We start from the raw sequence: 72,089 nt of genomic DNA, 5'->3' as shown, positions 1-72,089 counted from the left end.
TTTAGATGTTATTTAAGTTTACAACTGTGCACTGATACACTTTCTGTATGTTAAAGTTTCAGACGAAACAGATATAGCAGTCGCAGAGAGATCAGACATAGCTCTGATCTCTCTGCGACTGCTATAGTTTTGCTGCTCAGAGTGCTCTTTTACAGTGTACCATCACCTCTAACCTCTCAAATTCATATTACTTTATTTTCTTACACATAATAATAATATAACAAATTCATTGTATCCAACAATTTCTCGTATGCAATTTAAAATTAAAACTATGGACCTTATTAGAAGGCTTAAAATCACTCAGCGGACGATGGAGCGAGCTATGCTTGGAGTTTCTCTGCGTGATAGAATCAAAAATGAGGAGATCTGCAGATGAACCAAAGTCACTGACATAGCTCAGCGAGTCATGAAGCTGAAGTGGCAATGGGCAGGCCACATAGTTCGAAGAGCCGATGGACGTTGGGGTCCGAAGGTGCTGGAATGGCAACTATGTCCAGCTGTGGACGTCCATCGGCTGATATTATTATAAATGCCTCCGTGGTGCAATATACGCAATAAGTGATATTATTTATCTAAATATTATAGAATTGTAAAAAAAACGATTAAAATATATATTACTTTAGATTAAATAAAGAATTATATAAAAAAGTATAAACTAGAGAAAGCGCGCGACTTTGTCCGCCCTTATACCTCCTTAATCCAGCCACAATAAAACCCAATAACTTCAAGTTCGAATCTCGATTAAAAAGACTAACCATCCGTAATTGGACCGTAGCCGTAACCGTAGCTTTCAGGCTACGTTACCTAGAGGGACATAGGTTTGACTCCCGTTGATTCCCCAAATTCTGATATTAGGTTTATTTCTAAAATTTTTAAATGCAAAGTGTAGACAATATTCAATAAATAAAGTTATAAGTCTACGAGTAAATATTTAACCCCTAGACAAACAATACTAAAAGACTAAAGAGTCTTCTCGCCAAAATAATTAGACTTGAGAAATACAAAGAAAAAAATAGCTGCCAAGTCTGAAAAGCATTCCTGTTAATCAGCTGAAAATGTTCTCAAGGGAATAGAAACGCAGCTCGACTACTGTGAACGTTTACATTTTATTTTAAGTCGAAAAGATTTATCTTCAATTCGTCTGCAGAATGCAAAGAAAATGCGACTTGCTTAGGCTCAAAAATGCTAGAACTCAGTACTGTAAAGCCAGTTGTAACAAAAAAAACAACAACTAGAATAATTCTTAAACTCGGCTACTTTTATTTATTTGTCAATACAACTAAACTTTTGAAAATTCGCTGGCACAGTGAATGGTTTCCACTGGAAGGTCTTGGGAGCTATTCCCAGCTTCAGTCAATTATTAATTTGTGTGGCTAGTAACCACAATTATCCCTACCGACAAAGACCTCCAAGCGATTTAGCGTTCCGGTACAATGTCGTGTAGAAACTGAAAGGGGTGTGGATTTTCATTCTCCTCCTAACAAGTTAGTCCGCTTCCATCTTAGATTGCTTCTTCACTCACCATCAGGTGAGATTGTAGAGAATAAAAAAAAATCTAGTGGCAGACCTAATATCACCAATATCATCATCATTACCAGCCGATGGGCGTTCACAGCTGGACTTCCAAACATAACGATCTCGAGCCGCCAGTGGTTCCTTGCCACCTGCTTGATGTCTTCGGTCAACCTAGTGGGGGGTCGACTAACAAGGGCGCCTGGCGATGTTGCCATTCCAGCACCTTGTGACCCCAAAGTTCATCGGCTCTTGGAACTATGTGGCCTGGTCATTGCCACTTCAGCTACGCGACTCGCAGAGCTGTGTCAGTTACTTTGGTTCTTCTGCGGATCTCCTCATTTCTGATCTGATCACGAAGATAAACTCCAAGTATAAATATCGTCGTCGTCGTCGTCATCAACCCATATTCGGCTCACTGCTGAGCTCGAGTCTCCTCTCAGAATGAGAGGGGTAAGGCCAATAGTCCACCACGCTGCCCAATGCGGATTGGCAGACTTCACACACGCAGAGAATTAAGATAATTCTCTGGTATGCAGGTTTCCTCACGATGTTTTTCCTTCACCGATTGAGACACGTGATATTTAATTTACCCCGGACCGGACTCGAACCCACACCCTCTGAAATCGGAGGCAGAGGTCATATCTACTGGGCTATCACGGCTCTCTTATTATATTTATACGGCTATAGTATAAATATGTTCCAAGTGATTTAGCGTTTCAGTGCGATGCTGATAAGTAACAATCAGCAACATATTGTAGGTAAGCGTTCCAAGTAAGTGCGATACAATCTTAAACAACATCAACACTTTTGCTGCGAGTTTTGATCTGAAAAGTTGCCAACTCTTTGCTAGAAAGACGCCCTGCTGTAGAAGCAACAATGCAATTGGCAGAAATAAGCATGGAGGAACTATATTCTCAGACTAGCTGTAACTGAAAAGTACTGTTTGTTTTTATGCAAGATCGGCTCGTGTTTGACCATGATCTCACCTGTAGTGTAGATATTATAGTCTAACATGGGACATGTTTGCCTAGAAGATGCCTCATCATCATCATTATCAACCCATATTCGACTGCTGAGCTTAAGTCTCCTCTCAGAATGAGAGGATTTAGGCCAATAGTGCCTGCGCTGGCCCAATGCGAGTTGGCAGACTTCACACACGCAGAGAATTAAGAAAATTCCCTGGTGAGCAGGTTTCCTCATGATGTTTTTCCTTCACCGTTTGATACACGTGATATTTATTTTCTTTAAGAAGATGCCTAATTTATTTTAATTTAGATTTTAAAGATACCGAAGTTTTAAGTTTCAGGAAACAGATTTGGGAAGGGTATTACATAAACAAACCCTAGCCGTGCGTATGAGAAAAGAAGACACAAAGCATTTTGTAAGAACCCTAGGGACATTAGGGTTCTAAGAAATCTACGACCAAATCTGCGCCGTGTGCATCTTAAATAATATCTTAAATGCGCGAGGTTTCCGAACCGAAAAATTTTCTGAAACGAAAAAATCTATTTAAAAAAATCTTTTAGCATTTTATGAGCGAGTAAGGTAGGCTTTATTTTATCCCCGTATTCTCACTTGAACGGGAACTCAGCGGGTGAAACCATGGCATATTCATTAGTATTTTTTTTACAAATTATACTGTACCTACGTTATCACAGTTTGCTTGTTAGTAATACAGAACAAAGTTTTCTATTATTGCAGAGTAAGAGAGTAAATAATATTTAAAACTTTTCCAGTTGCGAGTACATTAGTACTGAGAACACCAACCTTGGAAAAATACATTAAAACGTTTGCGAAACTTTATTTCAGTTGGTCATTATTAAGTTTATAATGAGTTCGTATTTTCTTGTAAAGTTTTTTGATACACAATTTGACTTTATAAAACTTTTAAATTTAGTTCTATACTTTAACAAGAAGCTACCTTAAACGTAAGCGTCCACTGATCCGTATCGTACGTATTAAACGGATTTTTAATTTTATTTTATGCGACCCGTACGATGCGGATCAGTAGACGCACTTTCTATACAAAGAATACTAAAATCTGTTTGATGTGACGCGTCCGATGTTTAAAATGCGGATCTGTGGACGCTTACCATTAGACGTCCCTGGCTACTGCGTCTGATTTTATCACCATCAATCTATTTTAAACTTCGCACTGCAAGGGATTCTTCTTATAGGAGAAGGGGCAGGCTCCTATGCTGATTGGTGAGCGTAGATATTAATAATCATGTTAAATTATTTTGCGATCACGATCAGATGTTAACGATAATGGATTAACGCTAACGCTTCGAAAAGTAAAAAAAATATATGGGAATGATAAAACCGAGCGATAATTTGACCTGGTTCAGTTTACGAAGCTTAGCGTTTGTAGAAAGAGAATCGACATACCACATGGCTACAAGCCCTGAGCCGCCTGCATCCACCGAATTCCTTGCAACTTGCTCGATGTCAATTAAACCAACAAGACAATTTAAAATCAAAGAGTTCATTTTAATTTCTTAAAATGCTTTATTTGGTCTTTCGAATTAGTTTACTTACTTTAGCTATCCTTTCATTATAATCTACGATACCTTTACCTAATGTACCGCATCCCTTTGATAGGTTTAGTTACCGCTTGTGGTGGCGTTGGTAACACACGAGAGAATTAACATAACTCCCGGCGTATATTTACTTAGGGCTAGCCGCGGTAATGAGAATATAACGGTGGATATTACGTTACTGTCCGCAGAATTAATGTCAATATTTGGACAGTATTTCAAAGTTGAATACTACTTTAGTAATAAGAACGATTTCTAGTTTTGGTAAGTAATTAGTTTCACTCATCATCATCATTATCACTGTTAACCCGTATTGGCGGACTTCACCGAAGAGAATTTAGAAAATTCTCAGGAATGTAGGTTTCCTCACAATGTTTTCCTTCACCGTTTGAGACAAGTGATATTTAATTTCTTAAAATGTACATAACTGAAAAGTTGGAGGTCCCGGACCGGATTCAAACCTACGCCCTCTGAATCGAAGGCAGAGGTCATATCGACTAGGTTATCACGTCTATCCGATTCCAAATCACTTTCAATAAAACACAGTAATTAGAATTCCACCATCATGAATTAATTCAGCCGATGGGCATTCACTTTCATAAGGACTTATAATAATAATAATAATAATTTATTTATTTCAGAATTACAAATCCATATATTGTTAGTATATTAGTAGCTTATGTAACGATTCCCAAAATCACGATCCTGTCTTTCACTGCACTTTCACGTGCTGGATAGCCATTCCAAAACTTTGAGGCAACAATATCTATCGGCTCTTCGAACTATGAGCCCCTCCTATCACTGATTTCCTCATTTCGGATTCGATCATGTATAATTTGCTTTGTATCGATCATGTATAATAAAACGCCATTTGTATGCTACTCTTTCAACGTCAACCTGACCTAGTAGTCGAGATTGGCATAGGAATCTCTTTCTTTCTTCTACGGCTTCTAACATGTGCTCAGAGGAGGAAAATTGCTGTTGTACCTAGCAACATTGGAGGAGAAATTAAATTAAGGTCTTGCTATATTTTCACGGTACAGATTGGAAACGATAATCTAATTAATAAATGAATTCATATGACCGCCTGTGACTGAATCGTTTAGTAGTAAGAGCATAATTAATAAACAACATGAGGTCACACGGACCGCGCCTAATTTGCCTGCGGTGAAGTTCAATCGCTGGAAACAGTTTCGCCGCCGACCACACAATTTTATCAGATTGACCTCTCTCGTCGGGCTCGGTATGGTTTTCATGCGGAAACTAGGCCTTCACCCTCACATAGAGGGGTTCTTGAAAATTACAAATTTGTTTTAAATGTATTTTTAGTAAATAAGTATAATTACTTTAAATTGTATTATTAGTTATACACATTACTTGTAAAACAAAAAATAAAAGGCTTTTTTTTTTGTATTTTTATTTTTCATTTATTTATCAAATTCATTTACACATTAATATATAGTCCACAAAAAAATCACAAATTCCATGAACCATGGATTTTTCGGGATAAAATATAACCTATATGTTGTTGAATAACATCATCTATCTTCCAGTGCAAGTCCCAATAAAATTGGTTTAACCATTCCAAAGATTAGACTGGACAAGCAGACAAAAAAAATAAGCTTGATTGTGTTAATATGCATTTAAGAAAACAATATGTTATTTTGAAATATTCTTCATCTAATAATAAAGTTGTGTTAAACATTTATTTTACCTCGAGAGAAAATTAGAGATTTTTTCGATGAAGTGGATGAATATGGAAGCATTCGTTGTATTGTATAATGAGCTGGACCGAAGTGCTTTAAAGATTAATTAAAATCGGAAATCCACTGCATTTCCTGCAAAGGAATTCGAACTTTTCTAGTAACTCGTTGGCTTTTAAGTGTATGGAAATTTTATTCCGTCTTTTCTATACTTATAATAAAACTGGTCGAATTCTATACATTTATTCGCAATTTGAGATTTTACTTATACCATTTGTAACACCAAACGTTACCGTGGCATAACGGACGCCATCGCCTTCTAGAATCTATACATATAATACGAATTCTGGACATTTTTTACATTCTGTACATTGAGATATTTTGAAAAATTTTGTTGGAGGGCATTATATAATCGATACCTACTGAAGCTAAATATGTTTTTTTTTTTCGATTTTTTGTCTGTCTGTCTGTCTGTCCGTGTTTTTTGTTATACGGGCATGACGCTGAAACTACTGAATGATTTTTTCAGTAGTTTTAAAAAATTTGGCACGGTTTAAGACCATAATACGGAGAAGGTTATAGGATACTTTTTATTGCGAAAATAAAATATAGGGGTAGAAAGTTTGTATTTAAGTTATTAGTTTGTTTAAAAATTTGTTCATAAATCATAAAAAAAATTACTAAATATAAGGGAATTCAAAAATTAATAAAATTCAAACTCTAAAGTATCGAAATAGGGCTTGAAAGTTTACATTGATTTCCATGGGGACGAAGTCGCAGGCGTCTAGTTTTTTTAATAAAGTCGGCAACTGTTCAATTTAAGGAGTAGATGAAATTAATTATCATATTATTGAAACAGTGTTCAGATTAGCTTTACCTATACAAGTATGTTATGTTGTGTACTTAGTCAGGAACTAGGAAACATAACAAACATTTTTGATTTCCCATAGGAATATCTCGTAGCCGCAAACATACCTTGTAGAGGTCCCAAAATTTGAATTTAGAGTTATGAAAAAGCTCTTAAATAATTTTAAGAGCACAAAATACTAATAGTTATTGTTATACTAGGCAGCAAAATTTATTTCTACGGCGAGTGTGCAAAGGATCCTAAGATTGAACCACTAGCGAAGCAAGCGGTTTAAAAAACGAATTCTAAAAGTCGCGCGGGCTTGAAAGATAAATAAATTTGCTGCCGTAAAGCAAACGTAATTTTTCCGAGCAACTGAGATGAAAAGAAATTTAAAATTGCGTTTAGACACCAAGTGAACTTGAGATTAGGGGGACCATATTGCTAATATTATTGTAAACAGTATTCTTTGTTCTACTTAATGAATTATTCCTTCAGATAGCAGTTTCTTTACAAAGTTAATTTTCAAAACGTTTGCCTAAAACCTATCCTTACTTCACAATTTTGAATTGGAATCAGATTTTTATAACCGACTTTAAAAAAAAGGAGGAGGTTAATTCGACGCGTTTGTTTTTTTTAACGTTTGTTACCTCATATACCTTTGTCGTTAATTAACCAATTTTGAAAATTGTTTTTTTGTTTGAAAGAGTGTACTACATTTTCATGATTTTCATGAAAATTTAGGTTAGTAATTTTGTGTTAAAATCAAAATAACTTTGAAGTCGGGTCCATTTTAAAAGCTTCTTCAACTGATTGAGCTGAAATTTTGTATACACGTTAAGATTGGATGACAATGCACGATATAATATGACGTTATTCTATTTATGTTAAAAAGATTATTATATCATACATTCGTCTTAAGGCACAAATCATACGGTATCAACTTAGCAGCATACAAGACCATGGTATGCAAATTCGTTTCCTCAATTAGAACTTCGTGTTTCGCGTTCGTTTCGCACTCATTACCATAATGGGATTGCGCTAAAGTTGCTGCTGCTTCGTCGACATTCGCAGTGCTTTATGCATTGCATTCAACCTGTGTACTCTAATTTAGATGTAAACTCTAGATATCTAGGTATCTTACTCTTGCATTAGAGACGAGACTATAATTCACACAACCGAGGTTCCGAGGTTCCGAGACTCATAATAGAATACTGTCCCGACATGAGCTGTGAGATTTGAAGATAAAAAGGACTAGGGAACTGGAGGAAAATAGAGGGCACCGCTCTGTTTATACCAAAGCTAACCGCCTACTATGACAAGTGAATGGCTCATTGTGTTTACACAGATGGCCAAGTTATTGAAAAAATGAGAAAAATACTTGTGAGGTGTCAAGGGACACCGGGATGAAACGAAATTCGCTATAGCTATATCATTGCTATCGCTATCGCAATAGCTATCGCTATCGTTATAACTATCGTCACTATCACTGTCACTATAGATATCGTTAAAACTGTCGCTATAGCTATCGCTATCGATATCGCATCCCATCCCATCCCATCCCATCGCAAGATCTATAGAAAAAACTAAAGTGTCGTTACAACTTTTTAGTCTTAATTTTTTCCGTCTAGCCCCCTTTCGCAATGCGCGATAGGGAACTTCTTTACAAAAGAACACTGAAATAATGCAAAATGATATAGGAGAGGCTTGACTGCGTATAATTTGGTTACTAGGACTCACTTATCAACTCAGAAACGGTTCAGCACTGTCTGAACTTGAGCCGACTATTATTCTTTGTATGAAACTCCTTACTGCAGCGCACACACGTGACCTGTGTCACAACACCTAAGTGTAAACGTCATATAAAATCTATGATTCCGATTCTGTTCTGATACGTCACGACACGACACGTCAGAGAAATATGCATTCGGCTTTAATCTCGGTTGACATACTACCTTATTATTTTTAAATTTCAACATAAATTGTGCATTACGTATTCACTGGGGGTATTCGTAGATTTAAAAAATATGATTAAATATTATTCGCAAAGAAACACCGTAAAAGAATTAGCAATGAAATGGCTCGTAAAAGGAAAACCGACAAATATGTTTTAGATATGCAAACAGCGTCCCAGGCGTAAGTATTCCCGTAGCCTACAGTTATGTACCGCGACTTTATTAAATTTCACTTAAATTCCAGCGGACTGTTTTGTTGGAGATTTCGACAAACTGTTCTGGGTATACGAGGTATTTTTAAAAAGAATTTCGGCATTATTTATTTGATACTACGAGTAGCAGACGCCCAACAATTTTACCCACGCAATTCCCATTTTCGTGTTAATACAGGGATAAAATTTAGTCTATGTTACGAAAGAGATTTTAATGCAATCGATCGAGTTTTGGAGCTTAGTCAATGCAAACAAACAATAAAAATTGTATTCAGTTATTTTGATTTTAACACAATATTAAGAAAATGTAATAGGACCGGACCAAACTCGAAGTACTCTTTCAAACAATTTAGAAAAATTTTAAAAATTGGTTATGAGGTAACAAACATGAAAAAACATACGCATCAAATGGAGAACCTCCTTCTTTTTTTTAAGTCGGTTATAAATGCATGAAAATAGACGCATAAAATTGTAAAGCGTTGCAGAATAATATTTAAAACTTGAAAAGTATAAAATTGTTTTTACTGTGTTGTTTGTTACTTTCCTGTTATTAGGTACACGCCTATTACACCAACTCAAGTTTACATAATTTCATTAAACAATTAAAAAAGATATACTAAGACCTTTACTTTTGTTTTTTTTTTAAATTTACATTTAAGCTTAGAACTTATTTTTACAGTAAAGTTCGTACTTTCTTAGTTTAACGCAGTCTGTTTCGTTTGTGAAAAGCTATGTAATATTCCGTAACTTTACAACACATTTCACTACTAACCTTTAAGACCGAAAGAAAAATGGGATTTCAAATAATAAATTAGCAATACGAAAAATAAACAGAATAAATAAAATAAGCAGTAGAAATTGGGTTTTAAGAACCTCGCGAAAAAAATATAAGTAACTTGTGCAATTTTATCTTCTTAGCTTAATACAAATTCTAAGGAGCTTTAAGAGGCGATTACGATTGTATTTATGTAAAGCCCAAATTGTAAAGGACAAGTCTTCGAGACACGTCTAAAGGCGCTATTCCACTGGGTCAATTGTCTTGGATCCTCTGAACTGACATCCACTGGGTCGATAATTTGCTCCACCAACCGGAATCGATACATATTGATTTATTTCTTTGGCAAGTACTCGTAGACATGATATTGATACAATCCATTCTATGGCATGGGGTAACTTGTGTAAACGTTAAGTTAAGTATAAATAGCTAAGTTCGTCTAATATAACCCATAGTAAGAACCCGATAGCCGTGATAGCCCAGTGGATATGACCTCTGCCTCCGATTCCGGAGGGTGTGGGTTCGAATCCGGTCCGGGGCATGCACCTCCAACTTTTCAGTTGTGTGCATTTTAAGAAATTAAATATCACGTGTCTTAATCGGTGAAGGAAAACATCGTGAGGAAACCTACATACCAGAGAATTTTCCTAATTCTCTGCGTGTGTGAAGTCTGCCAATCCGCATTGGGCCAGCGTGGTGGACTATTGGCCTAACCCCTCTCGTTCTGAGAGGAGACTCGAGCTCAGCAGTGAGCCGAATATGGGTTGATGACGAAGACAAACCCCCCCATTCTATACCGTAGTTTTTTTACCAACTTCAAAAAAGGTTCTTAATTCGACGCGTATGATTTTTTTTTATTTTTGTTACCTCTTGACTTCGTAATATCTTAACCAATTTTGAAAATTATTTTTTTGTTGAAAGAGTATACTTGCAGATTGGTTCCATTTAATTTTAATGAAAATCGGGTCAGTAATTTTGTGTTAAAATGAAATTGTCCGTACTGTGGCGCTTTCGTTCACTATGCTAGGACACTCTAAAAACAGAAAAATTAAATGGCTTGGCTCCACCTTCAAAGTGATCAGAAAGTAGCACATACGATGTTATTTTTCACTTTTTAGTTTATTTTGGTGATTTTGAAGTCGGTTGAATTTTTTTGTTAAAAAGATTTTATTCTTCTGTACATTTCCCACGATAGTCAACGTTGCCATGTATGTGTTATTTTTGTCGTAGCTGTAGCATTATTGTATACTAAAAATCTACCTATCCCTCCACCTTACTGATCTACTTAGTCAGTTCCATAAAGGAAAAATGCTCAAAATTGAATACTAGTTCGCGCGGCATCTGACATATCGAGTGCAATTGAAATAGAAGCTGAATGATCTTCCGCACAATGGGACTGGGAAATAAATTGGAAATAGAGAATACCTAGGTGTCATTGTTAGACCCGATTGAGTTATGTACTCTTAGAATTCATCTTTCTCTGAGGAAAATCATTCAATCTTATATATAAAAAAGTTAAAGGAATTCCTGTTTACACTGTTTTAACCGACTTCAAAAAAGGAGGTTTCTCAAAACGACCGTATGTAACGGATGCATAAAAAATAAATTAAAAGAATATTTGCCATTTATGTTAAATATGCCCAATATTCCCTTTACCCTCCAACTAGTCGGAAAAGACTGTATTAGGAGTGGGTACGACAATAGACCAACAGATCGGGATCGAACCACTACCCCGCGGTGATGAGTCCGACCGCTCCTACCGTTAAGCTATTGAGACTTTAAAGAAGCAGAGCTTTATACTTACACTTCTTCTTTGTCGCTATACACTTGACAGAGTGGTCGTGGTCGTCATTTAAGAGTGGTGGCAAGCTTCACGATTGGTCGCTATTTCTCCCATGGTGCAGCTCTCTTATCACATTCGTGAACCATGGAGAGCGGTTTTAACTTGATCATTTCAGCGCATTAGTGATACACTTACATACATTTAACGATTACCTAATCTATTGCACACAGAAAACAGAACATGAATTTAAAAAAAAAAAACTTAAATTTGCTTTTATCAATCTCAGGCAACCCCTGATGAAAGGACTTGCGGAAAAAAAGGTTATTAGGTAAGCGGATCAAATACGAAACATACAAAGAGACACATAAATACGTTAATGAGCAAGTACTTTGCCATTTTGTCGCTTATTAGTGAGAACGCAATCGCTCATTAGTCCAGTTGCAGTAGAGTTCACAAAATGAGCGCGAATGGCTCACTCACAAACAAGGCCAATTACGACTAAAGGTAGGAAACGTTTGAGGCACTTTTACTAGTTTGTTTTGCATCGAAACTTCTCTGTACACTGTTACCTAGTATTTAATAAAACCATTGCAGACATACCTAATTGTATTATATATATCTAAGATTAAGGTGCTTTTGGAATACTAGTAACTTTAATTTTAAGTTTTCGACTAATTATTATCACCATTGTCTCATAACATGATTTATTACCTGACGTTTCGAAAGTTCTTGTATAGTAAGCCTAATTGAAATAAATTAATTTTGATTTGATTTGATATGAATACTGACAGCCCATGTTTCTATCATAGGCAAGTACATTATTTCCCATTATTTTTAGTTTGGATCGTGCCGCGTTGCAAGAACCAGCTCATGACTAAGAGCCCCGTATGGGTTCGAAAGTAGTCGTGCATACTCCGACTTAGCGTTACGTGAGTTTTATCCATGTTTTATTAAATATATTATTTCTGTTGTTTATATATCATGGTGGCTTTGGAAGATAGCATAACGTAGTTTCAAGGGTTGTTATCTTTATTGTTCAAGTATAAAACGTAATTATATCATGAAGAATCATGTCTTCATTCACCAGACCCTTGAATTTTTGACAACGCTTCACTAGAAACCCTTCAAGTTTGATCTTTAGCGGTGTATTTCGAAGGGTTGCCACGAAGTGACTGCGGACATGAGAGGGGATATATTATGCCAAAAAAACCATACACTTATACTTAGAGAGTCTGGACTCATAAAACCTTCCAAAGCCATCACAGTTCAAACTGCAAAATTGGCAACCATACATACCTATGGCAGAAGCATAGACAAATTTTCACCCTTCCTAAATAGAGGTTTATCTGGATGTCTTCAGTCTTTTAGTACACAAACTTTACCTCAATTAACTTGTGTCTCACGGGCTCAAACTGAGTACTTTGTTGCATGACACATTTTCAGATCGTAGGCTGAAACGGATGTATAAGGCTTACTTTTAATTACGTATTCCATTTCAGGGGCCTGATTCGGTTTGCCATTTTCACCCGTTACCACAACATGTGACGTGGATATGGTATGAAATTATATACTCGTAGTTGTACGATATCCTACTTCCTACTAATATTATAAACGCGAAAGTTTGTATCGATGTTTGTTTGGATGTTTGTTACTCTTTAACGACGTTACTACTAAAGCGATTTGGCTGAAATTTGGAATGGAAATAGATTTTACTCTGGATTAACACATAGGCTACTTTATATTCCGAAAAAATCCATGATTTTCCAAGATTTGCGAAAACTGGTGATTTTGATGATATGAATGTTTGTTACTGTTTCACGCCTCGACTAGTGAACCGAATCAGCTGAAAATTTATCCCGGAAAAATCCATGGTTCCAAAGGGATTTCCAATTGCTTGCAACTTGGTTTCAATGTATTTTTAACTGATGCTAAGTCAAAACTCAGTCAAAACCACTAGTAATATATCATAAATTTCCTCTGTAACCATTATTGGTTACAGAGGAAATTATCAGTCTTTATAGACTGACCGGCCAAAATCACTACAGATCGTGTCATTGCGGGTGACAGTTAGTTTCACTCTTGAAAGTTTGCCGCGATTTACGATAATAATACGTATTATGAACGTCATAAAGGTGACTGTCACCGTACCCATGCTATCTGAAAATCACTTTATACTAAGATTTTTTACTACAATTTAGGATTAATAAATTCCTAAATTAAGCTGAAATTTAAAACAAATTAAATTCAGAAAAAATGTATAAAGCTCCTTAAAGTACTTCTGTCATTCTCTTGTCTTTATTTAGAAAATACTTTTAAAACCTAAAGCAAAGTAGGGAACTAGGAGAATCCGATCTCAAACTAGATACCACAAATTTTCCACATCTCATTAGATAATGGAAATAGGATATCCAGAAAGGGTTTTTTTTTCTATTTTTCTTACAAACATTCCTTTTTGTTGAAAATTTTAGCGTCCATAAAATAACCGGCGTAGATAGGGGTCTCCCTAATAGAATTCTTATTCCTATCCACTATCCTTTATCTTTTAGAAACATTGCTCCCTTTGTTTCTTTCTAGAAACAAAAAATCTCGAGAAATGCTGCTTTCTCTATATCTTGACCCTTGATATATTATTTTTGTGCTATTTTTATTTAATATAGTAGTCTACCTGTCTTTATATAATATTACTAGCGGACGTCCGCGGCTTTGACCGCGTGGATTCAGTTTTTCACAAATCCCGCGGGAACCATGGATTTTTCTTGAATAAAAAGTAGCCTATGATAATAATAGTAATCCAGAGTAGAATCTATTACCATTACAAATTTCAGTCAAATCGCTTCAGTAGCCGCAGCGCAAAGGAGGATCAAACATACACACTTTCACACACACAATAAACTTTTGCCTATAAAGAAAGAAAGAAAAGAAAGGAAAATGCGTTTATTTCGAAATTATGCCACACATCACAATATCTCCAGTACACCAGGACATCCAGGACAATACCCTGCGATGTGTGGCATAACCCAGAAAATGGCCCCAGCTCAGCATAATGCTACGTGTCCTTTTTAATTTGGACATGTAGCACTGATTTTCAGTTGGAACCATAGATTGGGTAACTATAAAATTAGTGTGATTAAATATGCAAAAGTTAAGATTGATTTTTAATGACAAATTAGTTCTAGACTGTTTCATCTGGTCCCTGGACTTGTAGTCACCCACTCCTGACACATTCTTTCTGCCAAATTGGAGGAGGAGGAGGATTGAATTATTATATTATTTTTTTTAATGTTTTAAGCTATAAATAAATTGTTAATCAATAGTATTTTCCTACTAATTACTTATCCATTATGGCGATCTTTTCTTTTTAACTGAATCAAATTTATAACTTAGGAAAAAATCCTTATTGCTTTTGTTTTTACCTATTAACTTCATCTTCGCACTAATTTTTCACCAATTGAAGAAGAAAATCACGAGCTATACGAGATCACAAATCAGTTATACTGCATGCATTGCCGATAATGAGAAGTTTAAAAATAACATATTTAGGAACTAGAGACGAATGAAATTAAATTGCTACATGTTTCACGGCCTAAATTATAATAAAATCACGGTGCAATTTACCCTATAAACAAATATTTAAGTCAATGTCGATAAACCGTCCAATACACAGAGCGTGGGTATTCGGCCAAGGATCTCTCTTGCAAAGAGCCAATAAATACCAGATAATAGCCGAACGCTGTCCATTAAAGAAGGGAGGAGGGTTGTCCGAGCTCAAATTGCGGCAACATTTCCTTTTATATTTTTCTCTTACTTTATCTAATTTATCACTTCGAGGAAACAATGCTGCAAGTGTTCACAATTTTTATACTGAAACACTGGAAAGGAGTTAATATTTAAGGCAGTACTAACATTAGGATGTAATCACCCCAAGCTCGTCAATCCAGATTGGAAAATCGTGGGGATAAGCTCCAAATTTATTAAAAAAGTCCTCCTATTTTATTACAAAAGGCCTCCTATTTTATTAAAAGAGGCCTCCCTCTATAGTGGGACAGTAAAATTAACTGATGATGGTGATAGTACTAATATTAATCACGATTATCCAAAACACATTGCACCAATTTTATAATTTAACTAGCGGACGCCTGCGACTTCGTCCGCGTGGAAATCAATGTAAACTTTCAAGCCCTATTACACCACTTAAGAGGTTTAATTTCAAAAATTTTTGAAACACATTATATTCAGTATTTTTGTTATAATTTTTGAAAAAAAAATTAAAACTGTAACTCTAAAAATTAATGATTTTCCATACAAACTTTAATAACAATGACAAAAACCGAATAACAAAATAACACGGACAGACAGACAGACAAAAAATAAAAAAAAATATATTTTTGGCTTCAGTAATGATTATATAATGCCCCATAACAAACATTTTCAAACTATCTTCAATGTACAGAATGTACAAAATTTGACCTGTTACAGTTTTATTATAAGTTCTAGATGGCATTAGTAGTACGTTATGCCACGGTAACGTTCGGTGTTATAAATGGTATAAGTAAAATCTCAAATTGCGTTTAAATGTATAGAATTCGACCAGTTTTATTATAAGTATAGACGTTGCATCCTACAGTGAAAGGTATCATAAAGGTTCCGTGCTTGAATTGAAGATATTACAACAAAGATGTGTGAACCCAAACTTCACATATATAAGGACAACTAGTCTACAGTCTACTAATCTTTATTACTCAGTTAGCTAAACTTACATAATTACATAAGTGTATAAGGACTTAATTTAAAATATAATCGTTCTGGGAACAAAAACGATGTAAGCGCTGTCGGCGCTTGCGGAGGGTCAAACGGCTTAACAAATTGCACAAAACACATTCCCTCTTGATTAACTTACACAGCCAGCCCCTAACTTGTAACAATATAAATTGGATGGAGTATTAGAGCTCTTCTTTACAGTTTATTATGTTTTAACCGATTTTATAAAAAACGAGAATATTATCTTATTTTTGCTAGTCCTAATAAATTATTGGAGTATGCTCGTTCGTTTTATCGTAAAAATCGGTAATCAAGTACAAGTAGGTACTCATTTTTGTGATACATTCACGCCAGTACAAGGAGCACGTTTATACTTAGTTCGTTTTAGACGACACCGTTTACATTTTTGAAGGACTAAAAGCTTATGAACCTTGGATCCTTTTATACTGAGAGTTTATCAACTCTTGATCCTGCCTACTGTTTAGTTTGAACCATGATGGCTTTGGAAGACAGCAGGTTTCAAGGACCCAGACACCAGACCCAAAATCGTCCAAGTCAAAAACGTATTTTTATTACGTTTTCCACAGAATATCATGGGAAATCGAAGTCGAGAACCATTAAAAAAAATCAAACTTTAATTATTCTTAGCAAAAAGTTACTATGAAAGAATTAGACAAATTTCTAGGAAAGAGTTACCATGAAAGACAGAGTCTGGGGACATTATACTGATTCAAGCTTAGCTTCCAAAGCTTGTAAGCTTAATCTGACAGTGACAACCTCATAGATAATTTATACCCCAAGTTCTGATGTGTATAACTTACAAAGTTGCTCTTAATAATTGTTTGCATATCAAGTTAATACCTGAATATAATGGAAGTGTAACTTTACAAAAAAGTTATCTTTTTAACCGACTTCAAAAATAGGAAGATCTGCTCAGTTCGACGCGGCACTTTGTATTTTACATAAAATATTTTTAACAAAAAAATTTAACCAACTTCAAAATCACAAAAATAAACTAAAAAGCGAAAAGTAACATCGTATGTGCTACCTCCAGATCACTTTAAAGGCGGTACACTAATGCATTAACTAAAGCCGATTAAATCATATTTTTTTAAGATTTAAAGACAGTTCTTTCAGAAACGGCTTGGCACCGCATTCAAAGTAATCTGGAGGTAGCACTTACGATGTTATTTTTCGCTTTTTAGTTTATTTTTGTGATTTTAAAGTTGATTCAATCTTTTGGTAAAAAGATTTTATGTAAAATACAAAGTGCCTCAGTAAAAATACTCCAAATTTGACCCTCACGTTATTATGTAACTGAATATTGTATGACGAGGGCGAGTCGAGGCAATTTTGTAGACGGTCATATCTCCTGTCCGTAGGTCGTTAACGTGTCCTCTCAAACGCCGGATGTTGTGTAATGTATCGGAGCGTGTCGAATATTTTCCTCCGGCTTATAAGCCATTATGCGAGCAAACGGCCCGTGTGAAAGTAAAGCTACTAACACATCTACGTGACGCGATATTAACATGATATCGACATGACAAATGAAGTGGGAAATAAAGGACAAATCCCAAAATGGGCCTTTATTATTTGTAATTTATAAGCAGGTCAATAGTATTTTTTACGGATAGAAGATACAAATTGCTGTTGTGAGAAAATAAATTTCAAAATTTTTAAAACCCGCATTAATAAGATAAATATTTTTTTTTGTTTCGCTCCCTTGTCTACAAATTAAACATAGACAGTACAGTAGTGTTCAAAAACAGCCAATAAAAACACCTTTAATTGAATTCATAACCGGTGTATCCCTAAAATGTCATGCTGACAATGTCATGTAATATTATCAAATTGTCAATAAGACACAAGTTAAAAAGAAACAGAGAAGCATTAAACAAAAAAATCTTAAATTGCTTTAAAACGCCTTAAACGAACGCTACTACGCGAAGATCACTGACAATGTCAGGGTGTGAGTTACAAGCATGTTGTATGATAAAAAAATCTTAATTAAAGTTGTAAGCTAATGAAAAAAAAATACATTTTATTTAATTATTTTAAAAAAGTGAGGGTTCCAATTTTTTTTTTTTTTATTTTGGATCTTAAACCCTATATTTTATGTTCTTTTAAGATAAAAATAATTTAAGGCCAGGCAGGCAAATAAGGGCCAGCCTTCATACAAAATGGAGACATGTCCTTTTATTCTCAACTGCATGGTTGTTACAATGATTTCTTTTACCACTTTTTGATAAATGATGGATAGTTTACACGTAAGTTTTGGCATTTTCTTAAATTATTTCAACTGACAAAGATATGCGTATTAACTATCCAATACTTATCAGATAAAAATGATCTAGTAAAGGCCCTTTCATAACCTAAATCAACAGCTAATCATAAAAAACATATTATTCATAGCGTCCAAAGCAGGTTTTTTCTTTCTCATGCAAATAATTTCAATCACAAGTAGGTAGAAGTTAAAATAGTTAGAATATGTCCTGTGAGATCATGTAAGAATAACATATATGAGCTTTAGGTCTTATACATTTAGCAAGGACTTTGAAGGTAGATTTTATTTTGTATTGGATTATATAACACGTCTTTTCTTATAACCTTTTATTGAACAATAAACTGTAACTGGCTTCGTCGGGGTTTTTCGTTTACGACGCGTCAATTTACCTGAAGTTTTATGTAGGTATGGTGTATTGGTTTTGCGTGTGTAAAAGCAATAATGTTGATAAAGAAGCGTTTTTAACTACAAGATTCTGATTTTCTTTGGTTTTGGGATATAAAAAAAATATTACTTTTATAACAAAAAGAGCGTTAGTAGAGTCTAAAGTCTCCAATTTAATTTTAGTAATTGAAACATGAACTTAATTGTTAAGGTAATTTTCCAGTTCGCGTATTTCCTTGTGTCTCATCTGTGCAACTGTCAGGAACAATAATTTACAAACGTTTTACAATCCTTTTGTACAATGCTGATAATGAATCCATTACACTCTCATAATAGTTTAGATGGTTAAATCCAAAGGGTCTGTCTTCAAAGTTTCAGCCAATTTAACGTACCAGCATGATTTTATGATTAGGTAATAATTTATTTCAGTATTCCGACAGTTCAGATTATCCTTGTATTTTTATTAGCCGATGTTCTTTTAATAATAATTATGTTTGTTTATGCAAATTTTTAAATAATCATATTTGTGTTTAATTAAATGATGGTTAGTTTTTTTTTAGAAAAACAATCTGTACTAGATAACGCGTGGAACTTTAAACAATCTACATAAAATTTATTCCGTTGTAACTCCCCTGAAATCCCATAATATATATTATTTCTAAACCTTCTAAACCTCATGTTTTGTTTGTAATATACCCGTATATGAATACATACAGATATTTATATATGCTATGTTTATCATAACCAAAACAAAAAAGAAATACTTGTCGGAGGATTAGATAGTAGTGTTATTCGTATAGTCAAGCCATTGCATTGTAAGTTTCTTAGCTGGAAGGCAACTCGAGCGGGGAATCGGAGCATTTACATGTAATAAAAGGATCCTTTAACCCTGCTACTAGCGGTTGCCAGCCCGTAATTCCGCTCGTGCTTGACTACCTGCCCTATGATAGTTAATCCTGGTTAACATCTGATAGTATTAGCGCTATACTTGATTAATATTGTAATTAGAAGGTAGACCTGTAGAAGTAAGTCAACGGTATTGATGGATAGTGTTACTTTGTGTATTTACCATCCCTGACATAAAGCGTAGAACCTAGTTGAGACTTAACAGGATATCCTGATATTTAGCCCACGTGATTTAGTCTGTTCTCCGTTAATCAAAAGTGGAAGTTAGCCATGAGCCGGCACACTTAAATCTTTAAAATAAAACATTAACGTGATGTACATACAGATTATGTATTTACATGATATTTATACTAAAAGAGTTGATATTTTCATCGTAAATGCTTCTGCATTTTAAAATGCATTTATCACAAACGTGGAACAATAAATTGTTCTGGTTTGTGAAAATCACAATGCAATACTTTTAAAATATTTTTCAATATAGAAAACAGTGAAGTATCTTTGTTCATAATGCGTTTATGATGAATGTGAAAATTCCGTCACGTAAAAGGGATGCTACTCGTAGCAATATGATATTTATTTCACAAACTAAGTCTTATCTTTTTTTTTTTATTCTTTACAAGTTAGCCCTTGACTACAATCTCACCTGATGGTAAGTGATGATGCAGTCTAAGATGGAAGCGGGCTAACTTGTTAGTAGGAGGATGAAAATCCACAGCACTTTCGGTTTCTACACGGCATCGTAGCGGAACGCTAAATCGCTTGGCGGTACGTCTTTGCCGGTAGGGTGGTAACTAGCCACAGCCGATGCCTCCCACCAGCCAGACCTGGACAAATTAAGAAAATCTTAATCTGAACCCAGGACCTCCGTCTTGTAAATTCACCGCGTATACTACTGCGTCACGGAGGCCGTCAATATCTGTATACATATGTTTCCTTACATTCAATGTATCATTTTTCATCATGAAGTTTAAACAAAACGCACAAATAACAAAGTTATTTGTAATTTTGTTTAAACGTCCATACAAATTTAACGATCTCTGTCAGCGACGACGTCATTCTTTCGTGTCATTTAGTATGGAGCGTTTTTAAGGATCAATAATAGCTGCGTTGATAGCCCAGTGGATATGACCTCTGCCTCCGATTCCACAGGGTGTGGGGTCGAATCTGGTCCGGGGCATGCATTTCCAACTTTTCAGTTGTGTGCATTAAAAAAAATTAAATATCACGTGTCTTAAACGGTCAGAAACATCGTGAGGAAATCTGCATACCAGAGAATTTTCTTAATTCTGTGCATGTCTTTGGTCTGCCAAACCGCATTGGGCCAGCGTGGTGGACTATTAGCCTAACCCCCTCTCATTCTGAGAGGAGACTCGAGGTCAGCAGTGAGCCGGATATAGGTTAAAAATCATCATCATCATCTCTATTGTAGATGTAGATGTAGATGAATAGCAGTTCCGTTGGTTCCACACACTACATTACCCAGAAGGGAGTTTGATACATTATTGACCGATCCTGTATCCCAAATAACCGATACCTCACGTAGCATCCGGTATTAAAGAGGTTCCGCTAACGATCTTAAAACAAAAGTAGTTACTCTGTAATCTGCCCTCCGCTAGACCCTTGTCAATACATCCGTGCTAATGTCTTCACCAAACATACACCCATACCATCTCAATTATTTACCACAACTCTAATGTAGTTAACTTTAATTTGTTGCCCTATCTGTATTGGTATATACAGAGTAAGCGTAGTTAAAAAAAAAACAAAAGACAGTTTTTTAATACTAAATCAACAAAATTACTGCATTAGTAAATTTAGGCAAGTGTGCATTAGTAGCAGATATTATAATACATTTTGAAGAAAAAAGTTGTAATATGCACATTTCAAAAACTTTTTCTTCTATTGAAAATTCGGCACCTCATAAATACCTAAATTTTAACCTTTAACCAATAAAAAGCCATGTTATTTTAGAGCGTCATTTACTAAATTTTATCTCCGTTTTCCCATGGGAATAGATACTGAAACCGCAGGGCAACTGCAAGTAATTTATATAACAGTTAAAGTATTTTTATGATTTTGTTGAAACGAATTTTAAGCGAAAAAGTTTGTGGACTAGTTTCGTTAGTAAAAAAAATACAGAAAAATGGATATAAAATGATTGTAGTTTCAACTCTGACAGCATTGAAAGCCCAGCGTGGTCTCATGACAATGCGGGGGCTATGAAATTCATTCATCCGTGAATATGAAATGCTTTGTTCATTTCCCGACACTGTAATACGAAGTTTTAAAACAAATAACCTTTATGCAATCACATAACCAGAAAGCTTTTTAAACAACTCCCGTATGTAATTACATCGAAATTCTATTGAATACGTACCATTAACGATGTATAACAACGTTGATATGGTTTTATTGAATGTATTTTGTATCTCTATTGCTTTTCATTTCTGCAATGTAAAATTGATTTTGCATACAAGTTTTAACACTAGAAACACGCTTTTGCGTGTATATTCTTACCAAGTAAGACGGGTTAAAGCGGTCATGAAACACTTCATCTTGCTTCTATTCAATAATAATCTTTAGAAAAACGACGTATTTTCTAACAGCTACGAATTAATTGAATTTGTGTGCAAGTTAATTGTTGCATTTAAATTTAATGTCAGAATTTAAGATTTCGGGAATAGGTATTTACCTCTTATTCGAACCACATTGACTTTCTACATCTTCTAAATTGAACAATACCTTTCTTCTTACGCAGCCGGGTAAAAAGAGCGGTTAAGTTTGACATGTCTGTCTATCTGTCTGTGTAGGTCTGCGGTATATGTATGTGTGAGTCTAACTGTGGCATCGTAGCTTGTAAATAAAGGAACCGATTATTATGCGTTTTTTTTTTATAACTACACGCTTAAAAGAAGAAGCTTGGCTAGACAATCTCGTAGATTTATGAAATGTCTTCGTCATCTTATAAAAGCCGTCCTTCGCTTTATTGCTTAGATTTTTCAGGAAAATGGGATTTTTTTTTTGAAAATCCTAAATTGTTTTCACCATTCTGTTGACGCGTCCGCTCGCGTGTCATGATTTACCATCGATGTTTAACTCAGCCGGTAAGCTACCGTATTGCATTAAAACATTAATTATTATTATAACTTTTATAAACAGTCATCACTTCATATAAATAAATCACAGCTACAAATTTCCAAAAACTTATTAAATTACTTGCACCGTTGCCAATATGTAATGAAACATCACTTGCTAGTTCAATTCTGATTATTTATTTTAATTTAGCGTTCCGGTACGATGTCGTGTAGAAACCGAATGGAGTGTGGATTTTCATCCTCCTCATAACAAGTTAGCCCGCTTCCATCTTAGATTACGTCATCACTTACCATCAGGTGAGATATTAGTCAAGGGTTAACTTGTAAAGAATAATTTAAAAAATATAAATATCCTCATATATTTCTTAACTAGCGGACGCCGGCGACTTCGTCCGCGTGGAATTCAGTTTTCACAAATCCCGCGGGTACCGTGGATTTACCGGGATGAAAAGTAGCCTATGTGTTTATCCAGAGTAAAATCTATTTCCATTCTAAATTTCAGCCATATCGCTTCAGTAGCCGCAACGTAAAAGAGGAATAAACATACACACTTACACACTTTCACACTTACACACAAACTTTCGCCTTAATAATATTAGTAAGAGTAGGATTTACATTACCAATGCACTACATGCACTTCAAATTCACTCCATAAAGTTTACCGAGCGTAGACACTATACAATCTTACAATTACATTCACTGATACAAGAAAGCTTACGCTTAGGCGTAGCGCTTCGTTCTGTGATTAAACTATCGATATTATCGATAAGGTATCATTATTCTATGGATTTGGTGAAAAGATAATGTACTCGTAGGCTACATTGTACGTAGAAAATAATAATATCCATTATTTATTTTACAACGAAAACAAAATCATTTTCTTCTTGGCTCTATTCCAATACCATCACTAGACTCGAGCCAGATATTATAAAGGCTTAAGCCCCGGGGCACTGACTTTGTTATGCCTATATTTACGTAGATTTATTCAACCCAAACTAGTTGTGCCCTCGGTTTTACTTGCGTAGATCTAGTTCGCCTAGGAAAAGCGAGATGAGAAGTAAGTAGATTATAGTCCATCTTTGTGTTACGTAGTGTAATGAACTGACACTAATTTATTTTCGATTCATTTCAAATGCACACCAGTGATTTCGACCGCTTGAAAATCAGTTCTGCATTAGCAGGCTAATTCTCTATATTTGACGGCGAGTTGACATAATACCAAATTGAGATTCTATGTAACAAATGTCACCTGGTGCTTACTAGTGAATCACACAGCAGGTAAATGACATCTTGTCAATTGATTTGATGTTTATTTTATTAGGTTGAATCACCAAAATAGTGAATAGGCTAGCAGTTAACGCATACGACTTCTATAAAACACGTAGTTTGCTACAAACTGAACCCTAATTATGTACCCAAATACTGAATAGTAGTCGAATATTCGTACCATCTCTACTTTTATTGTTTCATCATCATCATCATCATTATCAGCCGATGGACGTCCACTGCAGGACATAGGACTCTTGCATGGACTTCCAAACGAAACGGTCTCGAGCCGCGAGCATCCAGCGGCTCCCTGCAACCCGCTTAATGACTTCGGTCTAACTAGTTTTATTGTTTGACTACTTAAAAAGCAACAGTAATAATGTACAAATATACAAAATGTTTTATCTACATAGTAACTTTTGAACTAGTTTAAACTAAAATGTCAATACTAACCTTGCGAGAAAATTCAAGTTTTGTTGCAGTATTGTTCTGAAACTCAACTGAAGTTGACTAACAAACGCCGTTCTACAATAATGTATACAAAGTAGAGTGTATTTGCAGTATCTTCAGACAATGCAACAAAGTTTAAACACTACCCACCTAGTTCTCTCGGTCAAGAAGATAACGAAACAAAGTTAGCCTGTTTTTATTTTTGACTCTGATTGTACAGCAAGGCGACATGCTTTTTCACTCGACTGTTCCAGAGGAACAATAATGTTTTTTAAACTTGTGTTTGTTGTATATAATTTTTAAATTCACCATCATCATCATCATCATCATCATCATCATCATCATCATCATCATCATCATCATCATCTCCTTACCCTTATCCCACTTTAGTGGGGTCGGAAAAATATGTCAATCTTTTCCATTCGTCTCTATTACTCGTCAACTCATCATCCACTCCTTTTACACACATGTTCTCTTTCACACAATCCAACCATCACTTCTTTGGCCTTCCTCTCCTCTTATGTCCTTCCACTTGCACATTCACTATCATATTTTTTATATGTTTAAACTCTCATCAAAGAAGATGGTGGTTCTTAATTTTTTTATAAGGAATATGCTCGCGCTTGACCACGATCTCACCTGATGGTAAGTGTACATGTGGCCTAAGGTGATACGCGCTTGCCTAGAAGATGCCTATTCACTCTCATCTTAAAGATGCCTAAGTTGTAAGAATTAGGAAATACTGACTTCGGGAAAGAGTTCCATACCCTAGCCATGCGTATAAGAAACGAAGAAGCGAATCGCTTCGTACGAGTTCTAGGAATGTCAATGACGCAGGGATGGAAACCTACCCGGTGTCTTGCAGTGTGATGGTAAAAAGGTGACGGTGGTACAAGCTCAAATAGCTCCAATAGCTCAAATAGCTCAATTAGCTACAAGTATAATATACAGTAGGCAATTTAATAAAAGTTAATAAAAATAATTTAATAAAAATATGCAATAATATAGTTACTTATCACACACAGCACATCTAATTGGCCGCACATCGAGTTAGTACTTTCCCAAACGTGCTGCAAACTTTCATATAAGAAATATATCACGTGTCTGAATGGAAAAATATGTGAGGAAACCTGCATACCTGAGAATTTTCTTAATATGTTTAATCTTTGCGTGTGAAGTCGCCAATTCGGATTGGGCCATCGTGGTGGACCATTTGCCTAACCCCTCTTAATATGAGGGAAGACTCGTGCTTAAACAGTGAACCGAATATGGGTTGTTAATATTGAACCTGTACCAATTCTTATAACCGTAATAAAAACTTAATCTTCTGAATTAAATAGCATGCACATATAATAGGACTCAAAGGTGATTACAAATATATGAAAACTAATGTCGAACAAAGGTTATGATTCACAACTAGAATGGCAGAGAATGACCTTGAGTGAAGTCACGTACTTGTGAACGATGTGAGTAGGGTTAAAGGATCCTTTGACAGTCGACTAACACTCCCCTTTTCCACTCAAGTCACTCTCCCCGCCTATCCCAAGTAACCCATAAAGAATTACACAACAAGAGATGTGGACGGCTCGAACGCCACGAGCACACTGAAGCCAACACGAGATCGTGCGACGTCATATACGTCACAGACTACTATTTCCTACACTATTTATTAAAAACATGTAAATTTAAAAGCGGCTAACGCAACGATAACACACATGAAATTGGGTTGTTCTGGTATTGTAAATGGGTATACAATAATATTATGTAGGTAGATACGATTTACAAGGGTCCGATGTTTTGCGCGGCGCCGTCTTGCGGGAAATGGGACAAAGGAATTGGGGACGTAATAATTCTACTCTATTAAAACATTAAGTGTACACGCCCACGTCGGGGCACATAATGGCCGTCTCTGAAATAACTTAACGCTTAGTTATATTGTTGTAAGCTCTCAGTGCTGGTTGGTTTGTAGATTTAATACCCAAAAATAATCTAAGAGCCTCAGTCCGTGTTTTGATTGAAACGGAAGCTAGCTTTAAAACCTAACAATATAACCTTATCGATAAGGTAGGATATCTATGATAGTACCGCAGTTCACACATCACTTCTCAGCAACGATTATGTACATATATCTATGCAAGCTGTCAGGGACCAGAGTTGATCGGAAAGATGGACATAGTATCATGAATTCCCTCCTTGCGTTGTATTCCTCATTACTGAGGGTCGTGACCCCTAACACAAGCTTGCTTCTCGGCGATGTCACGCTATGTGGATCGGCTTTTCGGGACTTGCAGAGCCTCGTGTACCTTGGTATCGAGAGTGGAGCGGCTTTGGTCTGACCAACGCATCGGGCTACGTCCTCGAGGTCTCTCTCGTTCCACTTTGCTAGTGATCACTAGTTTATCTAAGTTATGTCCTCTCCTGTTATCATGAATTATGACCAAGTTAATTTAATATTAAGTATAATACATCGATTGACATCTAGGTTATCTTTTTTTTTATTAAATTTACCTGTTGAATGAAATCATGATGATTCACGGGATACACAGTAGTTTTATTATAAATAACAAAATATGACGCTTTATAAATTATCTGCATACATGAGTATTTTCTTAACTCTCTATGTGTGTGTGTCTGCCAATCCGCATCCAGCGAGGTGGACTAAGGCTTAACACTTCTCATTCTGAAAGGAGACCCGTGCTCAACAGTGAGCGGTTTCACCCGCGTAGTATACTGGAATAAAACTATGTAAATTCTAGCATATGACTCTCAGAAATAACGCAGATTTTTAGTAATAAGAGAATTTTCACAATTGGTACAGTAGATTCGGAGTTTACCCCCAAAATATTACAAACTTTACCTTTTCAGAATATTAGTAGGTATAATAAGATATATTAAGACCAAGATTTCTTCTCGAACCAAGGCGCGTTTGGAACCCTCGAAACTTTAATTTTAAGTTTTCGAATGATTATTATCACCATTATCTTAAGTTTAATATTTAACCTGACGTTTCGAAAGAGCTTGTAAAGTAAGCCTATTTGAAATAAATGAATTTCGACTTTGACTTTGACTTTAAGAAACATTACCTATTTAATTTAGGTACAGAATAGTTAGCCGATGATTCAATATAATTTAATTTTTCATACTACACTAAAATGTGATAATGAAATTTTAATATAGGTACAGCAATATGCAATTTCGTGTAGAATATAGATTATGGTAAGAGTACTTCGACTAAAGTGCTTTTGCCGACAGCAAATTGAAGTTCTCTCTGCAACCGTGATTTAAAAATATTAATACTGATAATGTTATTTTAAATTTTATACCTTGCAGTGCTTAATATTTTAGTTTAAATTAAAACTTGGTAAGAGTCCTCTCAATTAATTGATTATGAAACACGGCTAAAACTCACGTGATATTACGTCGGAGTATGCCCGACTAGTTTGGATCGTGCCGCGATGCAAGAACCAGCTCATGACTAAGGGCCCCGTATGGGTTCGAAACTAGTCGGGCATACTCCGACGTAATATCACGTGAGTTTTAGCCGTGTTTCATAATCAATTAATATGAATAACACTCACGATAGTTTAAATTCTAAAATCCTCTCAATCCTTATGCTAGTTTCTGAAATTCTATTATTTTACAAACCCTGTGTAAACTATGGATTTTTCGAGGTAAAACGTAGCAAGTCTTCTGCTCTAAGGTACGGTTTATCTCCACACTAAATTTCATCCAAATAGGTTCAGTAGTTCAGTCGTGAAAAAGTAACAGACCGACTTTACTTTCTCATCTAAATTAGTAGGTACTAGCAGACGCCTGCGACTTTGTCGACCCTTAGAACTCCTTAATTCAGCCCTATCACAGAGTCCGTTTTTAACGGACGCCTACACTTATAAACTACCTGCCTGCCAAATTTCATCTTTGTATGTAAAACGGTTTTCGAGATTTCGTGACCTTTCGCATTTATACCAGTAGACGTCGCGCGGTTTCACCCGTGTGGTTCCCGTTCCCGTTAGACTAAAGGGATGATTTTTCGATAAATGGGCTATCTAACACTGAAAGAATTTTCCAAATCGGACCAGTAGTTCCTGAGATTAGCGCGTTCAAACAAACAAACTCTTCAGCTTTATAATATTAGTATAGATAGTAAGATGAAAGGACCTATGGATATCAGTGTATCTTTAATCTAAGGACACGAGCTAAAAGGATGAAACTTTAGGAGCTGCACATAATTTCCGTATTAGGATGAACGATATTGCCCGAGCTACACTCGCCGATACTAACACAATTTGAGTTAACCAGTTTGACCTACTCGAAGGCAAAACTGTATGCACCTGGAAATAGCATTTTGTCGGCACAAGTTTAACGGTTTATTGTATATTCATGTCATATTTTCAGTGATTGGAGGTAGAACTTTATACAAACACCCAGACATTTTAAATCGTGCAAGTATATATTTTTTTAACTACTTTTTGATAAAAAGACGTAGACACAAATTAAATTTATATTAATGCAATTTTATGGCTCATTTTCCATTATTAGAATTGAAACAAATGATTTATACTTTCTTTTAATTTCCAATCCATTTTTAAAGGTCTTTTTAAAAGTTCATATCCTATCTCCTAAAGGAAAAAATAATTTGAGCATGTTGCTTTGATGCGGTAATCCGCAAGAAATGAGATGAATCTACCAATGAAGATTGATAATAATTTTTGACTGTGTAATCATGCTGGCGGCTCGAGACCGTTGTGTTTAAAAGACCATGCAAGAGGCCTACATCCTCTTAATGATGATGATGATGATGATGATGATGATTTTATGATATTAGATGACTGGGATTTTTTTATCTGAATCTCCCTTTTTTCTTGTCTGGTTGAACCCAGGACTCGAGCCTAGGATACCATAATCCTAGACTTCACTTGGACCTCATCTCATCCTACTAATATTATAAGCGCGAATGTTTGTATGTATCTTTGCATGTTTGTTACTCTTTAACGCCGCTACTACTGAAGCGATTTGGCTGAAATTTGGAATGGAAATGGATTTTACTCTGGATTAACACATAGGTTATTTTTTATGCCCAAAAAATCTATGGTATCCCGAGATTTGCGAATACTGATGATTTTGATGATATGAATGTTTGTTACTCTTTCACGCCTCGACTACTGAACCGATTTAGCTGAAATTTAGTATTGAGATATATTATGGCCTGGATTAACACATAGGCTACTTTTAACCCGGAAAATTCCATGGTTCCCGAGGGATTTGTGAAAAACTAAATTCCACGCGGACGAAGTCGCGGGCGTCCGCTAGTATCAAATAATGAGAATTTACAGCTTCAGTAAATACAATTTATTACCTTAACGCTTCTGCGATCCCGTACTTTGCAGGTGACAGTTACTTGAGCGACACTTGGATTCCACCGTGAAGGTATGCTAATACGACATTTACATAACGCTGAAATAGAAGCAGAAATATTAAAGCTTGAAATGTCATTTTATCACATTTTCATTAAACCTTTGTTCCCTGGTTCTCTTAATTTGATGACAACTGAAAAGCGTAGTAGAATTACTGTTATAATAATCGATGGGTCCAGTTTCGATCCTTAGCTAAGAAAAATTTAGGATTTTTGACAATTGGGTCTGCTCAATATGATTAGGTCATGGCTAGTTGCTAGCAAAGACTTATTTTCAAACGATTTAACGTTGGCTACCTTACCTGGATCCCTCCCAATTTATCTTAGCTTGTATTGTCACTTCACTGCAAGTGAGATCGTATTCCAGTTGTACCAAATTCATGGTAATTTACTAGCGGACCCGGTCAAAGCTTCCTACCTCTAGCTTACCCTACCCTACCTATATTTTACCCCAATTGTTCGATAATCAACCGATTTGCATGTAAATCAGTCGACCCTACCCAAATATACTCATTTCAAAGCCACAAAGTCAGTCACATACCTACATATTTCGTTTACTAAATAGGGCGAGAGGGATTAGGTACTAGGTACAGCGAGTCACGCGTCATAACTTTTTTATTGATCAAACTTGATTGGAGTGTCTCCCAGGGAGGCTCACTAGGGTCACACACATGGTCGAGGGAAAATGGGAACACCGAATACAAAGAGCACTAAAACACGCACAACCTTGTTGGATTCTCTTAGCTCTTTCTCTCCATCCTAGAGGCGCCCACCTAAAGAAGTTTTCACTCCGCTGCAAGATTAAGGACTCTCTCTCCAGTGACTTAAGGTCGTGACCACCTTGGCGAGTTATCTTTCGATAAACTATGCTTCTCCATCGGGTACGATCGCCGGCCTTTTGGATGGCAAGGTAAAAGTTGCGGGCACCTATTTCTTTGAGAAGATCCGAGCTACCGGTTTGAGATCTACATTTCCTTCCCGCCATTACTATTATCCTTTCGAACGAAACAAAACCGTTCGATTCGAAATACAAAAATTGCATTACATAAAATGTACGTATTCACAATGATACATCGTGCACTCGTCCTTATAGGTTTTGTGAAATGCAAAACGTGAGCGCGAGTTTAATCGATCTAGCGCCATCTATCGAGCAGCTTATTACTTTAGTGGCCATAACGTGGAAAAAATGGAATACTTAGCTTTAAATACCTATAGACATGTCTCGCACCCAAATTCACCAACAAAATTATTGTCTGTCATTATTTGAGGAGGACGACGTCAATACAAAAATTTAAACTATTTAACACCAATAAATATATTATTTTAATATTTTTAATAAATCGAATCTTTATTGTGTCTAAGGACAATATTTTTTGTCCTTAGACACAATAAAGATTCGAAATACACACATGTGTAATTACTACACAGACTAACAATCACATCGCTTAGACGTGTTACACAGATTATTCGAACGATAGATATTTTGCTGTTCCGGCTGAAGAATCGATTCTTTTTAGATACTGTTTTGATTACAAAGGAGAATGGCGACAGTGGGAGTCACACTCTGAAGTATGGTACACTCATACATTTAAATTAATTAAAACTATTATTTTATAAGATGCTTGTAAAAAATATTGAGGTTTTTACAGAACGGGAATCAAAAGAAAATCAGAAATAAAAATAATAAAATTGTTCCAATTCTACTTGTTGACTACGACCGAAATGCAGTATTTATGAAGCAATCACGCTGTATGTAAGCTGTATGTCTGCGGCGGTGTTTTTTCACATTTATGTATAGATAGGGTATCTAATTATTTTAAGTTAAATCTTTTTTCTCCTTGCTTTTCAAGACTGCTTACCATTTGCTTTTTTCTTAGTTTAATCACGATAAACAACTATTAATGTGTTTCCATTGTGTATGCTACTTCTATCTGCTAGTCCCAAAATACATGCAATCTCGCCATTCTCCTTTGATAATAATTAATTTAATTATTTCAGAAATATGTAATTTAATGGTAAGGGTTATTTTTTGACGATTTCTAGATTCTACATATTATATACATATATAAACGCGAATGTTTGTATGTTTGGATGATTGTTAGTATTTAACGCCGCAACTACAGAACTGATTGGGCTGAAGTTTAGAATGGAAATAGATTTTACTCTGGATTAACATTGTCCCGAAAAAATCCATGGTTTCCCGAGATTTGCAAAAAACTGATGATTTTGATGGTATGAATGTTTGTTATTCTTTCATGCCGCGACTACTGAACCAAGTTAGCCGAAATTTGGTATTAAGATATATTATAGCCTGGATTAACCCATAGGCTACTTATTATCCTGGAAAAATCCATGGTCCCCAAGGGATTTGTAAAAAACTAAATTTAACGCGGACGAAGTCGCTGGCGTCCGCTACTATAATATATGTTGAGGTTAAAATTAGATTATTACTAACTAACCAAATAAAAACGGTGCCTTCAAATATTGTAAAACACAATAACATGTTCATGCTGCGAGATATTTTCCATGACAATGTGCTAAAGCACGGCCTATGCAAAACTGTTCAATAAAACCAACCCACGTCCTAACCCCAAAGGCTCTGTAGGGACTCCTTTCCGGACGACATATGGTCACACAATCCGTGCTTTGATTTTAAATCGTGCAAGAAATAAGGCAATGTTTGTTAAAGCTGGTAATTTTCGTCGAATTTTTGGCACACTTGTGTTATTGCTAAAATTGGATGGTTCAGAGCTCAATCCTGGCTTGTATTTATGAATGATTGATATAGGTATACTAATATTATAAGGAGGTAAAGTTTGGGGGGTACTCTCTGGATCGACTGAGTCTACTAGAAAGCCTCGTTATTTGTAAGTGTCATCTTCTATCTATATATATAAAAATCAATGCCACTTTTCGTTGTAATTCCATAACTCAAGAACGGGCTCACCTATCCAAACCAAATGCTTAGGATTTGGTCGGCATATTTAGTAGATGGTTTATGTGAAGTTTGCATAAAATCGGTCGAGCCGTTCCTCATTTGTCACATTTTTTGTAATAAATGAATTCAATAGAAACTTTTTTCACAGAAACTTTTTTGAAGTTTTGTTGACAGGACAAGCACGTTGTTATGTCATTCATGCCGTCAGTTCATTTTGGACGTGGTTCGATGAATTTATGTGTACTTTTCTAAGTTGCCGTATATGATTTCACATGGCATCATATGCGACAGCTTCTTGGGAATTTGTTTTTTTTTTGTTCTAATTTTTTTTTTCGAGTTTTAAGCGAAAACATATGTGCATACGGGAAAAATGCCACCAGCCAGACGAGCAAATATAGGTCGGCGAACGCGTAATGCAAATGATGTGGCATTACTAAGACGATCACAGACTGCAGATGAACGCGCACAAGCTAATGCATCGCAGCGTGAACGTAATGCACGCAATGGATTTGTTAACCCAGTACCTGTACTGAATCTTGCACGGCCATCACGAATACGTCGTGCTGTTTTGGCTGAAATGATGCGTGCTGCTTTTAATTACAACAGTCAGATTGATTATAGTATGTATGGATACATTGGAATGATGGACGCAATATGTCCACATTGTGATGCGGCTAACTTTCCAGGTGAAACGCCCGGCATGTGTTGTGCTAATGGCAAAGTGAGATTGCCAGCATTAGAAACTCCACCCGAACCATTGTATTCATTTATTTTTGGGACATCGCAAGCGTCGAAGCACTTTCTGAGTCATATTCAACAATACAATTCGGCATTTCAAATGACTTCTTTTGGTGCAACTAAAATTATTAGAGATAATTTTATGCCGACGTTTAAGGTAAATACTTCAACAGGATTATTCCATGTTTGTATCAATCTGAAGCATAAAGTATATTTAAAAAAAAACTGATATAAGATTTACCTAAAATTGTATACATGTTACAGATTCAGGGCCAGATTTATCATCAAGCTGGTTCGTTATTGCCATACCCCGACGCTGATCATCAATTTTTGCAAATTTATTTTATTGGTGATGAAAATCGTGAATTGGATCAACGTTGTGCAATTGTTTCGAATACAAGACGAGAAATTATTCGTGAGCTACAAAGGTTTTTCCATCAGCATAACGCATTAGTTCAATTGTTTAAAATTGCTCTCGATCGTATGCCAACTGATAATCACAAAATCGTAATAAGAGCTGATAGAACACCTTTTGGAGAGCATGCAAGGCGATTTAATGCACCAACAATTGATGAGGTTGCAATTGTAATTCTTGGTGATCAGTTTCAATCCCGTGATATTGTACTTCATCGTAGAAATGAGCAATTGCAACGTGTTTCGGAACTTCATCGTAGTTACGATGCATTACAGTACCCAATATTGCATTGGAAAGGTGACGATGGTTACCATATCAATATACCAATGATTGATCCACGAACAGGTAAATAATTGACCTATTTTTAGTGTGTTGACATTTCATTTCTACAACTTTCTAAAGTCACATTTTGTAATTATTTTCAGGTCTACATATACAGAAAAAAGTTAGTGCCATGAATTTTTATTCGTATCGATTGATGATTCGTCCACAAGAACAAAATTATATCTTAAAATGTGGTAAACTATATCATCAGTACATCGTTGATATGTATGCCAAAATAGAGACTGAACGTCTTAATTATATTCGTTTCAACCAAGCAAAATTAAGATCCGAAGAATATATTCATTTGCAAGATGCGATAGCGAATGATGCTAATGTTAATGACATCGGACGTTTAACTATATTGCCATCTTCGTATATTGGTAGCCCACGGCATATGAACGAATATGCACAAGACGCAATGTCTTATGTACGAAAATACGGTCGACCGGATCTGTTCATTACATTTACATGTAATCCGCAGTGGGATGACATCAAGAACAATTTATTTGAAGGCCGACAACTGATCGTCATGACATTACAGCACGTGTTTTTCGGCGAAAATTGAAAGCACTTATGGATTTAATTGTGAAATTACGTGTATTTGGAGAGGTGCGTTGCCATATGTACTCCATCGAATGGCAAAAAAGGGGATTGCCGCACGCACATATATTAATTTGGCTGGTAAATAAAATAACTCCGGATCAAATCGATAACGTTATATCAGGTGAAATTCCTGATCAAACTGTTGATCCTGAGTTATTTGATGTTGTCGTTAAAAACATGATACATGGTCCGTGCGGTGAACTAAATATGAATTCGCCATGTATGATTGATGGAAAGTGTTCGAAACGATACCCAAGACAATTGACTTCAGACACAATAACGGGCAATGACGGATATCCGTTGTATAGACGTAGATCACCTAATGATAATGGCAAAACGGCAACCATTAGAATGCGTAACCAGGACGTTGAAGTTGATAATCGTTGGGTGGTTCCGTATTGTCCATTATTATCGAAAATATTCAAGGCTCATATAAATGTGGAGTATTGTAATTCAGTCAAATCCATTAAATATATTTGCAAGTATGTAAATAAAGGGAGCGATATGGCTGTTTTCGGTGTAGCTGGTGATAATAGAAATGATGAAATTACTCAGTATCAACTGGGGCGCTATATTAGTAGTAATGAAGCTGTCTGGAGGATTCTGTCGTTTCCAATGCACGAAAGACATCCTGTGGTTGTTCACTTAGCTGTGCATCTTGAGAATGGCCAACGTATTTATTTTAATGAAGCAAATGCATTGGAAAGAGCAGCACACCCACCAGCGACTACGTTGACAGCTTTTTTCAAATTATGCGAAACTGATACATTTGCTAGAAATTTGTTATATTCCGAAGTGCCTCAGTACTATACATGGAATGTGTCTTCAAAAAAATTTCAAAGACGTAAACAAGGAACAGCAGTCGATGGGCATTCAGGCATTTTCAAAACAGATGCAATTGGGAGAATGTATACAGTACATCCAAACAATGCTGAGTGTTTTTATTTGCGATTGCTATTAGTTAACGTCAATGGCCCAAAATCATTTCAAGAATTAAGGACAGTCGACGGTCATTTGTGTCAAACATATCGTGAAGCATGTCAACTCTTGCATTTGTTGGAGGATGATGCACATTGGGATTCAACACTTAATGATGCATCTACGTCAGCTCATCCACAACAAATACGAATGCTATTTGCCATTATATTATCGACATGTATGCCATCAAATCCACTTGAATTATGGAACAAATATAAAAATTATATGGCAGAAGATATTTTAATTCGTATGCGTCATCATGCAAGAAATCCTGATTTGTTGATTACCTTGGAAATGTGCAACGAAGCTTTGATAATAATTGAAGATATATGTCTAACGATTGCAAATAAAGCATTAGTACAATTGGGTATGACCGCACCAAATCGTCCCATGCATGATTTGTTTGATCGTGAATTGCAACGTGAGCAGGAATTCAACTGTAATGATTTGCGTTTATTTGTACAATCGAATATAACCAAATTAAATATTCAGCAAAAACATGTATATGATACAATCATGCAAGCCGTTTCCAATAATGCAGGTGGATTATATTTTTTGGATGCACCTGGTGGCACAGGTAAAACGTTCGTTATATCATTGATTTTAGCGACTATTCGATCAGATCAGAAAATTGCACTAGCACTTGCATCTTCGGGAATTGCTGCTACATTATTAGAAGGTGGTCGGACCGCACACTCTGCATTAAAATTGCCATTGAATGTACAGGTGATTGAAACTCCAACTTGCAATATATCGAGAAATTCTGCTATGGCAAAAGTTCTGCGATTAACGTCAATTATTTTATGGGATGAGTGTACAATGGCGAATAAAAAATCACTAGAAGCATTCAATCGAACAATGCAAGATTTACGTGGTAATCAACAGCTTTTTGGTGGTGCTTTGATATTACTTTCAGGGGATTTTCGTCAAACATTGCCTGTCATTCCTCGATCAACTCCTGCTGATGAAATAAATGCCTGCTTGAAGTCATCAGTTCTTTGGAGATATCTACAAAAATTGACACTAAACATTAATATGCGTGTTCACCTACAAAATGATCCAGCTGCCCATGAGTTCTCAAAACAATTGTTAGAAATTGGTGACGGCAAAATACAAATCGACAGAACCAACGGATTGATCGCTGTACCGAACAATTTTTGTACAATTGCGCAATCGATAGATGAATTGATTGAATGTGTTTTTCCGAATATTGTTCAGAATTACAGAAATCATGATTGGTTGACAGAACGCGCCATTTTAGCACCGAAAAACATTCATGTCAATGCAATTAATTTTCAAATTCAAGCGAAACTGCCAGGCGTAGTCACGAAATATAAATCAATTGACAGTGTTATGAATCAAGATGAGGCAATGAATTATCCAATTGAATTTTTAAATTCATTGGAGCCGGCTGGTATGCCACCGCATTGCTTGAATCTGAAAGTTGGTTCTTCGATTATATTATTGCGAAATATTAATCCACCAAAACTGTGTAACGGAACAAGATTGGCAGTGAAAAAGTTATTGCCAAATTTGATTGAAGCTACGATCTTAACTGGTAAATCAAAAGGAGAAGTTGTTTTGATACCGCGTATACCTATGATTCCAACTGATATGCCTTTTGAGTTCAAACGTTTACAATATCCTGTGCGTTTATCATTTGCGATGTCCATCAACAAGGCCCAAGGTCAAACACTTCACGTTTGTGGTGTGAATTTGGAGGAACATTGTTTTTCACATGGCCAGTTATATGTTGCCTGTTCCAGAGTCGGTACCCCCAGCCGTTTGTTTATTTATGCTCAAAATGGAAAAACAAAAAATATTGTTTATCCAAATGTTTTGGATTAAGTGTGTTGTAAATAGCTAGCAATTGATTTCGATTTTAAATAAAATATTTTTTTGATTAAATAAATGAATTTGATGTTCCGATTTGTTTATTTTATTTCACTTTATACGTAGCGAAGCACGTACCGGGCCGCTAGTAGGTTATATTTTATCCCCTTATCTTAGCGGGTCAAACCGCGCGGTGTTTGCTAGTCCTACTAATATTATAAACACGACAGTTTGTATGGATGTTTAGATGTTTGTTACTCTTTAACGCCGCTACAACTGAAGCGATTTGGCTGAAATTTGGAATGAAAATTGATTTTACCCTGGATAAATTCATGGTTTCCCGAGATTTGCGAAAACTGTTTGTTACTTATTCACGCTTCCAGTACTGAACCGAATTGGCTGAAAGGTATTGAGATATATTATAGCCTGGATTACCACATAGGCTACTTTTTATCCCTGAAAAAATCTGAAAAACTAAATCTCACGCGGACGAAGTTGCGGGCGTCTGCTAGTCTTACATAAAACAGTAATCCAGTAATTAACTTATGATTATTTATTTCTTCTTCACCTAAACGAAAAGCTTGTCCTTGAATTGCACAATACAATAACTTAACGGGTGGGAAAGACCTTTAATTTTTCAGTATGAGTTTCACTGAGCAGCTTATTGGCTTAAAAAAAATAATTTCTTTCACAATAGCTATGTAGATTTTAGAATTGGTTTCTGTTTATGATATCTAGTTCAACTTTGATAACAAAGTAGGTAATAGCTGGATTAGGGTCAAGGGTATTTGAATTCTCGGAAACAGTTTAATAGGCTTGTACCTTTATAACGGATCGAATACCAAACGAAATTGAATTTTAAAATACGAGTATATTGTGTATTCAATGTATGTCACAGTAATTTTTACTTTAAAGTATTTTTGAAATACAGGCATACAGTGTAAAGTGTAATAACGTCACATCATTTATTTCAAGTAGGCTCAGTTTACAAGCACTTTTGAAATGTCAGTTGACTGTTTGTAAAGATTCTACCACCGGCCCGGAAGGCAGGTTCTGCTGAGAAGAACCGGCAAGAATCTCAACAGTTGCTCTTTTAAACAAATATACCTACAATATTATAATTTACCATTGATAACAACATTACAATTTCTGATAGTTTTACTTCCTGTCTGAAGGTGAAAGCTGATGCAATGACTTCCAAGCATATTTATTATTACTTCATCTATACTATCTATACTAATACTATAAAGCGGTAATGCTTGAAGTATTGTAGGGGGTAATCTCTGAATCTACGGAACCAATTTTGAAAATTCTTTTGTGAGTGCCATAGGCTATATTTTATTCGCGTATTCTTACGGCAACGAGAACTACGCGGGTGAAACAGCGTCAGCTAAAACTTAATTAACTAATGGCCTACCTGACGTCGGTCTACCATCACTTATACAAAAACATTACCCATCTTGAGTCAATTATCCAGGTACCTGTACATTGTGTTTAGGCTTCAATGTCTATTCTTTCGCCTTTCAATGTAAATTTTCAGCAGAAAACCATAAAGTTTACCGAACGAGCTTAATCACAAAGAATGTCACTACCCCAATATCATCTAATTATTGTGTTTATATAAATCGGTACAAAACTGACGGATGTGTTGTGCAAATTCCTCATTCGTAAAATTATTTCAGATTATGATTATGTGGGGCTGAGACAAAACTCATATTTTGAATTTTGTCTCGCTATATAGACAAATTTAAAGATAGCACTTTAAAACGTATCTATTCCCATTGCACGTTATGATGATTTTATACAAAATTGAAGTACTCGCGGTGCAGCATTGAACCTTAGTAGAACATTACAATAGAGAGAGTCACATCTGTCGCCAAAATAATGGCCTCGACGTGCCTTCGGTTCTATGGCTTTTTGAGTATCAGCGACACAGCTTGATCGTTTGAAGATGCAAGAGCGTAATGGCGGACCATTTCATCTTATCAGATAGATATCAAATTCTCATAAATTTTAATTTCTTCTTTGTATAAATAGTCCACAAAGTCTGAGCTGAAATATTTTTAATGTAAATAGAAATTCTTCAAATTAATTCACCCACTTTTTGATAGTAATAGAAGAATTAGTTGATGCTTGATAAATCAATTGCTTAATAATAGAGCTACACTTACTTACCAACACCTTAAGAAGCTTTCGCTTAACCAACACCTATAAAGCTTTCACTTAACCAAAACCTTAAGAAGCTTTCGCTTAACCAACACCTTAAGAAGCTTTCGCTTAACCAACACCTTAAGAAGCTTTCACTTAACCAAAAACATAAGAAGCTTTCGCTTAACCAACACCTTAAGAAGCTTTCGCTTAACCAACACCTTAAGAAGCTTTCACTTAACCAAAACCTTAAGAAGCTTTCGCTTAACCAACACCTTAAGAAGCTTTCGCTTAACCAACACCTTAAGAAGCTTTCACTTAAACTACACCTTAAGAAGCTTTCGCTTAACTGTTGGATCAATTGTCGGATACAAAAGGCAGTGATTCTTGAGACGGCGCGTATTGTGAGGAGATTCCTCACTATACGCGCCCTATAGAGCCCTGTTGGTTTTGGATTTTTTTTTTTAATTTTTAATAATGTTTTGTATTTTATACTTATATTGTTGGTTGACCCATGTGGACCAAGGACGTTGCAAGAACCAAGCGGGTTGCAGGGAGGCGCTGGATGCTGGCGACTCAAGGTTCTTGTGTTTGAAAATCCATGCAAGAGATGCATGTCCAGCAGTGGACGTCTCGACGACGACGTTTGATGCGGTAATCCGCAAGAAATGAGATGAATCTACCAATGAAGATTGATAATAATTTTTGACTGTGTAATCATGCTGGCGGCTCGAGACCGTTGTGTTTAAAAGACCATGCAAGAGGCCTACATCCTCTTAATGATGATGATGATGATGATGATGATTTTATGATATTAGATGACTGGGATTTTTTTATCTGAATCTCCCTTTTTTCTTGTCTGGTTGAACCCAGGACTCGAGCCTAGGATACCATAATCCTAGACTTCACTTGGACCTCATCTCATCCTACTAATATTATAAGCGCGAATGTTTGTATGTATCTTTGCATGTTTGTTACTCTTTAACGCCGCTACTACTGAAGCAATTTGGCTGAAATTTGGAATGGAAATGGATTTTACTCTGGATTAACACATAGGTTATTTTTTATGCCCAAAAAATCTATGGTATCCCGAGATTTGCGAATACTGATGATTTTGATGATATGAATGTTTGTTACTCTTTCACGCCTCGACTACTGAACCGATTTAGCTGAAATTTAGTATTGAGATATATTATGGCCTGGATTAACACATAGGCTACTTTTAACCCGGAAAATTCCATGGTTCCCGAGGGATTTGTGAAAAACTAAATTCCACGCGGACGAAGTCGCGGGCGTCCGCTAGTATCAAATAATGAGAATTTACAGCTTCAGTAAATACAATTTATTACCTTAACGCTTCTGCGATCCCGTACTTTGCAGGTGACAGTTACTTGAGCGACACTTGGATTCCACCGTGAAGGTATGTTAATACGACATTTACATAACGCTGAAATAGAAGCAGAAATATTAAAGCTTGAAATGTCATTTTATCACATTTTCATTAAACCTTTGTTCCCTGGTTCTCTTAATTTGATGACAATTGAAAAGCGTAGTAGAATTACTGTTATAATAATCGATGGGTCCAGTTTCGATCCTTAGCTAAGAAAAATTTAGGATTTTTGACAATTGGGTCTGCTCAATATGATTAGGTCATGGCTAGTTGCTAGCAAAGACTTATTTTCAAACGATTTAACGTTGGCTACCTTACCTGGATCCCTCCCAATTTATCTTAGCTTGTATTGTCACTTCACTGCAAGTGAGATCGTATTCCAGTTGTACCAAATTCATGGTAATTTACTAGCGGACCCGGTCAAAGCTTCCTACCCCTAGCTTACCCTACCCTAAATATATCTTACCCCAATTGTTCGATAATCAACCGATTTGCATGTAAATCAGTCGACCCTACCCAAAAATACTCATTTCAAAGCCACAAAGTCAGTCACATACCTACATATTTCGTTTACTAAATAGGGCGAGAGGGATTAGGTACTAGGTACAGCGAGTCACGCGTCATAACTTTTTTATTGATCAAACTTGATTGGAGTGTCTCCCAGGGAGGCTCACTAGGGTCACACACATGGTCGAGGGAAAATGGGAACACCGAATACAAAGAGCACTAAAACACGCACAACCTTGTTGGATTCTCTTAGCTCTTTCTCTCCATCCTAGAGGCGCCCACCTAAAGAAGTTTTCACTCCGCTGCAAGATTAAGGACTCTCTCTCCAGTGACTTAAGGTCGTGACCACCTTGGCGAGTTATCTTTCGATAAACTATGCTTCTCCATCGGGTACGTTCGCCGGCCTTTTGGATGGCAAGGTAAAAGATGCGGGCACCTATTTCTTTGAGAAGATCCGAGCTACCGGTTTGAGATCTACATTTCCTTCCCGCCATTACTATTATCCTTTCGAACGAAACAAAACCGTTCGATTCGAAATACAAAAATTGCATAACATATAATGTACATATTCACAATGATACATCGTGCACTCGTCCTTATAGGTTTTGTGAAATGCAAAACGTGAGCGCGAGTTTAATCGATCTAGCGCCATCTATCGAGCAGCTTATTACTTTAGTGGCCATAACGTGGAAAAAATGGAATACTTAGCCTTAAATACCTATAGACATGTCTCGCACCCAAATTCACCAACAAAATTATTGTCTGTCATTATTTGAGGAGGACGACGTCAATACAAAAATTTAAACTATTTAACACCAATAAATATATTATTTTAATATTTTTAATAAATCGAAATACACACATGTGTAATTACTACACAGACTAACAATCACATCGCTTAGACGTGTTACACAGATTATTCGATTACTTGATCGAACGATCGATATTTTGCTGTTCCGGCTGAAGAATCGATTCTTTTTAGATACTGTTTTGATTACAAAGGAGGATGGCGACAGTGGGAGTCACACTCTGAAGTATGGTACACTCATACATTTAAATTAATTAAAACTATTATTTTATAAGATGCTTGTAAAAAATATTGAAGTTTTTACAGAACGGGAATCAAAAGAAAATCAGAAATAAATATAGTAAAATTGTTCTACTTGTTGACTACGTCTAACGACCGAAATGCATTGTCGTATTTATGAAGCAATCACGCAGTTGTATGTCTGCGGCGGTGTTTTTTCACATTTATGTATAGATAGGGTATCTACTAATTTTAAGTTATATCTTTTTTCTCCTTGCTTTTCAAGACTGCTTACCATTTGCTTTTTTCTTAGTTTAATCACGATAAACAATTATTAATGTGTTTCCATTGTGTATGCTACTTCTATCTAATAATTAATTTAATTAATTCAGAAATATGTAATTTAATATATGTAATTTTTCGATCCGTAGACGAACCAAAGTCACTGACATAGCTCAGCGAGTCGCGAAGCTGAAGTGGCAATGAGCGGGCCACATAGTTCGAAGAGCCGATGGACGTTGGGGTCCCAAGGTGCTGGAATGGCAACCTCGCACCGGAAAGCGCAGTGTTGGGCGACCCCCCACTAGGTGGACCGAGGATATCAAGCGGGTTGCAGGGAGCCACTGGATGCTGGCGGCTCGAGATCGTTGTGCATGCAAGAGGCCTATGTCCAGCAGTGGACGTCTATCGGTTGATAAGGTAATAAAGTAAGGTAATTTAATATACAGTAAGGGTTGTTTTGTTGTGACGATTTTTAGATTCTACATATTATTATAAACGCGAATGTTTGTATGTTTGGATGTTTGTTACTCTTTAACGCCGCAACTACTCAGTCGATTTGGCTGAAATTTAGAATGGAAATAGATTTTACTCTGGTTTAACACATAGGATACTCTTTGTCCCGAAAAAATCCATGGTTTCCCGAGATTTGCAAGAAACTGATGATTTTGATGGTATGAATGTTTGTTATTCTTTCATGCCGCGACTACTGAACCGAATTAGCTGAAATTTGGTATTAAGATATATTAAAGCCTGGATTAACATATAAGCTACTTATTATACCGGAAAAATCCATGGTTCCCGAGGGATTTGTGAAAAACTAAATTCCACGCGGACGTCCGCTACTATAATATATGTTGAGATTAAAATTAGATTATTACTAACTAACCAAATAAAAACGGTGCCTTCAAATATTGTAAAACACAATAACATGTTCATGCTGCGAGATATTTTCCATGACAATGTGCTAAAGCACGGCCTATGCAAAACTGTTCAATAAAACCAACCCACGTCCTAACCCCAAAGGCTCTGTAGGGACTCCTTTCCGGACGACATATGGTCACACAATCCGTGCTTTGATTTTAAATCGTGCAAGAAATAAGGCAATGTTTGTTAAAGCTGGTAATTTTCGTCGAATTTTTGGCACACTTGTGTTATTGCTAAAATTGGATGGTTCAAAGCTCATTCCTTGGCTTGTATTTATGAATTATTATTCCCAGGCTTGTATTTATGAATTATTATTGATATTGGTATACTGATATTATAAGGAGGTACTCTCTGGATCGACTGAGTCGATTTTGACAATTTTTTACCACTAGAAAGCCTCGTTATTTGTAAGTGTCATAGGTTATATTTTATCCCCGTATTCCTACGGGAACGGGAACCATGCAGGTCAAACCTCGCGGCGTTTGCTAGTATTACATAAAATAGTAATCAAGTAATTAATTAATTAATTTGGCTGGTGGGAGGCTTCGGCCGTGGCTAGTTACCACCCCACCGGCAAAGACGTACCGCCAAGCGAATTAGCATTCCGGTACGATGCCGTGTAAAAACCGAAAAGGGTGTGGATTTTCATCCTCCTCCTAACAAGTTAGCCCGCTTCCATCTTAGATTGCATCATCACTGACCAACAGGTGAGAACAATGAGATTGTAGTCAAGGGCTACTTGACTACAATCTCATTGTAAAGAAAAAAAAAAATATCTTTTTATAATATATTCTTTCTTCTTCACCTAAACGAAAAGCTTGTCCTTGGATTGCACAATATAATAACTTAACTGGTGTAAAACCATTAATTTTTCAGTATGACCTCTTAACTGAGCAGCTTATTGGCTTTGGACTCGTATTATAAGTAAAATAATTCCTTTCACAATAGCTACGTACATTTTAGAATTGGTTTGTGTTTATGATATATAGTTCAACTTTGATAACAAAGTAGGTTATAGCAGGATTAGGGTCAAGGGTATTTGAATTCTCGGAAACAGTTTAATAGGCTTGTACCTTTATAACGGATCGAATACCAAACGAAATTGAATTTTAAAATACGGGTATATATTTTGTATACAATGTATGTCACAGTAATTTTTACTTTAAAGTATTTTCGAAATACAGGCCTACAGTGTAAAGTGTAATAATGTCACATCATTTATTTCAAGTAGGCTCAGTTTACAAGCACTTTTGAAACGTCAGTTGACTATTTGTAAAGATTCTACCACCCACAGATATAAGAAGTAACGCGTTAGCTTTTAGCGATGTCTGTTCTGTGCTACCACCGGTCCGGAAGGCAGGTTCTGAACTGGACTGAAACCGGATGGAAACTGGAACCGGCAAGAATCTCAACAGTTGCTCTTTTAAACAAATATACCTACAATATTATAATTTACCATTGATAACAACATTACAATTTCTGATAGTTTTACTTCCTGTCTGAAGGTGAAAGCTGATGCAATGACTTCCAAGCATATTTATTATTACTTCATCTATACTATCTATACTAATACAATAAAGCGGTAATGCTTAAAGTATTGTAGAGGGTTCTCTGAATCTACGGAACCAATTTTGAAAATTCTTGTGTGAGTGTCATAGGCTATATTTTATTCGCGTATTCTTACGGCAACGGGAACTACGCGGGTGAACAGCGTCAGCTAAAACTTAATTAACTAATGGCCTACCTGACGTCGGTCTACCATCACTTATACAAAAACATTACCCATCTTGAGTCAATTATCTAGGTACCTGTACATTGTGTTTAGGCTTCAATGTCTATTCTTCCGCCTTTCAATGTAATTTTTCAGCAGAAAACCATAAAGTTTACCGAACGAGCTTAATCACAAAGAATGTCACTACCTCAATATCATCTAATTAATAATAATTATTGTTTTTATATAAATCAGTACAAAACGCTACCTCAAAATATCGCTACCGCTACCTTAACTGACGGACGCGTTGTGCAAATTCCTCATTCATAAAATTATTCCAGACCAGAGCGTGATCCATGGAGCTACAACAAAACTCGTTTTCTGAATTTTTTCCCGCCATATAGACAAATTTAAAGATAGCACTTTAAAAAGTATCTATTCCCATTGCACGTTATGATGATTTTATACAAAATTGAAGTACTCGCGTTGCACCATTGAACCTTAGTAGAACATTACAATAGAGAGAGTCACATCTGTCGCCAAAATAATGGCCTCGACGTGCCTTCGGTTCTATGGCTTTTTGAGTATCAGCGACACAGCTTGATCGTTTGAAGATGCAAGAGCGTAATGGCGGACCATTCCATTCCAGACCATTCATCTTATCAGATAGATATTAAATTCACATAAATTTTAATTTACAAAGTCTGAGCCAAAATATTTTTATTGAAAATAAAAATTATTCACATTACCATTAGCAACCCATATTCGGCTCACTGCTGAGCTTGAGTCTCCTCTCAGAATGAGGGGGTTTGGCCAATAGTCCACCACGCTGGCCCAATGCGGATTGGCAGACTTCACACACGCAGAGAATTGGGAAAATTCTCTTGTATGCAAGTTTCCTCACGATGTTTTCCTTCACCGTTTAAAACACGTGATATTTAATTACTTAAAATGCACACAACTGAAAAGTCGTGATAGCCGTGATAGCCCAGTGGATATGACCTCTGCCTCCGATTCCGGAGGGTGTGGGTTCGAATCCGGTCCGAGGATGCACCTCCAACTATTCACATTAATTCACCCATTTTTTGATATAATATATATGGTAACAGACGGGTGTCTTACCTGATGCTTGATAAATCAATCGCTTAATATCAGAGCAACACTTACCAGCAATACAAACACTTAACACTACACATTTGTATAGAAGACGTCTATAAGCTTCTGGACTGGAACGGATTTGGCATCAACATCAATTGTGAGTACATCACTCAACTATGGTTTGCCGACGATGTGGTCATTATGGCAGATCTTTCCATGACTCTGGATGATGTACCATATTTAACAACCTCAGAGTTTCCCAACGTTTGAGCCTAAAAATGAACATGATTAAGGCGAAGATCATGTCTAATGCTCTTATACAGCTTCATCCACTTATTGTTGAGGACTCAGCGCTCAAAATTGTAGACGAATATACCTATGATACTCAGTAAAGTTAGGTAGATTCATATTCGAGAAAGAGGTGTACCGCCGAATCCAGCTCAGCTGGGCAGCGTTCGGTAAACTCCGCGCCGTTAAGTCCAAAAATCCTCAGTAACTGAAGACGAAAGTCTTCGAACACTGGGTGTTGCCAGTGATGACCTTATTAAAAGGCTCAGAGACAAATATCGAGTTATGCTTGGAGTTTCTCTGCGTGATGGAATCAGAAATGAAGAGATCCGCAGACGAACCAAAGTCATTGACATAGCTCAGCGAGTTGCGAATCTAAAGTAGCAACAGGCAGGCCACATAGTTCGAAGATCCCATGAACGATGGGGTCCCACGGAGCTGGAATGGCAACCTCACCCGAAAGCACAGTGTTGGTCGACCACTAGGTGGAACAAGGACATCAAGCGAGTTGCAGGGAGGCGCTGGATGCTGGCGGCTCGAGGCCAAGTCTATGCAAGAGTGTTTGAAAGTCCATGCAAGAGGCCCATGTCCAGCCAGTCCTGACTTCCATCGGCTGAAAATGATGATGAGCTTCAATCGCGGTCCATAGAACATTGTCATCATACTCTTGACTGGATTTTCGAGATTAGTAATAAGCAACTCAACGCATGGTGAACATTGTATATAAAAAAACTTGCAATTGTTAAAAAAAATTAAAACACAAGTCAAGTCTCAAGTTCCGATTTAATAAGTTAACTTTCTATAATGGCGCGCCAGAGGATCAAAACTAATTAAAACAGAGAATTTATTAAAAGATCACGAAAAGTAAACTTCACCCAGGAATTAAAAGCGTGAGAGGGATTTTCAGCAAGTTTTATTCGCGCAGTCGACGGCAATATGTTTCGAATTGGCTGCGGTGTAGCTCAATCACTGGATACAGTTTCTAGTTAAGGTTGTTAGATTGATTCCAACAGTTTGTTTATACTAAAACCGATCGGAATAATTACTTTTTCATCATCGATAAATGGAATAAAGTTTTCCAATTTCCAAATTCTAAATCGTTTAGGTATTTGTTTCACATACGATCATCAACTCGGGTTAGCGCGAATGGAAAAATAACTCTAAAAATATAAAAAAAAACAACTAACAAGATGGAGCCAGGGTTTCAGAAGCAACTACCTACATGTAAAGACGTACGCAACTACTAGGTACTAAATGATTCAATTGCTTTACAAGCTACGCAATACTGAGCTTTGTTTCCAAGATATCATCTTCAAAAATTCAATCGGCCCAGCCGGAAATCGAACCCAGGACCTCTTGTAAATCCACACCGCATACAAATGCGCCACAGAGGTAGTCAAAACACCTCCGTGCTTTGGAGAGCACGTAAAGCAATCGCTCACGGTTATTATGATGATAATTGAAGCGTTAACTTCTCAGTAAATAAACATATTTATTTATTTTTAGTATTAATTGAGCTCGCTATTCGGGAAAACCGGTAGCCATTTTAACGTTTCCGACGCAATGTCAATTAAATTTCTATTGGCACAAAATATGGGCTCGCAAACTATTCAGGTTAACTGGTTACACGAAACGTTTTCCCGTTTATTGATATCAATAAAATTTTATTAACAACAATACAAACAATTACGCGTCCAAGCAAATAGAACCTTTGACAAAACGCACCAATTTCGGGGTTAATTGTTTGAGATTGTCCCATTCCAGTAGAGCGGACCTTCGAGGGCAATCTAGTTAAAACTTTTGCTTTTATACAAATTGGACCATTGACTCTGCTAAAAGTTATGTGTATTCTCTGAATGTTTTATTTATTGTTTGTAATGCCTGATTTAGCTTTTTGCAGACGTTATTAAATACTAACTGACGGCCCACGGTCTCTCCCCGTGACAATCCAGGGATTAGATATAGCCAGGATTTGACACTTCACTAAAGTTTCATTTTGGTAAAAGAATTTTCAAAATCGTATCAGTAGATCTTAAGATTACCCCCTACATTACCACAAACTTTACCTCTTTCAATAATTGTAAACCTTCCTCATTTTACAAAAGTTGAAAGTCTGTTGGCGTTGTGATAGTCAAGTAAGGAGTTTGGACCATCGGAGTGGTAGCATTGGAACGTATAACTTGAGCGCATTAACTTGGCGCCTGGCTACCAAATATAACAAAACAATAGTCCGACAAACGAATAGTCCATTTCATGAAAAAAGTCCCCCAGACGCGGCGCTAATATCTTAACGGCGCTCATTGTCATTTGGTAATGGCAGCCTTACTGTCATTTGTGTAAGGCGCTGTCAATTTTAGTTTAGGTTTTAGCCACGGGACTTCTTTCATGAAAAGGACTCTACAAACATCATTCGAACCAGGTGTCTCGTTAATCCGGACGAGCTGTAACAGGTGTCAACGTTGTAACGGCCACTATTTGATGATATTTACAGTCGAAACTGATCGCTTAACATGGATTTCGAAGCACGATTTTAGCACCGCCAGTTTGCTTTCAGTTCTTTTTTAAATTCTTTACAAGTTAGCCCTTGACTATAATCTCACCTGATGGTAAGTGATGATGCAGTCTAAGATGGAAGCGGGCTAACTTGTTAGGAGGAGGATTCTACACGGCATCGTTACGCTAAATCGCTTGGCGGTACGTCTTTGCCAGTAGGGTTGTAACTAGCCACGGCCGAAGCTTCCGACCAGCCAGTCCTGGACTAATTAAGAAAATCTCAATCTGCCCAGCCGGGATCGAACCCAGGAACTCCGTTTTGTAAATCCACCGCGCATACCACTGCGCCACGGAGGCCGTCGAAATCAACTAAAGGCTTAGATTTTTTTAATTTCTTAGAAGAAAGAAAATCTCAGCAATTTATAGATCTTACACCACACATACGAGTATTATACTCGAAAATCGATTTCGAAAACAGCGGAATCTCACACTAGGGTGGAGTATTGTGTACGTAAAGTTTAATAGAGCTTAAAGATAAAGTTTAATCAAGTTGTGTGGTGCACTTTATAAAGTCCCACAGTAGCTTCTCGTTTTGTTTTCTCTCTAGAGCATTAGGGGCTGATTAACCGCCCCGTGTCCGAGACTTGGCAGCCATTTCTGTTTAGTTTACTTTTGTTTAGAACTACTTGGATTTTTATAGCAGTAATTTATTCTAACCTGTTTCTAATTATGCCCTAATATTATAAATGCACAAGTATGTCTATCTGTCTGTCTGTTACTTGTTGGAGTAAGTTACTTACTTTATATCCTGGAAAAGTTTTTGTGGACAACAGAATTTCACACAAACAGAGTCGCGGGCGTCCGCTATAGCTTGGTAAGTTCGTTCGTAACACTTCCGATGGTTCGCGCAGGTCGGGCGTGTGGTGATGAATGAAAAACCCACGACTGATGCACCTCACTTCCCAGCACGCACAATTTCACACTCGCACAGTCTTTCATCTCTCTCATCTCATCGAAATCTCAAAAACCGCTTGACGTGCAAAGATGAAATTTAGTAGGGAGGTTCTTTATCGATAGTAGAAACTATCTTACTAAGAACGGACTTTGCGAGAGGGCTGGATTAAAGAGATCTAAGGGCGGATAAAGTCGCGGGCGTCCGCTAGTAATTTTATACGAGTACACATACGTTTGAGCAGTATAGTCATGATGAAGAGTCTGATTCAAGGAGAATCCTACTAATATTATGAAGTGAAAATTTGTATGGATGTTTGTTTGGATGTTTGTTACTTTTTAACGCTGCAACTACTCTGAAATAGAATTTACTGTATATTAACACATTGGCTACTTTCATCCCGGAAAAAAACCATGGTTCCCGAGGGATTAAGGAAAAACTGAATCCCACGCAGACGAAGTCGCGGACATTCGCTAGTTTACTCTAAATACTGCTTAGTTTTGGTGTAGCTCTTCCTCAGACGAGCTATATGACAAAGAACTGTACAACTAAATTATCGTTTTATAGATTTTTCAGAAGGATCAGCCTGGCTGTCCAGCGCGGAAATGCAGCCAGTATTCTTCCCATCATTCCACGTGGGCATGATTTGTATAGTTACTAGGATAAGTTAGTTTAAGTTCCTTATTGTATTTTTTCTCAATAAAAGTAAACAAAATCGTAAAATAAAAAATAAAAAATGTTTTAAAGTAGTTTATTTTTGAAATTCATTCCAGACGATAGTGGAATGCAAATCATTGCAAAGCTGTTGGCGAGTGAACCGTAGAAGGTAAATATTGAAAGTCCTTTCTGGGGAGCCGCCTCAAACCTTGATTTATCTCGGAGAATGTTTGTCGACACCCTCTCTCGACAAGAAGCGGATTGCAACGCAAATACTGAATACTTTGTCGTTCTTTATCGTGCTCTTATGTCTTTCTAACTAAAAAAACTTTATCTTGCAACATTCTAACTAATATTAAAAATGCTGATAATACTTATTTGTTTGTTACTTTAACGATGAACCTATTTCGAAAATCTTTCACCAAAAAAAATCAGTTCGAATTCAAATTCAAAATTAATTTATTTCAAGTAGGCTCAGTTTACAAGCATAATTGATACGTCAGTTGACTATTTGTAAAGATTCTACCACCGATTCGGAAGGCAGGTTCTGCTGAGAAGAAACCGGCAAGAAACTCAACAGTTGCTCTTTTTTAAAAAATCATGCAGTATTATAATTTACAATTGATGATAACATTACAATTTCTTATAGTTTTACTTTTTGTGTGAAGGTGGAAGCTGATCCAACGGCCTCCAAGCATCTTATCATTAAGGAACTCATCAATGGTGTAGCTCATCATCGACTAAGTAAAGTGAAAAGCTACATTGTCAACGTGTAACATTGGGTATAATTTATCCCCGTATTCCCACGGGAATAGGACCTACGTGGCTGGAACCGCACCAGTCTGCTAACTACAACATAAAATACGATTGCTTATTTTCAAGCCACATAATTAAATTAAGTGATGAGGGCGTTAAACCTCAAATATTGTGAAAGTTTTTCTCTGTTTTTGTCTGTCCATTCGCACAAATCTCCACTACTCAATGAATTTTCATAGGGTTTTTATAGGTACGGAAATATTCAACAAAGTCTCTTAGCATGAGACGAATATCTTAGCAATCCATGGATTCACCGTGCGGGTCCATCGCGTGGCAGACAGAAAAACTCCGAGCAAAGTCCAGAACTTGTGACCACTGGATGTAGGGCTAAAGAAGCCCTGCCTTTGAGACGAACATCTTAGCATTCAATGGATTCACCGTACAGGTGCCGGGCCCATCACAAGGTTGAGAGAAAAACTGCCAGCAGAGTCCGGGACTTGAGACTACAGGATGTAGGGTTAAAGAATTCCTTGACGATCGATTAACACTCCCTTCCTCCGCTCGTGTTGTTATCCCTGCCTAGCCAAATTTGATTAAAAAAAAATCTCCGAAAAAAAAACAGAAATTCAAATGGCGGGCGACCGCTACTCACAAAAAAGCATTTTAAAATAATTTAGCTACTTTAAAACAGATTTTAAATGTAAAACGTAGATTATCTTGTACAACACCATTAATTTCGATTCAAATTGGAATCAAACCTAATTACATATGCAGTAATTATGACAGATTACGTGACAGGTATTAAATTACTTTAGTGCGTGATATGTGAATAATAATAATCAGCTGGCATATTCACTAATTTGATATTTATTAACAACCTATTAAAATAAACATCAAATCATCGGAGATATGTCATCTGCTTACTGTATGATATCCACGAATCTCAATTTCGTATAAGTCAATTAACTTACGTGAAAGTTAATAAATAGCCCGCTGGTAAAGGTTGCTAATTAACCGATTACAAGGAAACCAAAAGGGGTTATAATTTAAGCAGTCTGAATATATGATTGTATAAAGTATGTTGCAAGGTTTAATCTAATTAGCAGGTATATGATGTTTTTTGATTTTGATGTTATACGGGTTGTAGGGTTAAACCATTCCGATGATCAAAATCAAAAAACCAAAAATCAAAAATCATTTATTTCAGGTAGGCTCAGTTTACAAGCACTTTTGACACGTCACATCTTTTTTTTTTTTTTTTTTTTTTTTTTTTTTTTTATTACTTACAAGTTAGCCCTTGACTACAATCTCACCTGATGGTAAGTGATGATGCAGTCTAAGGTGGAAGCGGACTAACTTGTTAGGAGGAGGATGAAAATCCACACCCCTTTCGGTTTCTACACGACATCGTACCGGAACGCTAAATCGCTTGGCGGTACGTCTTTGCCGGTAGGGTGGTAACTAGCCACGGCCGAAGCCTCCCACCAGCCAGACCTGGACAAATTAAGAAAATCTCAATCTGCCCAGCCGGGGATCGAACCCAGGACCTCCGTCTTGTAAATTCACCGCGCATACCACTGCGCCGCGGAGGCCGTCGAAAGGCCTAGGCCTAACCATACTTATTCTTCCCGCTCGTTCTTGCAATGTGGTGGTCTATCTTATCTTATGTATGACATACCTTAACTTAACATACAAATAGGTTCAAATAAAAAAAAAACTGTACCAAAAAGAAATCATCATCATTATCATCATTAACAGTCGATGGACATCCACTGCTGGACATAGGCCTCTTGCATGGACTGCCAAACAAAATGGTCTCAAATCGCCAGGTTCCAGCGGGTCCCTGCAACGCGCTTGATATCCTCGCTGATATCCTAACTGCGCTTTCCTGTACGGGGTCGCCATTCTAGCACCTTGGGACCCCAACGTCCATCGGCTCGTTGAACTATAAGCTGGCCATTGCCACTTCAGCTTCGCAACTTGTTGAGCTATGTCAGTGACTTTAGTTCTTTTGCGGATCTCCTTATTTCTGATTCTGATTCGATTACGAGTATATTTATTCATAATAACATATAAATGCTTATTTATATGTTATTATGAATATAATCGTAATATTAATTCGTCTATCTAATCCGCAGAAATATTTAGAATTATTGTGGGAACACAAATACGTGAAAATAAAAATGGCACACAGTAATAGTTGCGTGCAACCTCTAGGCAATAAACTTAATCGAATGGCTGGTGTTTAGAATATGGTGCGTATTTATTGTAAATATTTAATTTTAATAGCAATAACTTGGTAATGTAATTAAATTGCATCGACAGTTCTCTTCATTTTACAGTAAGCGGTGCACTAGACAATATGCAGTTACAATGATCAAAATTAAAGTAGATAGTAATGAAAAAAATCGAAAAATGGCTTTTAAAATAAATAAGAAATCCCAAAATGGCGGCAGCATACTGCAACAAATAAAACCATTGATCGTATTCGAAACAATTGTGGGAGTAAATCGTTTATTTTTGTACGATTATCGAAAATGGGTTTTTCGGTTAAGTTCAGTGTACAATATATTGATGGTGATTCTATCAGCGATAGTTTTAATAGTTGGCGATAAGATAAGCACCACTTTGTATATGTTTAAAGTTATAATGGTCATAGAATATTTACTCTTAGCTTTAGTCGCTGTCCTTCATAGAAAAAAGTTGAAAACATTCCTGCTAAACTTACAAGCTTTTGATGAAAGTCTCAATGTTCAAAACGATGCATTTTTTAAAATAGCAACACCTGTTTCATATTTAGTAATTGTAGCTACATTGTCTTACAATATAATGGACGTAGTAGGCATAGTGCTGACATACCCATATAAGACATTATCATTTTCGACGTATGCAGCGTATTTGGCTTTTATCGTTCATGAGAGTGAGACAGTATTTTTATGCGTCTTACTTTTTATGGTGTTCAAAAGGATTGGTGTATTAAGAGCTCATGTAGCTAAACTTTTTTCTGTGGAATCTACAATTAAAAAACAAAACACTTATGTGAAGAAATTTGAAAATAAATTCAAAAATTTATCAAATAAAATCGAATTGGACGTCACTTCTCTACACAGAGCCTACGATTCTTTGCACAAATGTGCCGAACAACTAAATGAGATCTTGACAATTCCGGTAGTAATTTTTCTATTGTAATACATATTTATTTATATTTAGGTTTAAGTTTTACCCAGGTTCCCTGTTTCCGTGAGTAGCTTCATCTCGATGAAACGCTCAACTTTTTCATTTACAAAAATTCTTGATTCTCGTAGCTAACTGGGTTACCAGCTATTAAAAATTTCTGAGCGATTATGTACCACGCAAATTGTAGGCTAAAAATGTTCCACGCATCCTACGCTATTACATGTTTCACGGTACGGCACGGTACATGTTTCTTTTGTTTCAGATATTGATAATGCTTATAGCTTCCGGAGCATCGATGATTATGATTTTGAAAAACATGATCCTACTGTTAGACAAAAGGTTTCATGATTATAGTGTAAGTAAAGAACTAAAATAATTACAATTTTTGTAACTTTTTTGTTATAACCTCTAGCAAAAGCAGTTACATTATCGTTTATACCATCGGTACCAATTTATATTTGTTCTCTATTAAGCGAAAATCATTTACACACGGATTTCAGCCTGACTTTAGTTAAAAAATATTATTTATAGTTTCCCATCGTTAAGAGCACGATCGGCAAAATACTTTAACTTTTGAAATACTGTTGATTCATTTTACTAGAAACTTTTAAATACCAATTTAAAAGGTAGATTTTGAATTTTCAGCAATTTTTCAATAGAACTTTATTATTCTAGAATAACGTTATTTTTTTAAGAGTAATTATAATTTGAGCCTCACCAGCTCCAACGTAAAGGGGCCATATTTACACCGAGTGATTATGCTTACGCTTTCCCCCCACTTTTTAATCCCCGCTGGACTATTGTGGTGTGGTACCCACTCTTTAAGTCACTCTGAAAGCCTTTTCCAACTAATTAGAGAAATGGAATATTATCTTATTAAAAAAAAGTTACGATAATAATTAATTAGCAAATTTGAAGTCAAAGTAATGTACATTATTAAGCTTTAGATATTATCTTATTAAAAAAAAGTTACGATAATAATTAATTAGCAAATTTGAAGTCAAAGTACTGTACATTATTGACTTTTAGAAAATCAGTAAAATTTAAGGTAAGGGTAATCTTCGATCTTCTGTTTTAGTGTTTCTAATCTTCGACTTTCTGTTTTAGTGTTTCCAGTTCTCAGACTTACTAACTGCTATTGGTGTTGGTCGTTGTTTAAGGTCAATCATATTTATGATACTACCTTGCTTCTATGCCAATATATCCAAGAAGCAAGTTGACTTGATTCGTTCAATGATTTATGAAACACTCAGCACGACTGAACTTAGTAAGTAAATTGCAGTTTTTGTGAATATACCAAACTAGCGTACGCCCGCGACTTCCTCCACCATTTGACCTCCTTAATCCGGCTCTCTCGGAGAATCCATTCTCTACTTCTCTATCTTTGAACTACCTCCCTGCCAAATTCCAACTTTGTACATCAAGCGGTTTTTGAGATATCTTGATGAGTGACCGTTCGCATTTATACAGGGTGTCCCGTAATTATTACGACATACTCTTCAGAATGATAGCTGGTATCAAGGCCTACTAAAACTACGCAATATACTCGTATGAGTATGTTATCTGAAATTTTAATTTTTCTACTTATATCTTAACTAACATATATTTTAGTAGGCATTGAAGTCATCTTACGGGACACCCTGTATATTAAGATAGTAGGTAAACGCAAAGTGCCTCGTTGGCTCAGTGGATAGCCTGCATGGCTGCGTACCAAAAGGTCGTGGATTAGAGTCCAGTGTTAGACTAAAAAATACTGAGCTTTTTTCATGTAAGAATATTTTAGTAAAATAATTAGGAAATTGATGTACCTCGTACCTCGAAAAATATATTGAACCATCATTATCATGGTGGCATCGGATGGTGATCGTTAAGAAGTCAAAAACTACCCGCCCGCCAACCATGGTTGGAGCAGCGTGGTCAGTTTTAGCTCCAAGATTTATCTTCTATACTAGCGGACGCCCGCGACTTCGCCCGCGTGGAATTTAGTTTTTCACAAATCTCTCGGGAACCATGAATTTTTCCGGGATAAAAAGTAGTATGTGTTAATCCAGGCTATAATATATCTTAATACCAATTTTCAGCTAATTCGGTTCAGTAGTCGAGGTGTCAAAGAGTAACAAACATTCATATCATCAAAATCATCAGTTTACGCAAATCTCGGGAAACCATGGATTTTTTCGTAGCCTATGTGTTAATCCAGAATAAAATTTATTTCCATTCCAAATTTCAGCTAAATCGCGTCAGTAGTAACGGCGTTATAGAGTAACAAACATCCAAACATCCAGACATACATCCAAGCATCCATACAAATTTTCGCGTTTATAATATTAGTAGGATAGGAAGTAGAATAAATAAGCCAACCTAATTACCTAATTAGCCCTGGCCTAATTAGCCCTGGCCCATTACTGGGCTAATTAGGCTTTTAATAATAAAGTAATGATTGTCACAGTCTCTCAGGTTATATTGATTTTCAGACAAGATCGAGCGACGCAAAATAAAAGCGCTTTACCAATTAACGTGCGACAACGGATTCGAGTACTCAGTCTGCAGTATCACAAGTCTGGATATGTCGCTTCCGTTGAGATTCCTGAGCCTCTGCATCACATACCTTATAATAGTTGTGCAGTTTTCCAAGTTTATAAACTAAAGAGATGTTTGTTATCTGGATTTGACTGAGGACCTTCTAAATAAACTCGAACGCTTGCAAAACTTGGCAATAAGATACATATTTGGTCTCAGGAAATTTGATCATATTACAGAATACCGTAGGAAGCTCAAGTGGTTACCTATAAGGCTTCGGCGTAATCTACATATTCTTTCTCTTCTTTACGCTATCCTTTTTCATTACTGGACACCATCCTACTTAAAAGAGCGTTTTAACTTCCTGGGCCCTCGCACTTCTAGGAACACACTACGATCTTGTAGGCAAAACGTTTTAGGTAAGATTAGGTGTAACACTCGAACATATTCAGAGTCTTTTACTATAAAAGCAGCTACACTTTGGAATGCACTCCCAGATCATATTAGACGGTCAAAATCCCTGACTATTTTTAAAAATCGTGTAAGGAAACACTATCTATCATTGTAATATATATGTGTTTATTATATGTATGTAGGTATGTATGTATGCATGTATGTAGTTTGTTTGTATGTATGTATGTATGTATGTATATATGTATGTATGTATGTATGTATCTATGTAGATGTAGGTGTATGTTATGTATATTTCATGTTTTGCTGTTTTTATCATTATTGTGTACAATTGTACAAAGTATATATTTTTATAATATGAAAATATTTAATTATAGTGTTTTTATTTATTTATTATATTAGTTATTATTATTTAGTGAATATTACTTATAATTTATTGTATTGCCATTTCCCATCTGACAGGATGTTTAGATTATTTATGTTTAGGTTGCCTGGAAGAGATCACTATTAGTGATAAGGTCGCCTTTTGCCTAAAAATGTATGTGTTCTATTGTTATTTTCTGTTTTGTGCAATAAAGTTGTTATAAATAAATAAAATAAATAAAAAGTTAGGGGAAATCCGGAAAATATCACATTATATAACTCTCACAACGTGGCTTATTCTGTAGGAAAATTTTTATAACTCGACGCTTTCGAATTTGTCTCTAAGCTCTCAACTCAACTCTCAACTCAAGAAATCATGAATGAATGTGATTGATGAAAATATTGTATTGAAAATCGTCAAGATTTTTTATGTCGTTAATATTATACAATATCAAACTGAATCCAAAACTTATTTATCCACATCAGTATCTTACTATACCTGAGTTCATATAAACTCCCATCGCGGCGGAGGTCAATAAGCTAGTTTTCTATCTATATTGTAAACTAGCGAAGGCCCGTGACTTTGTCCGCGTGGAATCCTACTCCTACTCTAAGTGTCCTATGTCCGTCTCCTGGTTCTAAGCTACTTCTCCAATTTTCAGCCAAATTTGTCCAGCCGTTGGTAAGTTATAAATAATTGAACTAACACGACATTTTTTAAATATATTGACTAGAATATAAAATTACTGACAAGAAATATATACTAATATTATAAATGTGAAAGTAAGTCCGTTTGTCCGTCATTTTGTTACCTTTTGACAGGTAACGCACTGAACCAATTTTGTTAAATTTAAGTTTAAACAAAAATTTAGACCTTGGAACACAGGCAAACCTTTTTATCTAGGAAAATGTATGGTTTCCGCGGATTTGTGGAAAACCCGAATTTCATGTCATGAGCGTCCGCTAGTTTTAAATATGCAAGGAAAATGTATGAAAAACGTTAACAAAAATTATCTACATTGTAGAGTATAATAACAATAAAAATTTTGCTTAGAAACCTTCTTTTGCATAAACTTTTACTTTGTCTTCATATAATATTTAGTTTTCGTATAAAATTTTAAATTCTTTTACGCTCCTCTTTCGAGTACTTGTCAGAAATATTTTAAAAATCACATTCAGTTTTCAGTAAAACGGTTTTCCAAGAACACAAGTAGGTAACTATGATAAAACTTTATACAAATTTCGTTGTTCAGTAAAATTTTTTATCTAATTTTTCAAAGCTCTTCTTAACCAACTTCAAAAAATCCAAGTGCGTGTTGGGCCACGCGCAGTGTAGGGTTCCGTAGATTAAGATAGCACTTAATAAAAAACCGATAAAGTTACCCCACAATATAGGATAGACGATAAAAAATTCATTCTCACTTTGGATGTAGGGAATTAACCCCAATTTTTTTTCCAATTTCCTCTTTACCAGTTCATAGACGTAATTAATATTTACATACCTTTAACAAATCTTATCTTTCTATTTTTAACAGACATCTTACTGACAACTTTACCTTTTTAATTAACAACGGAATTAGTATGCAATTTTCGATTTCCAATTATGTTTTTTAAGTTGGTCATATTTTTTTTCCTTACAGGGGAAAGATGGGGGATCTTTCAGATTTTATTTTTAATGATATTTTAAACAATCTTACCGATATTCAGCTTGGTGGGAATTTATGTAACTTCGAATGTTTAAATTCACCGGATTATAACGCACTGAATATTTGAATAAAACGTCCACAGTCGGTTCACGTCCAAACCACAGGCCTTACGAATGTACTCATAAAAGGGTTACTCTTACGCCAGCACGTTTCTTTCACATTCACCACGATTTAACAAGAACCACCTTTTTAAATTATTTTGGTAAATTGTATGAATGAACTTTTATTTGCACACATACAATTTTGCATAAAACAAAGTTACAAAAAATTGGATAAAGCATAAAGCCTCGGCTAACTGTGCCGCTGGTTTTCTGGCGATATATTGTGTCCTCGTGTGTTTACAACTATTATTAACACATATTAATTTTTAAAAAAATATATTGTAAACATTAATACTATACTATGCTATTTGCTATAGCAAATAAAACTTGCTTAGCAGCAAAAACGTTCATCCATGTTAGATAATAATTATAATTGATAGTCAAAAGAAGTAACATTTATTAAATCACCATAATATTTAAAACTCAAGTAAATATATACCGCAACTAGTGGACTGCGACTTGGAATTTAAATTTTCACAAATCCCTCGGAAACCATGGATTTTTTCGGGATAAAAAGTAGCCTATGTGTTAAACCAGCCTATAACATATCTCAATACCAAATTTCAACTAATTCAGTTCAGTAGTCGAGACGTGAAAGAGTAACAAACATTCATATCATCAAAATCATCAGTTTTCGCAAATCTCGGGAAACCATGGATTTTTTCAGGATAAAAACTGTTAAAAGCCTATATGTTAATCCAGAGTAAAATCTATTTCCATTCCAAATTTCAGCCAAATCGCTTCAGTAGTAGCGGCGTACAAACATCCAAACATCCATACAAACTTTCGCGTTTATAATATTAGTAGGAAGGATGATTCGAGGCATGATACAATTACCTACGTAGTATATAAACAAAATTCGACATACTATATTATTTACATCACAGCCTACTCATACCCTATATTCGTATTCCGTTTTCATTTTAACAAGATAGCTAGGTAAAATAATACCCTATTACTTTATAATATGGCTATTATTTTTGTAATAAAGTTATTATATTATCTCTTTTGTTCTCTTTCTATAATATTCTCTGGGAAAAGTATCTTGCAGCGACATTCCAATTACGATATTGCAAGCTTCTCTCTGTTTTTAAAATAACTACATATTTTTATGCTTTGTTTTTGCTACGCGCTTTTATTTTACTATTTTAAAAGTAACCATGCAAAAGTTGTAATTTAGATTCTGTATATGAGAGTGGATTTAGAAAATAAATTCGCTCGAGATCTAGCACTGTGGCTTTAAGTTACATTGTTTTTTTAATTATTTGAAATTGACAAACACCTGCACTTTCACGCGCATCAAAACCTTAAACAATTCTAATTTTTGAGAAGATTGTTCCAACAATTATAGTCATATTTCAACCAATTTACACAAAACCTTAACAAATTAACCTGTAATTACGTATCACTAGAAAAACTCTATTTATTGGTGAAAACTACATGAAAATCATTTTCCCGAACAGACAGACGCGACGGGAGACTTTGTTTTATAATATGGATAGATAGAGAAATTTTCAGTAAATTCTAGAATTGGGAAGATAGTGGTGTTATTTGGAAAATACGTCGGTCGGTCCAGTCAAATCCTTAGTCCAATTAACCTAACTAATGCAACATATTGTATTAAATCTCGAAATCCCTCCCATGCTTAAAAAGAGAGAGGAACCACATCCAACATTGAGCCGAAAAAAGGATAATGACAAAATAATTCTAAAACCCGTGTCAAAATACTGGTAACTTCCATAAAAAAACAAAAACTTAAATTAATTTCGTTCAAAAGACAAAAACAATTACCTCAAAAGAAAAAAAAAACTCGGCGTCGGTACATTTTTTCATCATGGTAGTTTAAGCTCCAAGCCTGCTATTTAACAAAAGAGGACTTCCCTCCGCGGGAACTAATAGCCTCTTATAGCCTTATTACTTTCCTTTTTTATCTGTCGACGCTCCGAGCTTCGCAGCAATGTTTAGTTTCATAAAATTTTATCACAGCTATCACGGAATCACAGCGGAAATTCACGCTTTAGTTCTACGGCCAGGCGCCATTGTACTGTGCTAACTAACGACACTAACCGTCCGTAAAAATTATCCTGTCTTTTTTATATGGGCGTGAAATTATTTTGCGCATATTTTCAAAAAGATGAGTTATACAGAGTGCTCGGAAGTATTTGCCATAACTTCAAAGTGTTGACGAGTACACTTATAGGAGCCGAACTGCATAACTAATATCTTTTTAAATAAATAATACTTATATTATTTTAAAATAAATAATACTTTTAATAAAAAGCTGAAGAGTTTGTTTGTTTGATTGAACGCGCTAATATCAGGAACTACTGGTCCGATTTGAAAAATTCTTTCAGTGTTAGACAGCCCATTTATTGAGGAAGACTATAGGCTATATATTTTCCCATATTCCTACGGGAACGGAAACCGCGCGCCGTCAGCTAGTTTTAAATAAAAAATAAAAGCTGTTTTACGTTTTCATACAAAGTAATTCAAATAATTCCGACTATCCATGTAACACACGCCTTTATATATCCTTGCATTTTAAAATTCGTAATCGTAGACTGTCGATATCGACGAGATCTCCTCTCGTCTATATCTATAGCTCGTTCCATTGCTCGCTATGTGACTATAAGCCTTTTGAGGCCCATAGTTAGCGACCAAGTCTCGTAACCACAGGTCATCACTGGTAACACGGACTGTTTTGCCTTCAGGCAATGAAGAGTTTTGGACCTCACCAATGTGTGGTCAGTATGAGGCAAATCTTTGTGATAATGGACCGAACAAATCACTAAAATATCCATTCTTAATATGAAAGTTAATTACAAAACATGTTATTAGTCTAACTTCATTAGAATTAAGACGAGAACATAAGGATCAAATATTTTTATATAAATTAGTTAATGGTATGATCGACTGTCCTTACTTATTAAATAAAATTAAATTTAATGTACCTAAACCGTCAATGAGAAAATGTCGGCAGTACAATACATTTCAACTATCACAAGCACATCGCAATTACTGCAAAAACAAGTTCTTGCAGAGATCTTGTGATAAATATAATAAGAAATACCAACATATTGATATATTCTTTTATAAGTACGGAATGTTTGCGTCTGCACTCAGGAAATGTGATTAATTCGTTTCCTGATTGCAGATGTTAGCCTTACGTTAGACAAAATGTATACGAGCCAAAATAAAAAATTAAATGTATCTATTATATTATTGTTTATGTACTTTGTAATTATTTCTTAATTTATATGTGAAAACTTCGCTGGCTTAATGTCAACAACTATATATGTTTAATTTTAAGTAATATGTAAAGCTGTTTGTTTTCCTTTAATAAATAAAAAAAAAAAAAAAAAAAAAAAAGCAATGACTTTTCCCCCGGCTTAATTACCCGAAAAAGTAACATGACACAATGCATGTGACAATCGGAAACCAGACTGCTCGATCGACCGTTTAATGTAGGTTAATGCTTTGTTCAATCCTTGCCCAATTAAGTTTTAAATCACATGTAAAAAGGTAACTTAACTGCTACAATTTGCAAAAACCTGATTACCAATGCCATAATGGTTTTCAGTTATTAAAATTAGTTTTTCTTTGTATTAATTTCGATGCTTTTCACGTAAAATTTAATAGAGATATATAAAAAAGATACTATTAAAAAGATAATATAAAGAATCATGTAAAAACTAATAAGTCAATGTAATAAAAATCAAAGAACCAATGGCTATCTACATTATCAGCGAGTAACAAATGTCATATTTTATATCCGTATTCCCACGGGAAAGAGAACTACGCTGGTAAAACCGCAGCCTTCCGCTAGTTAATCATTATTTTAAGCCGAGAATTAAACAAAAAAATTAAACATTAACATTTAGTATTTTCAAAAAATTATGCTTGACTCTCTATAGACTAGGTATATGTATGAGTATAACCGTTAAGAAAAAAAATCTCAGTTCAAGCAACGAGTGTTTATTTAGGAACAATTTCAGCTAATTCAGAAGTCAGGGGTCAAATTAAAATGCGCCTTGGCGGACTCTCGGCGAAATTACACACTGATTAAACTAATTTAATCAGAGGACGAGGTTTTTACGTTGCTTGGAAAAAAATACCTGTTTCTGTGAAATCGCAGTTTTAAAGGTTATATGGATTAAAATCGAGTATATATAATAATTTGTCTACCAACATTTCATGGGTTATGTACAAACAAATCCGCTAAATATCCGTAAATTCAATACTTTATTCACGTCCACATTTCTCATTTAGGGACTGACATCCGCGATGAAACTCTAAACCACTGTCATAATGAAGTTGGCGCTAGATTTTCAATGGAATAATTATGCAGTTTTCGAGCGTGACAAATTAAATTGTGAAACCCACTTCCAGCTGTTGAAATGTGTGAGGTTTTGTGATTGAATAATTAGATACATTCCTGCTACATATATTTTTAAACAGACCATCTTCATTTCATCATTATCAACCATTGGACGTCCACTGCAGGACATAGGCCTCTTGCATGGACCTCGAAGCACAACGGTCTCGAGCCGCAAGCATCCAGCTTGATATCCTCGGTCAACCTAGTGGGGGGTAGACCAACGCCGCGCTTTCCGGTGCGGGGTCGCCGAACAGATATCGGCTGATAAATTGCTCACTCCTATTATGATTAAAACCAGCGGCCGCCCGCGACTTCGTTAACGTGAAATTTACTTTTTCACAAATCCCTCGGGATCCATGGATTTTTTCGGGATAAAATGTAGCCATGTGTTAATCCAAACTATCATCTATCTCTACTTCAAATTTCAGGCGATTCCGTTCAGTAGCCAAGGCGTGAAAGAGTAACAAACACTCGTACCATCAAAATCATAAGGTTTTCTTTTTTCTTTCTTTCTTTTATTCTTAAATATAGATACACGAGGCTTAGCTGGGCAGAGTTCGAGAAACTCCGCGACACCTTTTCATCTATAATTCCTCGGTATCTAAAAAAAGTTCTCCTGAACCTGATAAGAAGCCTCCAGAGTCCCTAAGCGCACGATGGCGATGGAGCGAGCTATGCTCGAGCATCTCTGCGTGATGGATTATGAAATGAGAAGATCCGTAGAAGTAAGAACGCGTGACATTTACACTTTTCCCATCTATACTAATATTATAAAGCTGAAGAGTTTGTTTGTTTGTTTGAACGTGCTAATCTCAGGTACTACTGGCCTGATTTGAAAAATTCTTTTAGAGTTAGATAGACGATTTATCGAAGGCTACATATTATCTCCGTATTCCTACTGGAATGGAAACCACGCGGGCGAAACCGCGCTGTGTCAGCTAGTCTAACATAAACGTTCGGAGTTGTTGCAATTTATACTGATTTCCTGATTGACAAACTATTGTCAATATATCAAAATAAAAGAAAAACTTTGTAGAATCTATATCTATATCTATACTAATATATACAGTTGAAGAATTTGTTTGTTTGTTTGAACGCGCTAATCTCAGGAACTACTGGTCCGATTTGAAAAAATCTTTTAGTGTTAGATAGTCCATTTATCGAGGAAGGCTATAAGACTATATATTATCTCCGTACTCTTACAGGGAAGAGAACCACGCGGATGAAACCGCGCGGCATGAGCTAGTTGTAAGATAAACGAACCTTGTTGAAAGCATGTGATTGCGTAGTAGCAAAGTTGAATTCATTGCGTATTCATGATACGAGTAAGTATACGAGTCTAGTAGGTATCCGAATAGATAACAAAACTTCACTGCAGTATGATTTGTGTATAAAGTTGGATTGTTACAAGTTCGCAACAACTGCCGTCATCGAGTTTTCATCGCTCTCATGTTTGGATACTTTGTAGAGCATCGTCGATACTTTACTAACTCTGCGAACTTTGTTTGCCCTTTTAAACCAAATTCGGAAATCAATACCCGAAATGTTTGAAGGTTGTTTCAATAAGTGTAACAAATATTTTCTAAAAATACTTGGTATTTTTTAAGTATATTTATAAGAAAAATGTGATATTTTCGCGATTAGAATAAAGCATTAAGATTTATGATTTTGTACGGCTTTTTAAATTTTATTTTAAACATTAAGTAAGTGTTGTAAATAAATTGAAAATTCAGTATATTTCAATTCTTAGAATTTCTATTATTATAGTAGAAGAATACATGCGAACGAAATGCGTATGTTGAGATGGATGTGTGATGTTTTAAAAAATATACATATAACAAGAAGTCAAAATGGCGCCAGTGATAGAAATTAAGAAGTAACGATGGAAGGATGAAAGTCACATTACAAGAAGAATGTTAAAACTGTAATTGAATGGAGACAAGAAGAGAGACCGAAAATTATGGTTGGAGGTGTGAAAGAAGTTTGGCAAAAAGGAATTGAAGTATGTCAAAGGTAAATGGAAAATTATTGTGCGTTTGGCTCTTCTTTGGCATTTAGGTATGTGAGAGATGATGATGACACAAACAATAAGGATGAAATATATGTAACACAAAGAATAAATGAAATATATGTTTAGTTTACTTTGTACAAGTGCAATTGGCCTTTCTATTGTTAATCCTTTTATAACATAAAGGCTGATATAAAAGTAAAATTGTAGGATGGATGGAGGAATCTATACTAATATTATAAAGCTGAAGAGTTTGTTTGTTTGATTGAACGCGCTAATCTCAGGTCTACTGGTCCGATTTGAATAATTCTTTCTGTGTTAGATAGCCCATTAATCGAGGAAAGCTATAGGCTATATATTATTCCTGTATTCCTACGGGAAGGAGAACCACGCGGGTAAAACGACGCGGCGTCAGCTAGTCTTAAAATATTATTTAAGTTTACGTTTAATAAAACTATTGTTTATTTTAAAGTATGTAGAACGTCCTTTGCAGTTTCATCTCATATATTAGTTCGGATTTGTTGTTCCTCCGATTAAACTGCAGTTTATTTGCGATGTTTGAACTGTCTGGGAGTTTGGCTGTAGTGTACCCACGTCAATATATTGCAAAAGCGGGTTTATTGCGCGCCGAGGCTATGTTAATAGCCCGGGGATGCTAATAATTTGAGGGAAACTTTCATTTACTCACATCGTATTCTCTCCCCGGTTTAGAAGACGTAGGTATCTGCTTAGTTTGCTCATAAAGTTGTTTCTAGTAAGCTATTCTAAATTTGGCTTATCTCAAATATAAAGTGGGAATACAATGGACTTAGTGAGTATGTATTTATTGGTAGTCACCTCATTCCAGGTAGTGGGTACGTTTATAGGTTTTTTTTTTATTGCAAATAGACTCGCGTTTGACCATGATAACTGATAGTAAGTGTAAGTCTAAGATGGGACACGCTTGCCTAGAAGGTGCCTATTCACTCTTGTTTTGAAGATACCCAAGTTATACGAGTCAGTAAACACAGACTTGGGAAGGGTATTCCAAACTCTGGCCGTGCGTATGAGAAAAGAGGCGCAAAGCATTTTGTACGAGTCCTAGGGACATCTACAACATAGGGATGAAAACACACCCGATGTCTTGCGGTGCGATGGTAAAAAGGTGAAGGTGGTATGACTCTAGAATAGAACAATAGAAAGTAATAGAATAGAATAGGTAGGTGTGAATAGGCATCTTCTAGGCTAGCGCGCTTCGTCTAAAACCTCATCATTGCCTTCCACAATTTCGCGACAGTCTGCAGCTACATCTGTTCGCTTATAGATTACGTACTTATTTTCTGTGTACCTAGAGAAATTAAACTTTAAACTATCGAGTTAGAATTTAAAATATCGAGTTATTCATATTAATTGATTGTGAAACACGGCTAAAACTCTAACTTTTCAGTGAGCATTTTAAGAAATTAAATATCACGTGTTACAAACGGTGAAGGAAAAACATCGTGAGGAAATCTGCAACCAGAGAATTTTCTTAATTCTCTACGAGTGTGCAGTCTGCCAATCCGCATTTGGCCTGCGTGGTGAACTAAGCCTTAACTCTCTCATTCTGAGAGGAGACTCGATCTTAGCACTGAGCCGAATATGGGTTGATAAGAAGAAGAAGAAAGATTTTTATTTGGCAAAACACAAAAAAAGAAATCATGAAACATAAATACAATAGAAAAACATTAATATTACAATCAAATTTTGTGAGTGCCCCAGCTATTCGAACTAGTTAGAAACTGTATCTCAGAAAGCTGGAACTTCCCTACTAATCCAATTCTATAATAATCCAATCCTATAAATATTATATTCCCTAATAATCCAATCCTATAAATATTATCATAAAAATATGCCCTCGTACGTTGGTGTTTGTGTGTGTGTGTTTATATGTGTGTGTGATAATGATGATGATGTTGCAAAGCCTGTATACACGCAAATATAGCCACTTGTTGGCGGTAGGTACGATCATGAAAAACTTCTTTCATTGCGGTTTTATTGAAGCACGCTTCGTTTCAGTCCGCAATTAGTTGCGACCCAAATACGGAATTAGCAGAGAGAAAATATCTCGGCGGAATTTTTAAGTGTGTCTATGATACCTACTGCTAGTTTATTTTACATCCGTTTTATTTACATTTTTAATGCAAAACAAACTCTGTTACAAGCTTAGCAAGAAATGCAAACAAAAGTTTGTGTATCTTTTATTTATTTAAAAACGACACAGCTTTGCATGACGTAGCACCAATTCTACGTTTTTTTTTTTTAATTTTGAGTATGTAATAAGCTACAGTGATAACCATGATAGCCCAGTGGATATGACTTCTGCCTCTGATTTCGGAGGGTATGGGTTCGAATCCGGTCCGGTGCATGCACCTCCAACTTTTCAGTTGTGTGAATTTTAAGAAATTGAATATCACGTGTCTCAAACGGTGAAGGAGAAACATCGTGAGGAAACCTGCAAACCAGAGGATTTTCTAAATTCTCTGCGTGTGTGAAGTCTTCCAATCCGTGGTGGACCATTGGCCTAACCCCTCTTATTCTGAGTGGAGACTCGAGATCAGCAGTGAGCCGAATATGGGTTGATTATGATGTTGATGATGATGAATAATCTACATTTATGGCTTAATATTAAAATAAAAAATATCAAAATAACTAATCTAATATATTAAGCTATCGCATACTTTATTTTTAACTTGATAATGTAGAAACGGTGAAGAAAAAACATCGTAAAGAAACCTGAGAATTTCCTTAATTTTCTACTTGTGTGAAATCTGCTCATTCGCAATGTGTCAGCGTGGTGTTAACTCCTCTCATTCTGAGAAGAGACCATTAGGTGTATTACTATCTGCGACTGTGGATACCATCTAAGCATACCTAATCGTATCTCGATTTTGGTTACTAGGTACATCTCACATACTAAACATTCGCTCACCACACTATTTTTTTTCTTTCTCTCACGTTGAAATGGCATAACATAATGATATTAGGTATTACAACAATAATTTACGTCTATTAATTAAATTTATCTCGACTATAATAAGCATGTCTCTAAGATGGAATGCGGGCATGTTTAAACAATCTTTTGTCCCTTCAAACACAAGAACGTATTTTGAAGACAAAGGGCCCTTACTTGTTATCTGCGTTAGTACGTTTTCTGAGACTACAATTATCTCGGAAACTCTCTCTGTATTATTAATAGCTATAATCTGCAGAATTCATCTTCTATTTAATATTTTAGAGGCTTAAACACGAAGACTTCTGGTTAAGTAAATCTATTAATCTGATGTAATATTAAAAGACAAAGGTTCGTGGAAGCCATCGTCTCGGCTTTCTTTTGAACAAAACGGAATGATGTAAATTACATTATGATCTATTCATCAATAATAACCCGTATTCAGCTTACTGTCGAGAATGCGTCTTTTTCAGAATTTTAACAGACTCAGAAGTGATTACAAAAATAATAAAGCTTGTTGTGTTGGGAATCATAACAATGTTGTGAATCATAACAAAAGTCAATACATTTGTCAGGACAACTTAATTAACAAATCAAACTGTAACCAAAAGAATACCCTAGAATGGCAAGTCACGCACTTGTGAACGATGTGTGTAGGGTAAAGGTACCTTTGACTATTAACAAACACTCCCCTTTTCCACTCGAGTCACTCTCCAAGCCTATCCCAAGTAACCCATAAAGAATTACACAACAAGAATGTGGACGGCTCGAACGCCACAAGCACACTGAAGCCAACACGAGATCGAGCGACGTCATATCCGTCCGTCGACTACTATTTCCTACACTATTTATTAAAAACGCGGCGATAACAAGAATAAGAGGGGTTAGGCTAATAATCCACCACGCTGGCTCAGTGCGGATTGGCAGACCTCACACACATAGAGAATTGAGAAAATTTTCAGTTACTCAGGTTTCGTCACCATGTTTTCCCTTCACCATTTTATATTGTGGTGTTTCAACACCGATGCACTGGTCCTATGTGCTGTAAACGGAATACGGAGCATTCATCGACAACACCACATCTCGAAGGCGTATATGCGATGCCGATCAGCTGATTTGATACTCCAGATCTCAGCTTGATGCAGCAAAAATTGGTGTAAGGACAAAACGCATTTTGTATATAAAGATGTTCCTATATTTTCAAATTTTTTATGCAAGTAAGACATAAATTTAGGACTTTAATCACACTAATATTAAAAAGGCGAATGCTTTTGTGGGTGTGTGTGTGTGTGTGTGTTTTTGTGTTCCTCCTTTGCGCTACGGCTACTGAAGCAATTTGGCTGAAATTTGGAACGGAAATAGATTTTCTTCTATATTACACATAGGCTAGGCATAGGGATCCAGCGGGAGAGTTTTGAAAAACTGACTTCCACGCGGACGAAGTCGCGTCTGCTAGTGCTCCAGTAGGACATTTTATTGTCAAAATTTTATATTCTCAAATAATTTTATTGTGGAAATAAGTAACACAGCATGTGTATTTTCCTCCGCTGCGTACAATTCCCACACGCGCCACAAATTGGTTGAGAGGACGTGATCGGTTCAGTCGGATGACACTTATTTCAGTTTATTGGCTAGATTAAGAGACAACTCATTTTAGCAAAATATGTCATTATAAAAAATTAACACTTAGCTTAAAATATTAGATAGATATATCGATAAAAGTAATTTATTTATTAGCACAACACATAACTACGTAATAACTTAAAAGTATTAATATTTATATCTTAGTATTACCATTAAGGTAATACTAGAAAATGTGTTGTGCCAATAAAATGGAACTGACACGAAATGCTGCAGACCTGCGCTGTGACATTATTAATACTAATATACTTCTACTGTTATACTATAGTCTACTGTACTGTACTATAGTCCTCTTACCATAGCTTGGCTTCCGCCAGGCTAGCTTACTGTATAAGTATGAAGGTTCTTTAGTTTTGACTACACCATATAAAAGAGTGCCTAATAATTGGTGAAACCTACATTTAATTTTCAATATTTTATTATTTATTAAAAATGGGGTGATATATATTTAACCTTGTTAGTTCGGTAATCCATCCTCAATGAAATTATATATTTCTTCCGCAAAATTAAGTAAATGTGAATTGCATGAAAATCTCATTGGCCTTTTTTATTAGCATAGCATCATTGTTATCAGTATATTTTAACAGGCCCAGACTCGCTTTATGAGTGAAATGAAAATGAAGACCCAATAATTATTTAGAATAACTTAACATTTACTAATATAACTTAACGTTTTTTCGACAATATACAAACCAAAGTAGGTAACCACGAAACCAAAGGTCTAATATAAAAGCAATCGGCAAACACTATCCTATCCCATATTCCACCAAACGTTTCCAGGGATAAAATTGGGCTAGTATACTACCGGCAATCTACTAAGTAGGCCCAATTCTTTCGGACTCATCAGCAGATTGCCCATGGACGTCAC

At 35.9% G+C, this 72,089-nt stretch overlaps 1 protein-coding gene across 2 annotated transcripts; it reads left to right on the top strand.

The window, feature by feature from the left end:
• The first annotated feature begins 33,723 nt into the window (after nucleotides 1-33,723).
• Nucleotides 33,724-37,805, top strand: LOC128198407 (uncharacterized). 2 transcript variants are annotated; one of them, XM_052883824.1, is made up of 2 exons: nucleotides 33,724-34,319; nucleotides 34,400-37,805. In XM_052883824.1, exon 2 carries the CDS (start codon nucleotides 34,872-34,874, stop codon nucleotides 37,725-37,727), a length of 2,856 nt encoding a protein of 951 aa, XP_052739784.1. In that variant the 5' UTR covers nucleotides 33,724-34,319; nucleotides 34,400-34,871; the 3' UTR covers nucleotides 37,728-37,805. Both variants share the same exon structure in this region, with proteins under 2 accessions (XP_052739784.1, XP_052739785.1).
• The last annotated feature ends 34,284 nt before the right edge of the window (nucleotides 37,806-72,089 follow it).

Source organism: Bicyclus anynana, chromosome 10 (genome assembly GCF_947172395.1).
Source record: "Bicyclus anynana chromosome 10, ilBicAnyn1.1, whole genome shotgun sequence".
NCBI lineage: Eukaryota > Metazoa > Arthropoda > Insecta > Lepidoptera > Nymphalidae > Bicyclus > Bicyclus anynana.
This window is presented reverse-complemented; position numbering and strand designations above follow the sequence as displayed.

What these genes read in the sequence shown, in the direction of transcription:
- LOC128198407 (XM_052883824.1), top strand. Translation starts at nt 34,872, where the DNA reads ATGGATTTAATTGTGAAATTACGTGTATTTGGAGAGGTGCGTTGCCAT.